At 36.1% G+C, this 72,089-nt stretch overlaps 1 protein-coding gene across 1 annotated transcript; it reads left to right on the top strand.

Annotated features, from left to right (window-relative positions):
* Positions 1 to 11,610: 11,610 nt before the first annotated feature.
* On the top strand, positions 11,611 to 54,564 carry LOC138714013 (uncharacterized). The gene is made up of 3 exons (XM_069846583.1): positions 11,611 to 11,766; positions 47,725 to 47,813; positions 52,284 to 54,564. Exons 1-3 carry the CDS (start codon positions 11,743 to 11,745, stop codon positions 53,467 to 53,469), a joined length of 1,299 nt encoding a protein of 432 aa, XP_069702684.1. The 5' UTR covers positions 11,611 to 11,742; the 3' UTR covers positions 53,470 to 54,564.
* The last annotated feature ends 17,525 nt before the right edge of the window (positions 54,565 to 72,089 follow it).

Here is a 72,089-nt window from a genome sequence, read left to right as displayed (position 1 = left end):
ACTCGGGAAGAAATTATACACAGAATAAATATGGGAAATGCCTGTTATTATTCGGTTGAGAAACTTTTATCATCCAGTCTGCTGTCGAAAAATCTGAAAATTAGAAATTTATAAAACAGTTATATTACCGGTTGTTCTGTATGGTTGTGAAACTTGGACTCTCACTTTGAGAGAGGAACAGAGATTAAGGATGTTTGAGAATAAGGTGCTTAGGAAAATATTTGGACTAAGAGGGATGAAGTTACAGGAGAATGGAGAAAGTTACACAACGCAGAACTGCACGCATTGTATTCTTCACCTGACATAATTAGGAACATTAAGTCCAGACGTTTGAGATGGGCAGGGCATGTAGCACGTAAGGGCGAATCCAGAAATGCATATAGAGTATTAGTTGGGAGCCCGGAGGGAAAAAGACCTTTAGGGAGGCCTAGACGTTGATGGGAAGATAATATTAAAATGGATTTGAGGGAGGTGGGATATGATGATAGGGAATGGATTAATCTTGCTCAGGATAGGGACCAATGGCGGGCTTATGTGAGGGCGGCAATGAACCTGCGGGATCTCTAAAATCCATTTATAAGTAGGTAAGTATTATTATTATTATTATTATTATTATTATTATTATTATTATTATTATAAGCGAAATAATTTATTAACCTCCGTTTCCTGCAATGTACCCAGAAAAGTATGATTCCAAAAAATAAGACTTTCTACTCCGTTTACTTACAGCTCGCTATCACTAGAGCCATAGACGTGGTCATCCGTCTACCTATCCATCCAGCCTCAATGCCGTGTCTAGCCCGACCGATGAAACTGGAGACCTGTTACCCATACCAAGTAAACACCAGTTACACTATCCATAGATCACTTTTACCAATGCTGAGACATGTCTTCCCTTCACATTTTGTTGCATTACCGTATCGAAATCTATTTTGAATAAGATTCTATTCCTCTTCGTGCAGGTCGTGATCTCTCAATGAACGCTTAAAGTGAAGATGAAATATCGTCTATTACTCACGCGATACGAGGACAGTAATTTTCCAGGGTCAAGGGACTGCTTGCTCCATAGTGGTTTCACTTTGCAACGAATCAGGGTTCATCACACTCTCCTTGAAGCTAATTCTACTGAACTTCAATCAATAATCTGGTAATCAATCAACTAGGCAATAATTTGTGATGTCTCATATTACGATATAGAATTACGAGCTCGCCTACAAGTCCGCAGTCAATACAAAGAAAGTTGGATGACTGAGAATAAAGAAATACACTATCTACCAAAAAGTAATTGGGCACCCAGGATTTTACGTGCTAGATGCCATGTTTCGGTGGCTACTATGCAGTGGCATGCAGACAATAATGTTCACCGGTTGGACTGGCCTGCACAGAGTCCTGATCTCAATCCCATTGAGCACCTTTGAGACGAATTGGACTGGCGATTGAGGTTTTGGGAAATTCGGCCAACTTCCATTGTCCAACTGACTGCCATGTTGCAAGAGGAATGGCGACGCATTCCAGTGTATATCCTACACAAACTGGTGGAGAGCATGCCTGACAGCGTGGCTGCTGTTATAGCAACAAGAGGTGGTACCACGAGGTTCTAAAGGGGCAAAAACTGTGCCCAATTACTTTTTGGTAGATAGTGTACAAATGTATGCACATTGCGTGTGGACGAAGAACTTGACTAGTAACAAAGAATTAAGTGGAACAGCGAAAAGTGCAACAGAAAATCTGAACAAAAAAAATATAATTTTAGTTTTGTTTCCGTCTTGACTTATTTTAATATTAACCCAGAAGTATGTATGTTAACACATTTTAATATTTTACTTGTGAACGTTTTCGCCCATTTTGGGCATCTTCAGCCCATAAAGATATCTGTACATAATTGCATAATACATATTGAAATTCTACAAACAATTAATGGAAGTTTATAAATACACATTTTCTAAAAAGGTGCACTAAAAATAGAGCAACAAACGGTAGTTGTATGATAAATATGCATATTTAATGTCATATTATAATCATTCATGACGGCTAGAGATCGCGAACGAGTTATTATATTGGATCAATAAACTGTATAATGACTCAAAAGTGAGTACTTGTTTAACAATAAGACTCTTAGGTTAAATGTGTATATTTTAACAGAAAGTCACATGAAAATATTACATATCAAAAGAACTTAATATCATCAAAAAATGGTCAGGAATGTGTAAGGGGTCCTAGTTGACTTATATTGAAGTTGGTGTAAATAGGAAGGATGTGGATTGAAGGAGAAAGGTTTGGAATTACAAACTGAATGTTAAATGTAGTTTATATAAACTTAAGTGACGCTGTGATAATCTATTAAACAAATATATTGTAAATATGCACTATTGTGAAGGTTACAATATTAAATACAGTCAAATTGTTACAAGTATGCATATGTATCGTTGTGATGGATAATATCAAGTTGTTATTGTCAATCTCATATTGCCGTAGAAGTTCGTTGTGTATCGAAGATTAATAGTATATGACAAAATATCATTATGTTGCGGTCGTAAATAACTTCATAAAAGTTGAGAAGTGTATTAAAATCACATGTTAAAATCAGTTAAAAGTCGAGGATTAATGATGATTAACATAGTATCATTGTATTGTAAGTTGTTGAACATTTACTAATGATGAAGTTGACATAAAAAAGTGCATCATATTATTAAATCGATGTGTGGTGAAGTCAAGATTGTGAATGTTGTCGTGTAGAATCTTCGACAATGTTGATTATAGACTAACGAGCAGCGTAAGTTATGTCGGCCGCAACGCATAAAATTCTAATGCTTAAAGAGAAAGAACAACAAAACGAGTAAGGAGACGAAAAATAACATGAAGAAATGAGAAGTAAAAACAAGTACATAAAGAGAAATAGAACGAGGGTCAAAACAAGAAGTATTTTCAGTAATAACACAGTCTACTATATACAGTCACGAAGCTCAATACGTAGTAAATATGCATCCATAGATAGTTGCTAACCACTAGGATCGCTGCTATCGCCTCATTACAGACAATGCGAAATAGTACCTGCACAGTCTATTGTTTCTAGTACCCCCATAAACTCAAGCTTCGTGATACTAGACTGTGGTGATAAGAAGGAAATAATGAAGACGTAATAAGAGGAAGATAACGGACAAGAGCAATGGAAGAATATAACAAATGAAAACATCGAGAAGAATAAACGTGAAAACTAAGAAGAATCAGAGAAAGTAGAAAAAAAGTATAACAATCTAAGTAAGAAAAAGTAATAAGGGCAAGAGCAAAATGTGTGGACCTAAAGTAAGAAAAGAACAAAGAAGAAAGAGTTGTTCATTTTTATTCATTCATAATTTTCTGCTCAAGGGCACGTCTTTCACTGCAAACCCAGCTTTCGCCAATCTTTTCTTTCTTTAAAATTCCTTTGCAAAACAAAAATTCACATTTCTTCGAATCAAATTTCTGTACATTTAAAGGACAAAATTAAAATTCAAACAATCATTTTTATTACAATAATGCATTGCTTTAAAACTGACTGAGCATATTAGGAATTAAATCAATGGCATTTCCAAAACTCGCTATGAAATGATTCATATAAAAGAATTTTTTCTTGAAAAGAAAGCAAAAAAAAAAAAAAAGAGAAAAATTGTATCAAACTTTTTTGTTTGAAACATCTCAAAGAATGCAGAAAATATAATTGCAGGTACGGTGTAATTATTTAAGTTGTGTCATGTAATTAACTGTGAACCAAGTGAACAATTCCAAGGTTATGAACATCTCTTACGCGGAGTAGCTAATAGAGCTCTCCCTCTATAGGAAGAGGCCTTTGCTCTTAACGGGACATTTTTAGGCTAATCATTTTATTTCATGTAATTAATTAAGTTGATATCTAATTAACTAATGATATATAATTAAGTTGATATATAATTAATTAAGGTGATATGTAATTACTTAAGTTGGTAATAGTTGGGTTTAATAGAAGTACTTATAAGTTAGCTTTACTTTTGCTTATTGTGGGCGTTATTATAGAATAGTTTTTATTTATAGTCCTAGGTTTATTACATGTATTTATTTATAATTAGATGTAAATTTACGTTTATTTTATTTTTTTATTGCTGTAATTATTATAAATTTTATTAATGTAATTAGTAATTACTGTAATGTTATTATTGTATATCATTGCCACTGGGTGTATATCCAATTGTAGTCTTAATAAATAAATAAATACATACATACATACATACATACATACATACATACATACATACATACATACATACATACATACATACATACATACATACATACATACATACATACATACATACATACATACATACATACATACACACACAGACGAACATAACCCCCTGAAATTAATGGCATTACTTACGATCCACTCTATATCAGTTCATGAGAATATATCGCAAATGTCATTGATTCCAATGCACAACTGAATAACATTATCTTTTAAAATATAATGCAGTCCCCACCATGCAATGTAATAAATTCTTCCAAGTATAGTAGCGTGCAAATTAATCCGAACACGACATATTTTTACATTTTCTGTCATTGTTGGCCTCACAGCTGCTCATACCGCTTTACTTGACATCTGTAGTACGTGTAATTCCATTGTTGAAGGTCTGTCATTATTTTTTTTATAATATGTGACATTTTGCCTGTCGTTTTGTACTTACAACCATTTCAGTTGTGTTGAAGACTTAATACTGCAATCCTGTGTACATTCTCTGTCGTCTTCACAAATGTTTACAACTCCACGAAAACGGTCTAAAATTATAACATTAGTAGAGCATTCTTCTATGACACAGAGGCAAATTGCTGCAGAATGTCACATCGGTTTGGCTACTGTTAATTCGATCATAAAACGATACAGGGAGACTGGATCCATCACACCCCAGAAAAAAGGAAACTGTGGCCGGAAAAGGAAGACTTCACCTGCAGATGATTGTTTAATTGTCAGGAAAAGTAAATTAAATACCAGACTAACGGCTGTCGACTTAACCCGCGATTTAATGGCTACCACTGGGGCGAATATTCACGTCACAACAGTGCGGCGTAGGCTTTTGGAAGCTGGACGAAGGTCTCGTAAGCCTATTAAGAAGCAACTGGTAACCCCTGTTATGTGCAAAAAACGCTTAATGTGGGCAAAATTACATCAACACTGGACAAGTGAATGACTGGAAGAATGTACTTTTTTCCGATGAGTCTCATTTCGAGGTCCACGGCCACCGTGTTTCTTACGTACGGAAAGGATCCGAAAAAGTAACAGCAGCTCATCTCCAACAAGCACCCAAATACCCCCCTAAAGTAATGTTTTTGTGTTGTTTTACACATGAAGGGACTGGAGCATTAATACCTATCAAGGGAATGATGAATTCTGACAAATATATTCTCTTATTGGAAACCAGAATCGTACCCCAGCTGCAAAAATCATTTCCGGATGGCAGAGGTGTGTTCCAACAAGACCTGGCACCATGCCATACGTCTCGAAAAACTACAGAATTCTTCAACAAGAAGAATATTCAGGTACTCCCCTGGCCAGGCAACTCACCCGACATCAACTCCATTGAGAACTTGTGGTCAATTTGCAAAAGAAGAATGCAAAAAATGGATTGTTTCTACAAAGGAGAAGGTGATTTCTGCCCTCATTGGTGTATGGTTTCGCGATGAAGAAATGAAGAATATTTGTGGGAAATTAGTGGAATCCATGCCAAATCGTCTCAGAGCTGTTATTAGGAACAAGGGAGGCCACATAGATTACTGAAGTATGTCTTAGATTCTTTCTTTATCCCGTTTGAGTGTTTTTGCATAAGTAATTACGTTGTTCGGATTAATTTGCACGCTACTGTACATTATGTAATATGCGGACTCCCCTTGTTAAGAATGGACTCGTTCACAATGCCATTTTATCGGGAAATTACGTAGGGCAATCGAAGTCTAATTTTCGTTCTGAAGACCCTTTCATTTGTTTTCTTTATTGGTTGTTTTACAACGTTTTACCAACTGATATGATTATCCAGCATCTGAGTGAGATGAAGATGATAATGTCAGTGAAATGAGTCCAGGGTTCAGTACCGAAAGTTACCTAGCATTGCTCTTAATGGGTTGAGGGAAAACCCCGCAAAAAACCTCAACCAGATAACTTGTCTCAATCAGGATTTGAACCCGGGTCAGCTCGTTCCACGGTTAGACGTGCTAACCGTTAGTGTGTATGTAATATACAGTAGACTTTAGCTTCAGGGGGTGGGGGAAAGAAGAAAAAGGCAAAATGCATGAAATTGTAAGATTAAAAATTAACCAAAAGAATAAAGGAGCAGAAAGTGAACATAAGAAGAAATAGGAAGGAAAGAAAAATTACCAAAAAGAAGAACAAAAATAGCGAAAGAAAATAGTAACAAGAGCAAAAGAAAAAGCAGCAAAATGAAGTCAGAACTTGAAAGTGTATTTTAGAAATTCTCTACAAACCCTTAATGTTTTCAGCATGCAAATAAATTGGCCATTAGCAACGTGTTGCAGTTAAGTGCCTCTACTGCAAGAGTTCTTGAGTTGCCCCTTGTAATTTCACTCTAACAGTGCCCTGCGGTGTTATGCCCGGACGATTGGTTTGCGTTTCGTTCCTACCTTGTTACTTGGCAGAGAAATCACGAAGACCTCCTGGCTCAGGGCCGATCGTCATTTTGTAACAGACAACAATGAAGCCCTCATTACGTGAGAATTGGTCTGATAAATGAAACATCAACAGTCAATGCTTCTGAATGCAGTCCTTTACGTAACAGGCAGGCACTGTGCATTTCACTCGATTACCAGCCAGAGAAGGCTTCATGAGTAAACAAATCTATACTAATAATACATCTGTAGCCAAAATTTTTCTGGTAATTTTCGATTTTCCAAAAATAATTGGTGTTAACATGTATAATTAACCATCCTGAAAAACCGAAAATCGCTTTTTTGAAACTTCTGTTTGTATGTCTGTCTGTCTGTCTGTCTGTCTGTCTGTCTGTCTGCGTGTCTGTCTGGATGTTGTTACCTTTTCACGCGATAATGGCTGAACCGATTTATATGAAAATTGGAATATAAATTAAGTTCGTTGTAACTTAGATTTTAGGCTATAAGGCATTCAAAATACTTTATTTAAAAGGGGGATTATAACAGGGCCTGAATTAAAGAAATCGAAATATCTCTCTTATTATTGATTTTCATGAAAAATATTACATAACAAAAGTTTCTTTAAAAATAATGTCCGATAAGTTTTATTCTATAAAAAATTTTGATAGGACTGATATTTAATGAGACAAATGAGTTTTAAAATTACAATAACAACGCCATCTAAGGCGCTGTACTGAAATAAAAACAAATGACTTCGTCTATAAGGGGCCTTGGACAACAACAATCAAAAGCTATTAAACATAGCCTAAGATAATGTTTCTGTATTTGTATGAAGTAATATCGGAAGCTACTTGATTGTTTAATTATTATTTCACCATTGGAAAGTGTAGTTTCTCTAGATGGACATAATTCTACAATGTTATTACATTATAGCAAGTAATATAATGTATACACATTAAAACTAAATGATATGGCAATCTTCATTAAACTATGGTTGCATGTAATAACAATTAAGAAACATGTTAAAATGATTGCTCTCTGCACCAAAATGACCGCATTTTAATTATTTAAATACAATTTAAATTAAGTAACATATTAAACGATTTATCCTTCTATCAAACACGAATGTTCCCTGGCTCAAACGTCCTATTTTAATTATGTAATTACTTTATATTTATTTCTAATAGGTGCAGCGGAGCGCACGGGTACGGCTAGTTAATAATGAATGCACCAAATTTTGAAACGTTGTGCCATTCACAAGTTGACTGTTGGCGAAGGTTTCACAATGACTGAATCTACCACTGATAACGATGGTGATGGCGGTGGTAATATTTTACTTAAGGGGAGAGTATGGTATAATTTGACATTTGTTTCCTGATTGATGCACAATTTTAATATTTTGTATGTTGAAACATCTTGCTGAAACAACTTAAATTAGAGATTAGTTTTTGAAAAAAAATATTTCGAGCCCACAGTTTCAAAAAAAAGTACCAGGACACAATAATTCACTAAAATTGATATACCTCAGCCATTTTTTTTTATTTTTTATTTATATTTTATTTAACTAGCTAGCTAGTGAGTACAAATTAAATTTATAAAACAAAAATGTTTCTAGCCACTACCGTAACAGCCAGGCTCGTGTACGGTGTGGTTTTAGCCAATAATATAACATAAAATTTACAAGGACAGTTTACTAAATACAGTGAGTAACTTAATTCAAACCAATAAATAACACACAAGGACAAAAAGAGAGAAAAAACACATTTAATATAAATTGACAATCAGACAGAAGCCAGTGATATTCAATAAAAACATGAATATAGTCGACAGAAATAAAAGATAAAAAAGTACATTTGTTAATATTATATATCATGGATAATTTTATAAATTCCTTTTTTTAAAAGCTTCAATTTTAAAATATTTCAAATTTTGAAAATAGTTTTTAATTTTATTATAAAGTCTTGGGCCGAAACTAGCACCATGTTTAAGAGCTGCACTTGTATGACACTTAGGCTCAATTCAATTTTTTAAGATAAATTCGAAATCTCTTCGACATTTTACTCCTAAAAGCACATTTTTTAAATTCCTGTAGCTTTTTGATATTGACTTTAAAATACTTCCAAGCATAACATCCCTCTCCAATTGGTCAGTTATAGATTGACTTTTTCGTGCTCGGGGTTCTTTATCAAAATTGATATTTAAACAATTATCGATATCTTTTGAAATTCAAAAAATTATCACTCATATTCTTAAATATTCCCTGCAGATTATAAAATTTTATTTATACCACTCAGAAGGTCTTAATTAAGGATATGCTATAGGTTACGGAAATGAACGATAGGTTTTGATAAACGAAATCCATTCTGAAATTTTCTGTCACCTAATTCCTCGTAATAAGTCTCTTTCCACTAATAAATCTTGACGCTCATCATCATCTCTATCCAAGTACAATACTAATCGTCTTCGAAATAATACCACAGTCTACTATATACAGTCGCGAAGCTTGAGGTGATTTTTTGCAAATCTCGTGATAAAGCGCTCCAAGCGGTTAGCAACTAGAAACAATAGACTGTCCACGGTCGACTTTGGACTGAATCGTATTTCCATCGAGTGCTAGCTCGTTGCGTATTTCATATTGATGCTTGTGAAATGTTCGTTATTGGTTGTAATGAAAATGTTAATGGCTAAAATACAATAATTGGAATAATAATATTTTACTAGAGACGTACAAAAATTAAGTTTGTTTTAATGAAATTTACTGATCACGTTTTATTTTCAATTCTGGTGGGATTATTATTGCTTAGGCCTTCTCTTTTTTCAAAGGATATGTTTTTAATTATAGCTGTTAATTTTGTTGTTATTTTTATTTGTTACTATACTACAGACGTAGAAAAAGACTGTTACAATAAAATTTATTAATCACGTTTTATTTCCAATTCTGATGTGATTATTATTGCTTAACCTAATTCCGCTTTAACTACATAAGCCTACACTACAAGTACCGGTACACGTAAGTTACTCCATTAATTCATATTTCTATTATTATTGTTGTAAAGGGAAATGAAAATTAATATTTATTGGTTTCATAGTTAATTATCGCTATAATCTTGAATGAGTGAAGCGATTATAGTAAATTTCAGTTCGTTTTGCACAAACAAAAATAATATTAACTTATTTCTTGCAGGTATCTTCGAGTTTATGGTGAAATTTAATATACTTCATTAAAATAATAAATTAACTTTATACAGTTAATATTTCAATAATGGAAGGAAGGTGTTAATTTTTCCAAAAGAACATAACGAAAGTGTAACATATTTTGTCGGCTGCTAGGAGAGAGATCTGCGATGATGAGGCGATAGTAGCGATCCTAGTGGTGGGCAACTATCCATGTTTGCATTTTTACTACATATTGACCTTCGCGACTGTATATAGTAGACTGTGATAATACGCTGTAGATCTTACCTCCATTTTGATTCACTAGGCCTACTAATCACTGGTTATCTCCTTTAATAGCTCGAATATTGCTGGTTAGAGATTGCCGTGGTTAATCTACTGTTTAAGTCCGAACCGAGGTCGATGCACCGTAAAAATGTTTAACCAGAGGTTAGGTGACAATTTTTAACCGATGGTTACACTAACAGACGTCGATACACGAGGCCATAGAGGTTTTAAACAGCGTATTCCGAATCTCACCGGACCGGTGGACAACAATGACGTCACGCTGCAGCGAATTAGGAACAAAACTGCTGGAAGGATCGATGGCTGTCATGGCGACTGTATAAGTTGTTGTCTGTGCTACGCTAGCAACATTTTGCGAAATTTCCGTACTGCCATCTCGTTCAAAGAAAAGAGAGCATAAACAATTTATTTCTTGAACCGGTAGTAATAACTGGTCCGTTGACATGTTCGCTCATAAGCCATTAACATATTGTTTTTTACGTTGTGCTCATTACAAACAATACAGCAGAACTAAAGCAGAACACACCGCCATGACACAACAGTGCACGATGTCATTCGTCTGCTAATTCCCGCCCTATACAAGAACCAATCAGATTCACTGATGGCGGCTGATGGAGACTGCCACCACCTCTGCAAGCTGATGGCACCGGTGCGACACCGGTGGAGCATCAGTGTCGCCATCGGTGACATTCGGAACACCGTGATGCCATCAGATTGCTCAGCGCTGAGATTCGGAATACGCTCAAAGCAACAAAAGAGATGTGGTTAAAGCAGCAGCGGTTGCGAAGCTTCAATAGCGATTTTCTGCTACTTTCAAGTTCGTTGCTTTGTCCCTTCTCGTTTCCCGGTGTATCTAAAATTTGTTATGCATTATTTTTAAACACAATGGGATGAAACTAATAGATGCCAGATGTAAGTTTCAAAAATTGGAAAATAAGAGATATACTAATGATTAGGTGATATTTCTTACTGAAAATGACCTATACAACTGATTATTAAAGCGCGAACCACCCTGTATTTTTTTATTTATTTTATTGGGTTATTTTACGACGCTGTATCAACATCTAGGTTATTTGGCGTCTGAATGAAATGAAGGTGATAATGACGGTGAAATGAGTCCGGGGTCCGGCACCGAAAGTTACCCAGCATTTGCTCGTATTGGGTTGAAGGAAAACCCCGGAAAAAACCTCAGCCAGGTAACTTGCCCCGACCGGGATTCGAACCCGGGCCACCTGGTTTCGCGGCCAGACGCGCTGACCGTTACTCCACAAGTGTGGACACCACCCTGTACACCGATAAATGAATCTCGTCTTGTTGGCGGGGACCCGTCAGTCACACGGCTCGGAAGTGTAAGTGCGTTATTGTAATGCGTTCTCTTCTCACGCGTGCGTGTGTGAAAGTGACCGGCCCGGTCGCCCCTCGTTTCTCCGTGACGGCACTCGGATCTGCCTCTAATTAAAGGTTTCCCCACCGATACCTTGGCCTTGCAGAGAGACCTTGTTTCAGCGTGAGGGGGTGGAGAAAGTGAAACTCCCCTCTACGTCCTCTGTCAGTGGGGTGGCCTATATAATTGCAACCTGTGCTCCGCGACTCAACAAGTGTGCCAGCTGCTGCCGCTCAAGAACGCCTGCCCGTCACGGAGGAGCAGAGGGAACCATGAGGAGCTGCAAGAGCCTTGTGGTCAGTGAACAGTGTTGTTACTCTGGTGTGTTACTTGGTGGACTAACTCGAACCCAGGACTATTGCGTCGCGGTGTAGTGGACGGTTATCGTGATTTCCTACTTCAATCCATGATTCGGGAATAATTATACACAGTGTTTCAGAATAACTAACCCTAATATTCAGATGTGATAGAAGGCACTCCCACCCCTTCTACTAATGAAGTTCAACCGTCCTCCACACAGATCCAAGACCGCATATACAGTAATAGTAGCCTTACCGTCACAGTACGTTCCAAAAATATGTTCGCGTTTTCCAATGACGAAAGAGCTTTCAATATTGTATCATTTTCGCACAGGTACTGTCGTCCATTTGCCAACGTCGCATTCCGGTTTTCCCCATCAGCTTCTATTCGCCTCTCTGTTAAGGCTAGTGGCTGGGCTGTCTTAGCTCTTTTCTGAGAACATTAATTTCTGTTAGGAATTGGACGTCTACGTAATATTATACCCATACAACTGTTTAAAATAACTTAAATAAAAGGGCCTCGTTAAGTAATTAACTGTCACGTGATTTCCCTCTTTTCTACGATTCTGCGACATAACCACTTGGACGGACAATAGATAGCATGTCTGAGTAATTTTATCTTTTCGGATCGACCAGAAGTGAAGATTGAATTTGCAGTACGTAAGGTACTCTTTTACAGTGTAGGTACTGAATTATTTCAACATGAGTTGCTAGTACGAAGGACGAAACTGGTAATTGGAATTACACACATTAGAACTGAAGCCTGTATCGAAATGAACGGCCACCATTTTCAAAAATGTGTTTAAATATCCATATTATGATTATTTTTCAATTTAACTTCATTCTCTATAGTGCAAGCTAATATGCTATAGACAGTATAATATACACTGCATAATGAATACTTCCACATGGACAGCTCAGTTCGTGAGTAAAAACACTCATTGTTAATACTGTACTTTATTCTGATTAAACAAAAACCTAATGAAAATTATCAAACTCAAAAGCGTGATTTTTCCTGGTTTACGTAAATGGATGAACTACTTTTCTTCCATTCTATACCTAGTAGAGTGATTTGTTTGAATATTACGCCATCGAACTCCAGTCGTGGAAGGGGGTAGCAACCGTTGATCCAAAGGTATAGCCAGGTTAATATCAGAAATGTTAGTAAAAATAAAATGATGTCACTGTATATATATATATATATATATATTCGTAGTAAAGTATTGTCCGCAAATGCTTCTGTATCGAGGTAATACCTTAAAAGCCAAAATTCTCCATCGACCTTCTTATCGTCCGTTACTATCTTTGATTTAAAGTTCTTCAGCTCTTCCCATTACCATGGAAACAATGTAAGTTGATTTGTTTCCGTGGTATGTCACAAAACTTTTGTCAAATCTGTATGTAAATCTCCAATCATTAAAATACATCGGTTTACAAATATTGTATTAGCAGACAAGTATATATCATAGCACCTAATGTATGAAATAAATAAATTTTAAATGTATTGAATGAATAAATTTGTAATTTGAAATCTGAAAAAATATATATATCTATAACCTTCAAGCCTAAATTAAAGCTGCTGAACTAAATTTCTTCTCTCTCGCGTCTTAGTAATATCTTAGTTGCATACAAAGTGGCGTTTGAGGCAATGTTAACACATTTCTCTGCCCCCTATCGGCAAATAAGTGCAACTAAATTCCTTGTAGGTACTGAAACCTCCGCTAATAGGGTTTTGACTCCGGAACGATGGGTTCAATTAATTAATTAATTAATATGGCATATGGATCAGCTTAAGGCAAAGTTAAAAAGGTTGTAATTTTGAACTTTTTTTTTTTGCAATATTATTTGACACATTTCTGAACACATCTGAAAAATAGGGAATAATTATTCAGAAACACCCTGAAAAATTAACCGAAATGAAAAAGTCTGTCATTTACCAGTTCGGTTTTCAGCTGTTTTTCCATTTTTAAATGCAATCCATAAGGTGTTGGCAACGGAAGGCTCAATATTAAAAAAAATATATACTAGTGGATAGAGTTCGACATGGAGACTCAAATACAATTTTATTATTGGTATATATCGGCCATTTAAAACTCTTTTAAATGTTAAATAAAACGTGGAAATACACAAATTCGAACCGAGAATGCCACACATAGTCTACTGCTCTACATCGTTACTCTTTCGGCTAAGCCTACTCCTGGCAAACTGACTGAAAATGAGTACTAGTCAATAATAATGACCAACAACACCATTTTTGAAACGTTATTTTTAATGTAAGACCACTTACACTTATGAGATAGCCATGTGTTTGAATCTTATCCTTCAAGCCCTACAAACTGGTATGACTTTCAATAAAATATTGTAATTCCTATTAGCGATCTTCATTTGTTAATTGGTATAGCATCTGCATTGAAAGGCCGATGGCTCGAACCCATGTCAAGGGAAGGAATTCTCTCTCTTTAGTGAAAACTTCCAGAACTGTTCTGTTAATTATCCAGTTTTCTATAAAATTATTAAATCGAGTAGAAAATCCTGTTCTTTCAGATGGAAGGTTGTCCACAAAAAACACGAGTAAACCTATACGAAATTTTAAAACATAAGGATTAAGACAATCAAGTTACCTTGTTAATTATTACATTACTAACAAAAGGAAGTCAGCTAGACGAGCAAGCAACGACGGTCATGAAATTTTTAATAAGTAATTACAGTAAACGAAATGTACACTATATAATTTAAAGAGACCTTGAAGTTCAAATTTATTGTAGTTAATTGTAAGATTGTTAATAGTAAGTGAAATTTTAAAGAACTCTAATTAATTGTAATAGCTACTAAGATTTTATGTAAAAATTAAACAATGACTGAAATTTTATATAACAATATATATATATATTTTTAGTAGGTTATTTTACGACGCTTTATCAACATCTTTCGTTATTTAGCGTCTGAATGAGATGAAGGTGATAATGCCGGTGAAATGAGTCCGGGGTCCAGCACCGAAAGTTACCCAGCATTTGCTCGTATTGGGTTGAGGGAAAGCCCCGGAAAAAACCTCAACCAGGTAACTTGCCCCGACCGGGAATCGAACCGGGCCACCTAGTTTCGCGGCCAGACGCGCTGACCGTTACTCCACAGGCGTGGACAACAATATAATTAATATACGTAATAATATGAGGAATGGTGTTGCTAATAATACCCGAGTTACAGTTCAACTAAAAAAAAAAACATATAACATTATTCAATGAAATTTAAATTTAATGCTTTTTTTAAATGTATTACATTCTGTTACTTACAGGATATTTATTATTAATCTGATAATTTGATTAACAGTTTACAATACATACATTTCTACGTTAAAAGTAGAGAATGAAGTACATTAATTTTAAAACAAAAAACTTGAAAAAATTAATCATTTAATTAGTTGCAGTTATGAAGAATGTTGAAATTTAAAATAATAACTGAGAGGTTTAGCAGTGATTAAAATTTTTAAGTAATTTAACAATAACAGATTTTAAATAATGAAACAATTTGATATTTGTAATGTTCTTTGAGATTTTATGCAATAATAACTGTATAATATCGTTGGTTTCAATAATATTTCAAATGTTAAAATGGGAATCTGGGTAATTTTTGGCATTTCAAACAAAAGATTATTAATAACGATTCACATTTTAAATAACATAGGCTAATTATGATGATTACAATTTTACATAATAATTTAATTATGTTTAAATAATAAGTTAGAGATCGACTCAACAAAAATAAATATACATCTTGATACCCACACCTACAGAGACATCAACACAGACATGAAAATACTGCACATCCAACCAAAAAGCCAGAAACTAAACACACTAGAACAATATGAAATATACAGATACACAAAAACACATCCAAATGAAATTCTCAACACACAACTCAATTTCATAACACACACAGTCTTTGACTCCACATTACACTACACAAACACACCCCCACAGGAAACAAAACAAAAGGCGCCAACACCAGCAACAACCAGTTCTGAAGAAGGCCAATAACAGGCCGAAACATGTTAACCAGGTACGGTAAAATTTAATACGAGAAAGAAATATAACACATTTTCCGAAAAAATAAATAAATAAACAATGGCATGAGTTTAATAATAGCCTAATTGAGATTTGTAACATTACTTAAGAAAATTATCTATATTTTCAATAGTTTCAATAATATTGAAATGTTAAACTGAACTTTTAATAATGATTCACATTTTAAATAATATTACACTTTTAATAATTATTCAAATTTTAAATAATAAGTAAGAGTGTAAGTACCGGTAACTATTCTGATTTATATAAATGAACGACAACTTAAAAAATTTCTGACATGATTTACTGCAACTGGAAGTTTTAAAACTGATAGAAATTTCATATAAAAGACGTATTGTACATAATGTATTGTTAACTTTCTGAAGACGATAAAATAAGAGGTTGAGAGGGAAATAAAAGAGGATCACAACAGTTGATTTGGCATCAATTTTATTGCGTTTTATTTTAGAATATTTAATAAAGTAAGTCATGTGTACTCGAAGACAAAAGTCTACTTTCCCATTAATTGAGCCTAAATATCATACAAGTGCAGCTCTTAAACATGGTGCTAGTTTCGGCCCAAGACTTTATAATAAAATTACAAACCATTTTCCAAATTTGAAATATTTTAAAATTGAAGCTTTTAAAAAAGAAATTTGTAAAATTATCCATGATATATAATATTAACAAATGTATTTTTTACCTTTTATTTCTGTCGACTATATTCATGTTTTTATTGAATATCACTGGCTTCTGTCGGATTGTCAATTCATATTAAATGTGTATTTTTCTCTCTTTTTCTCTTTCTTCTTTATTCTTTCTCTTGTGTTGTATTTATTGGTTTGAATTAAGTTACTTACTGTATTTAGTAAACTGTCCTTGTAAATTTTATGCTATATTATTGACTAAGACCACACCGTACACGAGCCTGGCTCTTACGGTAGTGGCTAGAAACGTTTTTGTTTTATAAATTTAATTTGCACTCACTAGCTAGTTAGTTAAATAAATAAATAAAATAAATAAATATTAAAAAAAAAACAAGCAGGATGCTAGAGATTTTTCAGATTCTCCTTGTAGGCATTAGCAAAACTTCATTCACTTCAAAAAGCGAAATGCTAATATTGGTTCTAAATGCTAAAATATAGATACTGTTGCTAAAACTTAATACTACTAGCAATTGCTTAGGTTTATTCACGTAACCCATTAAGTGATGCTCAGTTTTTCTGAAAATCGTAAACAAAATCCACATAAAGTACAGAAATTGAGATTCACTTTCCCTTTTGTGTAGGCGTTATTTCGCGGTGGGACAATAATAAAATTCGAGCAGTCACATCGGCGACATGTCATTACGAACTACGGACCGCATCGGACACGGTCTGGGGGTGTTACTGCATAACACAGTCTTCTTCACACAATGACGTGAGAGTTCTTTCACATGTTGAGTCACAGAGACTTTGATTGATCTACCAGCCTGTCCAGGTCGCCAAAACAAACTTCAACAACAATGTCCTCTCGTTACGTTACCCCATAATTCCCTGCAAATAAAAAACGTAGTACAGCCGCTCTCTTCAGTGCGACTCCATGATAACTTTCATTTACAGAGAATATTCGTGTTCTATTATCAGCATCTACTGTAACTGGCTGGGTCACTGACTGAGAGCAAACTGTCTACTGAAGGATACACTGGAAAGAATGTGAATGGAGAAATATACGGGGCAAGATATCAGACGTTAGTATTAAGATATTTGGCTCGTATGCGAAGACTAAGAGGAAAGTCGCCACTGCTCCAAACTTATCTTCACTACCACCACCAATAACACTGTATCACTACAGCCAACACCATATCAATCACTACCGCCACCACTACTGTATATTATGTCACTAATAAGACAATATCATTATCATATCACTACCACTTTCGGTCTAAGGCATCCCGCCTAGGACACGCGTTACGGAATGCGCGCTGGTTCGATTCCTCATGGAGGAAGAAATTTTCTCATGAAATTTCGGCCAGTGTATGGGACCGGTGCCCACCCAGCATCGTGGGGAGCTACGATAGGTAGCGAAATCACGGAAATTTTACTTGAAGCAAGTAAAGCGATCGGTTTGGAAGTAAATCCCGAAAAGACAAAGTATATGATTATGTCTCGTGACGGGAATATTGTACGAAATGGAAATATAAATATTGGAGATTTATCCTTCGAAGAGGTGGAAAAATTCAAATATCTTGGAGCAACAGTAACAAATATAAATGACACTCGGGAGGAAATTAAACGCAGAATAAATATGGGAAATGCGTGTTATTATTCGGTTGAGAAGCTCTTATCATCCAGTCTGCTCTCCAAAAATCTGAAAGTTAGAATTTATAAAACAGTTATATTACCGGTTCTTCTATATGGCTGTGAAACTTGGACTCTCACTCTGAGAGAGGAACATAGGTTAAGGGTGTTTGAGAATAAGGTGCTTAGGAAAATATTTGGGGCTAAGCGGGATGAAGTTACAGGAGAATGGAGAAAGTTACACAACACAGAACTGCACGCATTGTATTCTTCACCTGACATAATTAGGAACTTGAAATCCAGACGTTTGAGATGGGCAGGGCATGTAGCACGTATGGGCGAATCCAGAAATGCATATAGAGTGTTAGTTGGGAGACCGGAGGGAAAAAGACCTTTAGGGAGGCCGAGACGTAGATGGGAGGATAATATTAAAATGGATTTGAGGGAGGTGGGATATGATGATAGAGACTGGCTTAATCTTGCACAGGATAGGGACCGATGGCGGGCTTATGTGAGGGCGGCAATGAACCTTCGGGTTCCTTAAAAGCCATTTGTAAATTGTAAATTATTATTATTATTATTATTATTATTATTATTATTATTATTATTATTATTATTATCACTACCACATCAGAATTATTATTATTATTATTATTATTATTATTATTATTATTATTATTATTATTATCACTACCACATCAGATCAACAACACTCGGATCCTTACAAACACATTTTTTTCAACTTGTAGTTATTCGCCCCGATTCTAGAGTGTGACTCATAGGTGTCGTTAATGTCGAGAAGCTTTTCGTGTCTATTCAGCAACATACAAAGACAGATTTAAAGTAGAACTACGTGTTTCTCCTCAGTAAATATGAGAGTTATTTGAGAATTGATCATCACATAAAAATGCAACCCTCCCCTTTCTTCTTGTATTCCTCTTGTTCTCCCTGATTTGACTTGTTCTAGTATTTTCGTTGTAATGTCGCCGTTGTTCTTACAATCCCATTGGTCTTTGTTCTCCTCTGGTTCTTCTTGTCTTCCCCTTCTTGTTCTCCTCATCTTATTCTTTTTCCCATTGCATTTCTCTTTTTCTCGCTGCATTTTCTTTCTTCTTTCCTTGCATCCCCCCTGTTCTCCGTGTCTTCCTCTTGTTCTCCTTGTAATCCCCTTGTTCTCCTTGCATTTTCCTTCTTCACCTTGTATTCCCCTTCTTCTCCTTGTATTCCCCTTCTTCTCCTTGTATTCCCCTTCTTCTCCTTGTATTCCCCTTCTTCTCCTTGCATTCTCCTTGTTCTTTTTCTTGTTCTCCCTGTCTTTCCCCCATCCTCCATACCTTCGTCTCATTCTTATTGCATTTCTCTCGTTCACTTTGTATTCCCCTTGTTTTGTCTTCCACTTCCTCTCATTATATTCCCCTCGTTCTCCTTGTCTTGTCTAATATATACCATAGTAAAGCTATACATCTATCAACAGATGATCGTATCTACACGTAGTTCTACGTAGAGATATACAGCTTAGCAATGCTATGTAGCTATGGATATTTTAAAACATGATTACGATGAAATTTCTATATTAGTAAAGTAACGTTAATAAGGCATCAAAAATTAAAATCAAGTCATACGCAATCATCGTTTCTACATGAAATCGGAACTCCGGACCTGACAGCTCATCTCACCTCTGGCTGGTCAGATATGAGTCCCTGCTCGCTGGCAAGGCTGAGAACGTAGTCAGTGTATACACGATTGAGACGTCCGATCCGCCTCGTTAACGAGTATAATTATACTCCGCTAGAGCTTATCTGGGCATGAATAAGTCATTTCCCCACCCTGACAATGACTAACATTCATCTTTTGTCTGCTCTGTATGGTCATACACGAATGTATCGGTGTGTTTAACATTGTGAATTAATTATTATTACTGGATTTGAATTCATGTTTCCACCTAGTACCAAATTAAATACACACGTGTATTTATTTATATTTACTACTAGCCGTACCCGTGCGCTCCGCTGCACCTGTTAGAAATAAATATAAAGTAATTACATAATTAAAATAGGACGTTTGATCCAGGGAACATTCGTGTTTGATAGAAGGATAAATCGTTTAATAAGTTACTTAATTTAAATTGTACTTAAATAATTAAAATGCGGTCATTTTGGTCCAGAGAGCACTTATTTGGTGCAATGACAATTCCTTTAACATGTTTTTTAATTGTTATTACATGCAACCATAGTTTAATGAAGATTGACATATCATTTAGTTTTAATATGTATACCGGTACTTTATATTACTTGCTGTATGTTTCAGAAGTTACTGTAATAAAATTGTAGAATTATGTCCATCTAGAGAAACTACACTTTCCAATGGTGAAATAATAATTAAACAATTAATTAGCTTCCGATATTACTTCATACAAACACAGAAACATTCTCTTAGGCTATGTTTAATAGCTTTCGATTGTTGTTGTCCAAGGCCCCTTATAGACGAAGTCATTTGTTTTTATTTCAGTACAGCGCCTTAGATGGCGTTATTGTAATTTTAAAACTCATCTCATTAAATATCAGTCCTATCAAACTTTTGTATAGAATAAAACTTATCGGAAATGATTTTTAAAGAAACTTTTGTTATGTACCGGTAATATTTTTCATGAAAATCAATAATAAGCGAGATATTTCGATTTATTTAATTCAGCCCCCCCCTTATAACCCCCCCTTTTAAATTAAGTATTTTGAATGCCATCTAGCCCAAAATCTAAGTTACAACGAACGTAATTTATATTCCAATTTTCATATAAATCGGTTCAGCCATTATCGCGTGAAAAGGTAACAAACATCCAGACAGACAGACAGACAGACAGACAGACAGACAGACAGACATACAAACAAAAACTTCAAAAAAGCGATTTTCAGTTTCAGGATGGTTAATTATACATGTTAACATCAACTATTTTTGGAAAATCGAAAATTATCAGAAAAATTTTGGCTTCAGATTTATTATTAGTATAGATTTATTCGCCATTTTTTAAGAATTCATAAGCTAGATTTAAAACCACATGGAACGCAACGAAAGGAAAACAAGATTAAACACATTCAAATGAGGAGTAATATATGCACATATTTCCTAACTAGTGTTACTTAAAGCCATAATACATTGTAACAAGTTTCAGATTCATTCTCTGACTTGTTTGGACTTAAAATAAATATAATGATCCTGTAGTGAACATAAAATACAGCATATGTATCATATATACGTATTTGGCTTTGTTGATTTCATTTGTTATTCCTTATTTTACTGGTTTCATTTCTTTTGAATTGGGTTCATTATTATTTTCTTGTTGTACTCTATTAAAAATGTTACCCTTAAAGAGGCTGCACGGATCTACAGAAAGCACGCCCACTATTATCGATTCAATTTATTGTCTAGTTCTATACAATGGTACTGCGTACATTATCGAAAGAATTCATTCGAATTAGGTATCAGCAAGCCATCTATTTTTTTTAAATAAATTTATTTATTTTTGTATGCCTTAAAACAGAATTCCTGTCCCTATTCTACTGAAAACTACCTTAATAATAATAGGCATTGAATTGAATTGAATTTACGGGAAGAGGACACTATGGCCCAGCACTGCGACCTGTTACGATCTATTGCGCTAACTCTCAAGGTTGGCGCATTCCCAAACCCACACCGGCTGACTACACTAAGGTTCGCTGCGTACCCAGGTTTTGAGCAGGCAACACCCCTCGTCCCTAGGCCAGCCCCCTCCGTGCGTCACCAGCCGGTGTTCGTGGAATACTATGGAATGATGACGAAATGGAGAAATGGTGACGGAATGATGTAAATGTCTAATATGGGAAAAACGGGAGAACTCCGAGAAAAACCCCAACTGCGACCTTGTCCGCCATAAGTGTCACTATGAATTTTTCAATGAAAAACCCGGACTCGAATCCGGGCCGCCTGCGTTCCAATTAGAGGTCTGACCACTCAACCACCGCAGGGGTTAATAATAATAATAATAATAATAATAATAATAATAATAATAATAATAATAATACTAATAATAATAATAATAATAAATTAAATTATTCATAGTGTGTGTGTGTCAAAATAACAATATAGTTAAAAATATGCTTAGAGGCCTATATTAGGCACAGGGTCGTCTTAGTTCTTCTAAGTTAAATACACAATATGCCTCTCAGTTTTATTTTCCTCCCTGAAGAAGTCATGCTATAGATTTTGTCTCCATCCAGTGTCGAGAAGCGTAGACAACGTATTTCGTCAGAGACTACCCAGAGTGCACCACAGGCTGTGGGCCTACATTACAATCTACAAATTCCAGTAGGACCAATACGGAATCGAACCCGGGTTAGGAGCGTGGAAAGGCGATGTTCTAACAGTTCGACTATTGATCTGACAATCAAACTACAGATAACTATTTAGTTGCATTTTTTTCACTGTTTCCCCAACTATGAGGCGAATGTCCGATAATCGCATGTACAAAACCTCTGTATCATCTCATCAAAACACCATCTGGCTATCAACAACTCTATCGATACTAAATAATTTCGCAGTTGAATAACCGTTTCAAAGGATTCCATTTTTCGCTGTCTGCACTAATAACGACGTTTCTCTATGTCGCCGGACTTTTGTATCACTCTGTATATTATAAATAGAAACTATAAATCTAAATGAAAGTTTTAAATTGTGGCATTTACTAATACAACACAATATCTCTAGAGATAATTTACCAAACGAGAGAGCAACTCCCTGATGGTACAGGCCTGTAAATGCTCTTGGAACAGATAGTCTGCTCCAGGCGAGTATAAATCCTCGCTTGAGATGAAAATCCGTCCTGTACAGCAGATCGTGTTCCAACAAGGAAAGCAGGCCAGCGCCGCGCCGTGCTTCGAACGGATTCATCACGATTATTCAATTAGATGGGCACAGCCGACGCTGCCTCTCCTCTGGCTCCCCATTTACAAAACCCAGCAGCGCGGATACAGACACGGTGAGCAGCAACGTTTAATTAGGGCTTAAGGACCTTAATGAGAGTCCGACGCTATAAATACTACCAGACAATCTGCACCAACGCCTTCACACCCAATCAGCTGGCTAGAGAACACAAATTACTTCTCATTTATAGCCTACACTTCCTTCTGTGAATTGCTTTTGTTCGCATTGCTAATTTGTTTATCTCCATTAAAAAAAATTACATTACTTTTATTAATATCGGTCTATTAGATATCTTACTGATGATATGGTGTTGTTAGCAGAAGACAAAGTATATGATTATGTCTCGTGACCAGAATTGTACGAAATGGAAATATAAAAATTGAAAATTTATCCTTTGAAGAGGTGGAAAATTCAAATATATTGGAGCAACAGTAACAAAATAATATAAATGGCACTCGCGAGGAAATTAAACGCAGAATAAATATGGGAAATGTCTGTTATTATTCGGTTGAGAAGCTTTTGTCATCTAGTCTGCTGTCAAAAAACCTAAAAGTTAAAATTTATAAAACAGTTATATTACCGGTTGTTCTTTATGGTTGTGAAACTTGATCTCTCACTTTGAGAGCGGAACAGAGGTTAAGGGTGCTTGAGAATAAGATGCTTAGGAAAATATCTGGGGGTAAGTGGAATGAAGTTACAGGAGAATGGAGAAAGTTACACAACACATAACTGCATGCATTGTATTCTTCACCTGACATAATTAGGAACATTAAATCCAGACGTTTGAGATGAGCAGGGCATGTAGCATGTAAGGGCATATAGAGTGTTAGTTGGGAGGCCGGAGGGAATAAGACCTTTGGAGAGACCGAGACGTAGATGGGAGGATAATATTATAATGGATTTGAGAGAGGTGAGATATGATAGTAGAAACTAGATTAATCTTGTTCAGGATAGGGACCGATGGCGGGCTTATGTGCGGGCGGCAATGAACCTCAGGGTTCCTTAAAAGCCATAAGTAACTAAGTAAGTATGGTGTTAGTAGAAGAGTATACGATACACAGGGATATGCTACTGGAGCTAAATGGCAGCTGTGAACAGTATGGGATGGGGAACAAGACGAAAGAAAAATAAAGAAGGTAAACGTGCGAATTCGAATTGAGGCAACAGAACACGTGTATACCTTCAAATACTTGGGGTGTACTATAAGCAGTAACAGGAACTGCTGCCTGGAAGTCAAAAGGGGGATAGCAATGGCAAAGGAAGCTTTTAATAGAAAAAGAAGTCTCTTCTGCGAACCTCTGGAGAAAGAACAAGAAAGAGACTAGTGTAGTGCTTTGTGTGTAGTGTGGCAGTGTATGGGGCAGAAACATGAACATTACGACGGAGTGAAGAGAAGCGAATAGAAGCATTTGAAATGTGGATATGGAGAATAATGGAGAGTGTGAAGTTTGCTTCGAATTGACTGATCAACCCCTTACTCTCAAGATTTAGTCCACTTAGACTATGAATGAACTATTTCCGAAACTGTATTATATGTACAAGGTGTTTCAAAAAGAATGTAAATATTTCGTGTCGTGGTAGGGCAGAACATTTGAAGCCGTATGGGATAGGGAATGCATGTTGACGGAAGCTTCCTTTCAGAGCTAAGTTTTTAAATGTACTAACCTCTTCAGGTAGGTAAGTTGCTTGAAATTAATTAAAGACTCTTTTAATGCCTCGAAACTGTGCCCATGCGTCAAAAACATTATTAAAAAAAACTTCGCGGAGTGGTAGAGCAGGACTTCTGGAGCAGTTAGAGATGGGAAATACATGTTTACCAGGCACCAAAAGGGCCTTTAATTGCAAGAAAGCTGAAGCTGTGAAAGGCGGTTTCAGCGGACATGCTTTCCCTTACTCAAACGGCTCAAAATTTCAATGCCCTACTACTCAAAGAAGATTTTACAATCTTTTTCAAACACCCTGTGTATATACAGAGTGAACCGTGAGTAATGTCATTAATTTCAAAGGGTTATTGTGTGAGATATTTTAAAAAGAACATTTAAATACAATTTTGCTCGTTTTTGCTTCCTTTTCGAGATAAAAATTGTTTTATGTGAAACATTCCATAGCGTATTTTGCGAAAGCCATTGACTGAATTTCCAACATACTTAGTCAATTTAAGAGAGCAGTGTAATACGGTAATAAATTATTGAAAGAATTTTAGTTTCGTCCTTCAAATGTTAAGAAATTTGATCCGAACAATTGTAACTTTTCGTCCTGCAAAGGAGTTCTACAATGTTACATTTGTTCGGATGAAATTTCTGCACATTTAAACGACAAAACTAATATTCTTTCATTTATCATAATACAGCTCTCTCTTAAACTGGCTGAGTATATTGGAAATTCAGTCAATGGCTTCTCCAAAACAGATTGTGAAATGTTTCATATATAACAATTTGTATGTCGAAAAGGAAGCAAAAACGAGCAAAATTATTGTATTAATGTTTGAAATATCTCGAAGAATAACCCCCTCAAATTAATGACATTACTTACACACACATATATATATATGTATTGTAAAGACGTTTTGTTCGAATTAAGCAGTAATAAGGAATGTAGAAGAATGATTTGCAGACACAAAGGCAAGAAATTTCTTTCAAAGGGCTTACAATAATTGCTTTATGGCAGTAGGCTATATGAAGTTAAAATGTGATTGATTACCTATGTTGTTGCCTACGTAAAATATTGTTTCGATACGCAGAAACTTTTCCCATGTTAGGCTAACAACTTATCAAAGACACCTCGTAATTAAAAATCTTCAATTAGCTTCTACTAGTATTATCTTCATCTCTAATGTGTTCAGTCCTTTTACAGCCACGAATGCCTCAAGAGAATAATCATTATTCTTGCACTCTTATAATTAATCAGGAAGAAAACAGTGAAAGTAACGGCAAGGTTCACACATGAATCTTGTTTACACGACCCCCGCGGCCCTCGTAATGGATCTACCGGAAATGGAAGCAATTCAAGTGCGAAGACGGGAGGATTTCGTGCTTTATTGTATGGCACGGAGGTCGCAACCTCTAGTACAAGTTCATGAGCGCTAGAAAGTATATCACGGCTTCCAGATCGAAAGGGAAAGGCAACCAGACCTTACTCCCATCTCCATATTTATTGCGACGTTTCAAGTATTTGCTCAATGGGGTTTGGAGCACGTGCGAATAGAGAGAGAAGCGCTCATTAGCATGGTGGGTGACTTTCTCTGACCAATAAACCGGCCGAGGGTCGTACCGCGTGGAAAATAGAACATATAGACAATTGACAGTCGGGCTTGTAATTGAAGACGTGGATTGGGATTCCCTAGCTAAATACATGCTGTAGAAATGTACAATTGCATGCGAATTATAAATCTGCATCACATGCAAATGCTCTGCGTGAGAGTTGTATGCAGTGAACTTGTAATTTTCTTTTCTATTTCGCTGTATTGTAGTCTTCTATACTGTTTTCGCTATAAGAAAAATCCTAATGTAAACATAAGCACGTTGCATTTACCGGTAACTAACATTAAAAATGAACATACTAGTAACCAATTTAGGAACTGTGGCTTAAAATAATGGATACATTACGTTTTAATGGTTTCATAAATAAAAAATTATTCACAAAATTTAAGAAAATGTTAAAAAATAATAAAAATTACATTAAATTCTTATAATTATAAGCTTTGTTGTCACCAAAAATTCATTTCATTTTTTCGCAAAAGTTTGAGATGTCATGGAAAATTCACTTTTCCAAATGTTCCAGATGTTTCAATGGTTTCGAAGTCAGACATCAAAATGATTCTAAATAAGCCTACAGAACACGGCAAGATAAAGAGACAGCAAGCTTTCCTTTCTTTTGAAATAAATGTAAATCATTTCAATGTCCGTTAATAGACACTGTGGTGTCTCACTGTACCCTCCTGAATGGGAACAGTGAGATATTTGCACATGACGCAGGAAAATATAGTTCGTATTTGGAAACCACAATCTTGTATTATTTGAAAATAAAAAATTGAATTCTAGTTGTTAAATACGATGAAACATTTAACTTCATTCATATGTAAAACGCTATGTAGAAGAAAAACTACTTTAATATTTTGTTATGCACTATGAACGCGGATGAATACCAACAGTAATACCGAGGTAGTCTGTTCTTGTAACAAGCTGGCGTTAGTTGAGCTCGTAGTTGTTCACGTAAGCACGTGGTACTGAAGTATGGCTTCTGTATCCTCAACTGTCCATTGTAAAGACATAAGACTTAAAAATAATTTAATTGCAGTAATTATAAAGTAAATGTTTCCTAAGCAAACGAATGCATAGTAGTGAGGTTAGGCCTACTTGACGAGTAACGGGAAATGTTTAACATGAAACAGAATGTACAACAGTAGGCGGGAACACGTTCTGAGAATCTATGGCGCCAAACAGCGGCCAATGAAGCCTCACTTCAGTCACGTGCTATTGTTTACATTAGGATTTTTCTTACAGCGAAAAGATTATAGTGTGTTGTGCCGTGTCTCATATTCTCCACTTTATTTTTTGCTTTGCCAGTTAGAATCTTCTGCGGTAATTTAATCCCCACTGAAGTCTGATTAGTGTAATATGTAGCTAATCGGCGACGTATGCAATGGAGGAAGAAAGGAACTGACCACCCTACCCCATTATCCCCTGGTCTAGTTGCCTCATAAGTGGTGCCTTATTAATATCACTTGAGGGGTTCAGACCTATCTTCGGACAGTTGACTAAACAACAACAACAAACAAGCTATGTAAAGGATTAAATTTCAATAAACCCATTTGTAACAACAACAAACAAGTTTTTTGTTGACAAATGTTACAAAATAATGAAAAAAACAGCCCATTTTTGGGGGTTACGTATAAAAGGCGAATAAATATTCAGGCCCGTATTCATAGACATTCTTAGCGCGGGCTTCCGGTAGATGATCAGCGAACTAACGTTTTTCATATTCATAAACCAGTGTTAGCGATATGATACGATATGAATCCTTTACAAGTAATCAGTCGATAGCCGGGGCTAGTTTAGCACACTCGTAGCGCGGTCTAGCGAAATGTCTATGAATAGCACTCTCATTATTTAATTTGTTAGTCGTGAACATTGTAGTTGGGCTTTGCCTGTTATGTTCAACAACAAATGAATAAATAAAAATAAAAATACCTTGAGTATAGTGTATCTTGTAGGCCTACTTTGGATAATTTTTTTGTTTCTGATTTTTGCCTGTATCTAGCCCACTCAAACTGAAGTAGATTATAGAGAAAGCCGCTAGGTGGCTCTGATCACAATTCCAGTTTGATTTATTATAAAGTGTGAGTTCTGTGAGCGAAACAATTTTTTTGGTACCAAAGTAAATATTTCGTTCATTGTTATATCCGCAGTGCTTGGAAATAGTGACATAAGTCAGTTTCCACAAACCTTTTTTGTTAATTTATTGACAACTTACACTGGTTTATGTCGATTTGATTTTTTTCTGTATGAATTATTGTAATGGGAGAAATACTTGTGTATTTTTTTCCAAGCGAGCAGATGTTCCGTAAGTTGTCAATGAATTATCGAAAAAGGTTTGTGGAAACTGACTTATGAAGCACTGCAGATATATTTGGAAGGATATAAAATGGAGTTAGTATTTCAGCGGAATCAGTATTATTTTTGTTCATAATTTTTTGAGAAATACCTCGAGTAAGTCGTTCTTCTGTCATTGAGCTTATGGAAACCAAAAATTCATCTCAATAATCTACTTGGGAACTGGAATGGACAAGACATTTTGAATTTCTTATAATATAGAAACATAACGAATTTATTCTCTGACAACTCGATAGAATGAACGTTGTTTTTGCAACAAGGACTCCAAATTCTTGTAGCACATTCCACTTGCTTCTAACCAGATGTAGGCCTAACCTAAAGACAGGTGGTTGCTTGAATAATTTCGAATTACAAATTCAAGTGATTTGTAAGCATAATTAGTGGGCCTAATTGTTAAAATGTGGTGTCTGAAAGTTCAATTAATCTCAAATTCAATTAACTAAATTAATTAGTTATATCCGCAGGAAAGTGGACACTAAAGTTGACGAGTTGGCAACTCAAATTCTGCTTGACCGCCAAGTCACAACTTGACCGTCTCGACCATATCACACGGGGAAAGTCAAAGGAAAATCGAGTTGCTTCAAGCACTCGACTCCTGTAAACTATTCCCGTGTGAATTGCCCTGTAGAGTCACAGACATTGAAAGTGTTGTCGAATGAATAATGACCGGTTTGGCTTTACGAGTTGTCACGGACGTTACCGTACCAGTCTGTGCCTGCGTCCTGGATTATTGTACAATGCATTGCGACGTGTACATGGCGTGTACTTAGCGCATCTGAAGAACCAGGACGCAGTGTAACCAGCCAACAAATTTTTCACTAGATCTGGAAGGTTGTGGTCGTAATCTTGCGAGTGGATTTTCTGGAATTTATATATTTGATTATAGTTTTCTTAGAACTGAAAAAGCTTTGATCTGAGACTCTACTCTTGCTTGTGGAATTCTGAATAGGCCTACATGAAGACAGTAAGCACGTATTTGCACAAATTGCTATTTCTTTAGTCCTTGGCACTTTGTAATGCATTAGACTAAAATTTATTGTACTTTCACTATAACAAATTATTCAAGTAGGCTACTTTACTGGCTTAGAAAATGACAACTCGTACAAGTAACGTACAACTGAACAGATGTAGGACGGTTGCACCTCCGAATGATTAAATCGTTAGATTAACGTTTTAGTAATATCCTACATCAAATATAGATAGATAGGTCGGCCTTATAGGTTTCAAGTTAACAACTTTTGTCAGGTTTACTATGCTGCCATCTAGTTGTTACTTAAGGAGTGACGTCATAATTCCCATTTGAATTGCATTAGCGACTGTACTGCCATCTCGTGTTCGTTTATGGCGGACGGGTGGCGATCCTGGCGGTTGTTCTCTTCAAAGTGCAAACGATTTTAACATAGTGACTTATCTGTTACATAATATATTATATGATCTAGGGTAATATCAAGAATTTTAAGTCAGTATTTCAAAGATGTATTTAAACCATTTGCTTGTTTCAACTTGTGTTTTATGTATATGTGCTGGTTAGTTTAGCGAAGTAGATAGATAGTTGTAGCTTCGTGAATAATTTAAAAAAATAGTTTAGTGAGATAAGTATTAATAACACAGTTCTATTCTATTAAATTCGTATCACATGCAGAAATTTATACTAATTACCTGGACAATAAAAATCTGACGTAAATCTAGCAAGTTTTCAACATCGGTTTGGCGGAACAAGCCCTGTGTGAATTGGCAACTCTGTTAGGACGGCTCATTCATACCGGAGAATCGCACTCAGTGAAGACATCCTGCTCGCCGGACCTTGGAAGCTTTTTTCTTGTAATTTAGAACTTCTTCTTACGGAAATGTTTCCGATTTTATGCAATGTCTGTAACTCATACAATTCTAGGACTCTTTCCCTTTTAATGTAATGACATGCTCTTTTGCGTCGTCATATATTAACACGAGGAAATAACGTTTTTGCATACACATATTGTCTTCCTTTGTGTAGCAACAAAATTTTCTCCAAAGGAAAAAAAAAATTGTGCCCTGAAGGTGACAGTTTCTCTTCATACATTTTAGGCGCTTCGCAAGAATACTGTGACCAATGACATTTCTGTTCACAGTTTAAGTTTTCGAAGTACAAGACATACCGGTACCGTTACTGGAATAATATTGTAAACCCAAGTTAAAACTCGTTTTACGTTTTGCATGCAAAACAGTCCCGTCCTGTAGTCACATAATTTAAGATGTCCTGCTTTTAGCAATGATAGGGAATGAGAGCTGAATCAAGTCCTCATAGTAATAATAATAATAATAATCCGAGGCACGACAGCCCATGAAGGACCATGACCGACCAGCCGGTTGCTGACCTCACGTCCACAGGTGGACGATCATCCAACCAGAATGGAGGTATCGTGTAATTAGCATTATGATCTCCCCAGCCGTTAGAGCTGGCTTTCGTAACCGTATTTCGTTACCTATCATAGCTTCCCAAGTGTATCACGATGCTGATTGGGCACCTGTCCCATACACTGGCCGAAATTTCATGAGAAAATTTCTTCCTCTATGAGGACTCGAACCAGCGCGCATTCCGTAAAGTGAGTCCTAACCAGGATGCCTTAGACCACGATGCCACGGCGCGGGACTTCTAGTCCTCATAGGGGAACAAATTCTCTCACGGGATGTCGGCCAGAATGGGTGTCCAGTAGAGGTGAACAACGATCGAGAAAGCAAGACTAACAGCGCCCGCAAAGCCGAAAACCCGCACGACAATGTTCTATAGCCTACGTCGTGTCGTTGGCTTAAAGACTGCTTGTGCGTGTTTCGAGACGCCTAGATTGATCACTCCCGAAGTCCCGAACGTCAAGCAGCCTTAAATCTTCACAGTCGTTCAAACCTGACTGAACTTTTATCTACTTTGGCAACTGTTATATATGTATAAACAATCAAGTAGCCTATTTGAAACATCATCTCTACCTTTCAGTGTATAATAATCCTTTCCCCAGTCTTTATTTAATTACTAGACCCTTATTAAAAGGCTAGGAATTTTCTTTTCATATGTTTGAGATCAAGTGTGCAATCTCAAGTAAAAAGATATTAATGTTATGTTTTATGTTTCTTAGAAATACAATTCGTTTGAGAATTTTTTTTTCTATTTATATAACCATAGGTAATATCAGAGGCCTATAATAGAACCAGAACATTTTGATAACTAAAGTACTGTTTGATTTGTCTTTCTGTCTCATTTAAACATTTATAATGTTATTTATTTCAATGATGTATGTTATTCAAAGTTACGATATCTTTCCACGCCGACCAAATGCTACTTCGAGAATGATGAGCGAGACTCGAAGCGCACGAGAATGACGAGACGAGATTCGAAAGACAAATGCAACGAACACAGCGAGCGAGAGCGACAGTTAGTTTTGTTCATCTCTAATGTCCAGAATCGTGAGGAATTTACAGGAGCACAATGGGTAGCCAAATTCGGTTCAGAAAACCAGCTATAACAATAGGGGAGGTTGGTATAGTCGTGCTTATCACACGTTACTTTCGTACCTCTTCTGAGGGATCTGGACGCGAGACAAGCATTCGGCTGCACAGCCTTCATCCTCCAAGGGGTTGTTTAGTCACGGATTCAATTTTAAAGCTACAATAAACATTTATATTGGTATGATGCTGCCAAGAAGTCAAAAGAAGGCTAGCAAAGGCACAGGAAGATTTTGATATAAAAAGGAGCATCTTCTGCGGACCTCTGGAAAAAGAACCCAGGAAGAGACTAGTGAAGTGCTTCCTGAGGAATGTGGTATTATATGGAGTCGAAACATGGACATCCCGCCTAGGAAACGCGTTACGGAATGCGCGCTGGTTCGAGCCCTCATGGGGGAAGAAATTTTCTCATGAAATTTCGGCAAGTGTATGGGACCGGTGCCCACCCAGCATCGTGATGCACTTGGGGAGCTACGATAGGTAGCAAAAATCCGGATTCGCAAACCAGCTAGAACGGCTGGTGGGATCATCGTGCTAACCACACGATACCTCCATTCTGGTTGGATGATCGTCGACCTCTGCTTCGGCACGTAGACGTGAGGCCAGCAGCCGGCTGGTCGGTCTTGGCCCTGAAAAGGGCTGTAGCGCCATGAATTTACTTTTTTTTTTTAAAGAAACATGGACATTGCGACGAAGTAAAGAGAAACGACTAGAAGCATTTGAAATGTCGATATGGGCTATTCCATCTCAAATCGACCGAAATATAGAAAAAATTGGCCTTGCAATTTTTAAGTATAATGAAACTTTTTCTGTCCGTTGACAATTGTGATACAATGCTTTGTGCAAAGTTTGAGGCATCAGAACTTCATAGTGTTTAAATTAAAGATATTTAAATGTATCGTATTTTCAAAAAATTAGCAACTTTAAACTGTTGTGGCTCCGAAACCCTTTCACCCAATGGTCAAAATCATGGTTTATTTTGATGCTGAGAAGTTAAAGTTTATATTGACATGTAAAGAGTTTTTCTCACTTTTTTTGGAAATGGAGAAATTTAGATTTCTCTTCATTAAGACGCCTTTGCCCACGAAAAAAAATATTTTTAAAATACATGGTTAGATTCCGCATTGAAAGTACAAATAAACACATATTTTTTACTGGTGCACCGTTGATAAGAAAGTACTGAAAATATCAAATAAAGAAAATAAATAGTAAGCACGTGAACTAACCAGCTGACTGAGGCGGGAGCTAGCCGAGACAAGCAAGGCCAGGAGACATAAACACGTGATGTTTCGTCTAGTAGCGCATAGCTGGGCTAGCTTTATCACAAGTTTTCATAAACACAGGAGTAAAATGACGCCCAACGCTCGCTTATCTTCAGCTGTCGACCAGTGCGTGCGGTACTGCGCCGTTCAATTCTAGGCGTGTGAAAATAATTTATTTAATACCCTCGAAACGTATTGCCAAGCCACTAAGCAAACAATGCCGAATCCCTCTTAATAATGCAAGGTTTTTTCTCAATATTTTTTACATTTTTACAAATGGGCAAAAAGGCTAAAATTAAGTAAAATCAGATTATCTGTCTCTCTGTGTACAATAAAAATAAGGATTACTTCTTATCATAACCCACCAAATGCCAGCTTCAAAATGAGCTCCCGTTCAATGTTCTGCAGTAAATGGTTCCAGAGTTCTGAGCACTGAAAGAGGCTTGTTTTTATAAAATACGCTAAATTTGTCGCTCAATAGTACGAAAACCGTTTGACTTTCGATAGTATATTTTTGAAAATGCACTCTCCTCAGCACCTTGTATAAATAGGGAAAAAATTAGAGTATTAAAAAAATGCGAGGTTTTTTACTGATCGATTTCATATGGAATAGCCCATATGGAGAAGAATGGAGCGTATGAAATTGGCACACAAAATAAATTAATACAAGAATTTAGAGTCGCCTTTCTTCCAGATGGGTCAGGGCGTGTGAAACCTGCTCAGTTTTTGTCACGCAGCGTTTGTATGATTCGATTCTATGCGCATCCCACTGTCACTTTCTAACGTGACCAGTTGTGGAGACGAAAGTGAGCTCGACCAGCGCTCAGGAAGGCAGGTCATGTCCTGCACATTATTACTTCACACCTAAGAAATCATTTTCAAGCATTACTCTGCATACAGAAATAAGCAATGTCATTAAGATGACTCATACTTTCTCGCTACCTACATAACCACATTCTTATATTTTACCTTTCTCGACAGGCATGTCCAGTAACAATTGCCAAATAAATATTATTATTAGTTATGACACAATAACTGAAATAATTACTTAAATCCTTATGCACAGACTCGCAAATTCATATTATAAAATGCCAGACCCGGCAGCAAAATTAGTCCCTTCATTAGAGTTCGATTGAGTCATTTTGTACTTTGTTTATGCTATATTATATTATTGTTCTCAGGCTTTGATCTTATCCGGCGTACACAATGTGAGGGAATAAGTTTTGTTTAGCAGTAACGAAATTAAGCAGGCGCGCTGTAGTTTTGATTCGCGTATATTTGAAAAATATACAGGGAGTCCGAAAATTCCCACATCATAAACAAAGAATGTGTTTTACATTCAATTTCTTTTTCCATTGGCCTAGTTGCGGAAGTCCCATCGAATGGACTCCACGCTCGCCTGACTTTAATCACTGAACTTTGCTTATCTGAGATAATGTTATATCGTGGGTCTACCGCGTCAAGATTGGAAACATGAAACCTGTACGTCAAAGAATCTGCACCTTATTACCTGGCTTTGTGGCCCGTATTTTAAACAACTTAGGGTTTCGCCTCCAATCGTGTGTGAAGCTTGATGGAGCACACGTATCATAACAATCGTAACACATAATGTGATTGGTTCTATGATCCGAGATTTTCCGGACACACTGTATATGTTAATCTGTATTATTATTATTATTATTATTATTATTATTATTATTATTATTATTATTTACAAATGGCTTTTAAGAAACCCGCAGGTTCATTGCCGCCCTCACATAAGCTCGCTATTGCTCCCTATCCTGTGCAAGATTAATCCAGTCTCTATCATCATATCCCACCTTCCTCAAATCCATTTTAATATTATCCTCGCATCTACAGCTCCAGAAAAATCGCTGTGACAGACACTAGCGATTTTGTCACATTGTGATTTTTATGTTCGGATGATTCCTGGCATTGTGAACCTTTCTCATCACGAGCCGACAGATGTTTATATTTATCGTTCTATTTCGAAATCCGGTTGGACTGTATGAGAATATTATTTTTGGCATCCGTTCTTCTGACATTTTCACTAAGTGTTCTCCTCATTTCATCTATTCTTTCTGTTAGACTAAATATTTGCAATTCATCCCTTATTTCTGTATTTCTCTTCTTATCTAGAATGGAGTAGTTTGTGAACGGTCTAAGCAATCTCATTTCGACAGCTTCAATTCTTCTCTTATCAGAATCCAGTTTTCAAATCCATAACACTGAACAACAAATTTTTACTTTTTGTCTTGATCTAAAATGAAATTAGGTGAATATTACTAATATGTGTGTTCTAAATCTGAATTTAAAATCCAAATTGCCTCATCACGTACCATTTTCCGGGGAAAGTGAATTGAATTTTTTATGAAAAACTTCTTTTCTTTTAATTTTTCAGTACTGCTAATAAAATTACAACACACTAGGTATTCAAAATGCCTCATGATACTCAAAAAATATGTACTGGATACAAAAATGATGTTACGTAGTTTAAAACACAAAAACACAACAACAATAAAAATATTTCATGTGTATAATGAGAAAAATCTCGGAATTTGAACTTGGCAATTAAAAGAACTTTCTGAATGACTTCCTTTTATAAGTAGATCCGGGACTGTCTTTTACAAGGAACCAACAATAGTCTGCAAACATGCTGGATGATGATCTTCCTTTATATCGCCTTTCCATTTCAGATATTTCTTGATGAAATCTTTCCCCATGCTCGTCCCTTACCGCTGCAAGGTTAGGAGGAAAGAAATCCAAATGAGAAAGTAAAAATGTATTTTGAGAGATATATTACACCCCATTTTCTCATATACACTTGACTTGGTTTCTATAAGTTCGATGTATTGTCTGCCCTAAAATTTGCAAGGAAATTTGATCAAACATCTTTGAAAGCGCGCCATGCTATTTTTTATGTAATGGAAAGTTTTTCCTAAAACAAAAAGTCAGCCATAATTTTGTGAATTTGTGGACTGATGAAAATGCCCTCTTTTAATTTCCCTTCACTCAAACTGATAACTTAAACTTTTCTTTCAAATACTGAAAACCATACCCTTGTTTGTTCATTACCTAGAGCTCACTTTAAACTGTTATGAAAATTACTGAATACCTGTTTATTTATTAGAACTACAAAAGGACATGCCAACAACCATAATAACCCGGAAATGGGTCATAAACTCATAAAATGCATTAATTTTATATTGGTTTACAACCCCAACCCGCACCAGGTGTTTCCTGGGGGAGCGCTTATCGAAAAGTGAAATCATAGTATATCTTAAAAACCTTACGTGATACGGAGAAAAGAGATGCATTTTCGGATTCAGCGCACACCAATCTATAAGAGACACATTATTTTAAGTCGGAGCAAAATTCTTGTTGTTCAGTGTAAGTGGAATTGCCATTGCTTTTTTAAATTTTAGCTGTCGTCTCTCTTGTCTTATTTCTGAACATTTATGTTAATGTCGTTTTTTGGCAGTATGAAACATTGATTCCTAAGTAACTGAAGTTGCTTACTTGTTCTACAGTTCTTCCATTTATCACAATTTTGCACCTGAGATGATTTTTGCCCTGAAATGCTAATACTTTAGTTTTGAAGGTTGAGATGTTCAAATTGTATTCTCATTTTGACTGTATCATTATCCATCTAAATTAAAACAGACGCTGGTACAGACACTCATTCTACCTCACTTCGATTATTGCGACGTTTTGTTCAGTGATCTCAGGATTGATTCCGCTCAGAAACTACAGCGTGTTCATAACGCGTGCGTCCGCTTCATTTGTAATGTTCGATACTATGATCATATCTCACCTTCTTTCGAGAAGTTATCATGGCTTAGGTTACATGAGAAGAGAAATCTGCACTCACTTCCTCTCTTATATCGAATTATGCACACTTCATCCCTCTATTATTTATTCGCTCGTTTTCATACTCTCTCTCGCTATCATAGATCACAACGCGATAACACGCTAGAAATTCCACTTCACACATCATCTCTGTATTCCTCATCTTTCACTGTTGCTACCTCTCGTCACTGGAACTCTCTGCCGCCTGAAGTCAAGGGCTGCCGAACATTGAAATCTTTCAAATCCAAGTTAGAAAATTATCTTATGACGAGTTGCCAAAATAACTTACTATTATGACAAGTGTTGTATTGCATGTTTCCACGTATTCACGTTTTTTTATGTTCTAGTGATATTTAACTTATTTTATAGTTTTGTTTTCATATTTCCCTATAATGGTATATTTCTAATGTGATAAGTTGACCTATATATAATCATAATTTTCCTTACTGTGTGTACTTAAAAATATTGTATTCATTGTTTGCTTTGTACTGCACTATTTTATTACTGCTATTAGTATTATTATTATTATTATTACTATTCTTACTTTTTATCATTATTATTACTATTATTATTATTATTATTATTATTATTATTATTATTATTATCATTACCAATAATTGTCTTATTTTTCATACTTTGTATGTCTCATTTATTTTGACCTGCTGTTCATATTTTATTATATTTCTTTCTTTCTGTATGTTGTATATTATGTCTGTTTTCTACTTACTTGTTGTTTACATTTTATTATTATTATCTTATTCAGTTTTGTGTGTAAAATTGTAGTGTACTTTGTAAATTCGTAGTGTTTTTTGTAACGCAGTTTTACTCCTGGTTGAGTGTTAGAGAAGGCCGTATGGCCTTAACTCTGCCAGGTTAAATAAATTATTATTATTATTATTATTATTATTATTATTATTATTATTATTATTATTTCACTGGCATGTAACGGAATTCTAGATTCACATTCATGGCCCACGCTTCACTTGTAGGCTTTCAGGTAATATAAAGTGTTAGTATTAATCAATTATAACTTTTCTAAGACGGTGCTTCACAGTTGTTGATAATGATTAGTTACTACTGTAAGTAACATAACTGACACATTTTGATTAGTGTTGACGGTGTAGTGAACAAAGGTCCTCTATCATGTCGGTTTCTCCACTTCAAAAGACGAGACATCCTTCGCGACAAGTGGATGGCACAGAGATCAGAGATCGGTAGACAGTAGCTATTAAGGCGACAAAGAAGAGAAATTATGCTAGTGAGAAAGAGATAATGGGTACTTGGTATGCAAAGCAGCTGAAACGCCATCCAACGACTGTTGTCGTGACAACAAACTGACAAGATTTCTATCACACTTGTCTCAATCACTGTTCGTGGGAGGTTTGCCTGTATTCTCGCAACACATTATCAATCATTAAGGTATCAGACTGCTGAAATAATATGCATTGACCTTACCAATATCCTTGATTTATTACATAATTTGATATAGTTCACAAAGTAATTAATCAATTCACAAAACTAATTATGTAGCTTTAAAAACTATTAATTGTAATTGTACATTTGTTATAAGTTGAAGGTCAGCGTGTGATTTTTATGTTCCCAGAGATAGCGAATTACTTTGTGTTTCTTTTTCTCTGTCTAGTGTCAAAAAAAAAAAAATATATATATATATATATATATATATATATATATATATATCTGCAGTGCTCGGGAAAAGTGACACAAGTCAGTTTCCACAAACCTTTTTTGATAATTTATTGACAACTTACGGAACATCAGCTCGCTTGGAAAAAAAAGACATAAGTATTCCTCCCATTACAATAATTCATACAGAAAAAAATCAAATCGACATAAACCAGTGTAAGTTGTCAATAAATTATCAAAAAAGGTTTGTGGAAACTGACTTATGTCACTTTTTCCAAGCGCTGCAGATATATATACACAGGGTGAACGGTAAGTAATGTTGTTAATTTCAAGAGGCAATTCAAACAAAGAGTTTAATACAATTTTGCTCGTGTTTGCTTCCTTTTCAAGATGAAAATTGTTTTACCTGAAACATTTCATAGCGTGTAATGGGAAAACCATTGATTGAATTCCCAGTGTATTATGATAAGAGAGAATTGTATTATGATAATAAATGATTGAAAAAAATTTAGTTTTGTCTCTTAAATGTGCAGAAATTTGATACGAACTGTAACTCCTCGTTCTGCAAAGGAATTTTATAATGTTACACTTGTTCCGATCATATTTCTGCATTTTAAAGGACAAAACTAAAATTATTTCAATCATTTATTATCATAATACACTGCTCTCTTAAAATCACTGAGTATATTGGGAATTAAATCAATAGCTTTTCCAAAATTTACTATGAAATAACTCACATAAAATCGACATGATAGAGGATTTTTTTTCTCAAAAAGGAAACAAGAACGTGGAAAATTGTATTAAACTTTTTGTTCGAAATATCTGAAAGAATAACCCAAGAAATTAACAACATTACTTACCGTTCACTCTGTATATACACGATTTTACGTCTGTGGTCACATCACGTATTTAGAATCTGTGGGTATACCAGGCCGATTATTTTTATTGACGTTTATGATATTGGTGATTGAGGCGGGGAATTTCCAATCCGGCATTTGTCTTTGTGACTGAGGGAAACCATGAAAAACCCCAGTCAAATTGATCGGTCACGGGGCTTGAACCCGGGACCTCCCGAATACGAGTTTCAAACGCTACCATCTGAGCCAAATCGTTCCGTAGATTTTCCTTGTACCATCGCATTCATCTGACCCTACACCACTCGATGGCCTATGTACGTTAAAGGAGTCCCATCTTCATGGATAATCCACGGACAAAATTATTGCGAATTACAGGAAACGATGGCGGCTTTCTTTCACCGACTGAAACAACCTCTATTTGCAAACAAATGTTCGAGTATCTACGTGAACGTTATGGAATGCTGTACAGAAAATAATGGAAAGCATTCTGAACATATTTTCTATTTTAAAAGAAGCGTCAGTGAACATAGAATTTTGTTTTATCAAGATATACATATGTCCTAGATTATTTATGAAAGAACTCTTTACTTAACTGCAGTTTATAGATCACTAGTTACATACAAATGCTGAATAAATTTTCAATACTACAGTACTGTTTGTTTTGTCGCATTTTCTATAAATCATTCTCGGCAAAGGGATTATTATTATTATTATTATTGTTATTATTATTATTATCATTATTATTATTATCATTGCTTAATTTAATTTGAAGTTATGGCAAATCCGAATGTTGAAAAGACATGAAAAATTAGTGTAGAGGAGAGTATCGATATGTCTTTTATTTTAATTGCGATACGCTAAATCAGGATTATTAAGGAGTAATTCGCCGTTAATATTTTTCCTAAAAAATATTGAAGACAAAAGAGAGACAAATACGGAACCAAACGAACCAGCCTTCGTTCCCTAGTAGAGGAAGAGATTTTTCTCCATTCTGCTGGACGTAGGTCTCTGTCCTTTTTCTTGTGTGCTATTATGAAATTCTGATATTACTTAAAATCGCAATACTTTACTTATGTTATGATTTTACAATGACTATTTCGTTTATATGACGTCATTCCATTTTCGGCCAATGAATTGTAATGAAAGTTTTAATTTCAACCAATCACAGTGCAGCGGTTGGCGGCGGTCGTTGGGGCGCCAGAATCTGCGACGGTCGGCGGTCGTCGTCGTAGTTGCCCACGACGCCTTTCCTTGCCCTCGGCTGCCAGCTCTGTCGTATATGGAAAGTATCTCAAAGAGGCACGTCGATGTCAATAATTAACTATGTACACTGATTAATTTGGGCGCCAGCCTCCTCGAGATTACTCCGGTAGAGGATGAGGTCCCAGGTCAGCTGCAAAACGGTCGGGATATGGGGTTTGGGAGACGTGCTCGTAGATTGAAATGACGTAGGCGCACACCAGAAGTTGTTGGTAAGAACTATGAGAACGTTTATTATTATTATTATTAAGTGTTCGTTTCAGGTTAGCAGAAATGCGCGTCCAAGTATATAATTTACTGCTCTCACTTCCCGCAAGTTGGTAGACTAATTTCAGAGTTCACGTAATTATATATTTAGTACTATAAAACACCAGTAATATAGCGGAGAGTTGATAACTTGATGACAATTTATTCCGAATGTAATAATAATAATGATGAGAAAAGAATTCAGACTTATAATAATGATGCAACACACGACTTCTTACTAAACCCACTGAAAAATTCTAAGTCCGTAAATTGTTATCCTTCCGAGTTAGGTACGCCGAGAATATGTGGAGTGCAACTTCTCCGTACGCGTTCTATATGCCTTCTGTCTATCTGCCAAATCTATCCTCTACTTTCAACCACCAAACATACAATTTCGCCCTCCTATCTATATATCACGTGTCTCTATTAAGAATCCTGATTGGCCATGATTACACTTACGTCACTTAAGACGCGTTCTTCAAAAATAGTTCGTTAACTAGAACATCCCCTTACTTCCGGCGTCCTGACAATTCTCTGACATATACCAGATCATCTCTTTTGGAACCTGGCTTGGCGTCATCTTACTGACCACCCGCAGGCAAAGTCCATACATCAGTCAACACCACGCCTGGACACATGTTTCCTGTCCGCGTAGCTTGGCTTTAGCCTTCCTGCCCACCTGTTACTTCCGCCTCACATTCTGAAACTTCCTTACACGTCCGCGCTTCCTATCCATATAAGAAGATTAACACGAAATACTAATCTAATGACAACCTCCTTATCCTATACGAGAAACCGTCTCAACAGTCATACATCGCGATAATTTCTGATTTATCGCTATCAATTTATCGCATGGTCGGTCTTTTGTTTAGTCAGTGTCGCCAACTGTTTCCACGTAAATCGATGAGCATGAATCCATTGTACTAAATGAAGTGCGAAATCCTACTTCCACATCAACATCTTCATCTTCTAATTCCATGTCCATTGTATCTAAAGAAAACGACACTCCTTCATAACAATTGTTCATTTAATTAATGTATTAATCAGGTTATTTGTAACTATACTATGAAATGTTTAAATTAAATTATGATTTCAGCAGATAATGAAAACGTATTTCTTTTATAATAACAAAATAAAAGCGGAGTACATGTAATTAACATTTTTAAACCTGTATTTCGCTTTTCTCAATTGGCATTACTGAATAACATTCAATTTCTTTATTGCAGTAATCGTTATTCATCTATTTCGACTTCACAATGTCTGAATAGGTTATGTATTCATAAATATACAATTATTAACATTTTGTGAGCGAATTTTAGGGATATATTATTTACATTTTTATTTTATTCACGAAATAATCCTAATAAATGTCACTCCAGGTCTGAGATTTCCCAAATAAATCCAAATCTCAGACCTCTTGTGACATTACTATAGATCAGAGGTCTCCAAAAAGCGTATCGCCTTTCGTGCTCCGGATGCTGCCCGCCGAACACAGTGTGCTGTAAGGCTAGAGAAGGGGAAGAGACTCGTACCTCAACAGATAGAAGCGATCAGTGGGGGATTGCGGCTACAGTCTGCTTATGTTTACAAACAATAACATGAAAAGAATACGAAATAGCAAACGTTTGTACATTATCTTGACATACTATGAAGCATCCTTTGTAAATAAACAACATTTACGTCACCAAGCTCTCAAGATTAGGATTGGTTTCATAGCAGCCAATATTAACTACGCAAGACGACTTTCACCTGTCATATGAGATCTTTTACACGATTTTATATTGGTTACTTTCTAAAAAAAAAAAAAAACTGTTCACAAGTATATGTGGAACCAAACATAGCTGAGATTTTCAAAGCAAAGGACCTTAAACACGGCTATTTACATGCATCAATATTTCTAAATATATCAACACCAACAAAATCTTTACACTTGGCTTTGAACAATATATCACTTTGAATTGTTACAACTCCAAATTTATTTCAGGTCTCACGTCTGCAATATTAACTGTAAACGGATTCGCGAACGAGGAAAAATCTTTTTCAATGTTTCTGAAGTCTCCAAATTGCCTTTCTTTGAAATCTGTTTTGAGACTTTCCATGATTTGGCAATATGCGTCTACTTTTGACTGGGGAATATTCGTGAGCGAATGCAAACTTGGAAAATGGAATAATTCAGTCTCCCCCACTAACACAAAAAATTCATCTTCCCATTCATCCTTGAATGTACTACGTCCATGATTAGAAAACATTGTGAAACGGTCGAACACTCCGACCAACACAATGATAATGGCAATCCGCCACTGCTCTTCGTTTGCCTGTAAACATTGAGTACAGTACAGGTGGGGATGGGTGAGGCGGAGCGGGCTCATTACGTACTGGCTTCGGTTCCGTTCAGGGGCTTACTCGCGAGTACGCTTTTGGAGACGTCTGCTATAGATAATAACAGGAAGTGTTACAGGACGTGCGGATGTCCATAGTATGTCACTTTTTGCTTCCCGGCCAGTTGAAGCGACTGTTAATCACTTGAAGCACTTTCAGTTTCCGAGATCAAAGCAGACATAAAGCAGAGTCTGAGTCACGATGCGGGTCACTTTCTCATAGCCGAGTGGTGCACTTTGCCCTCGGGGTGGACGGGTGCCGCCCGCTGGGTCAGGACAAGACGTGATTCGATACGCCGCTCTTCACTCACAACTGCAGTTCTTCCGATTATAATGTCAACACCAAGTAACCCTCCATTGCATCTGCGTCTATGACTTGGCGCTAGTCTTTCATTTATGCGACGCAGATTCGATTCCCGGCCTGGGCCTGATGAAATTTGTGTTGGACAAAGAAACCGTTGCAAATGATTTTTATGCTCGACCATGCCGAAATGTAGTAATTATACACCTGGTAGCAGCCCTTTAATGGACCTCATTAAAGTAGACTACACCTATTCATTAAAGTTCAGGTGTTCCACCGATCAGAAAACACCATTGTAGCAATATGAAAGCGCAAGTATCGATTATTATCGGATATGCAATCGAAAGATAACTAGCGAAACGTCACGGAGGCTGGAAATCCAATACTGTCGCAGAAGGTTATGTTCTGTTACTATAATAATTAGCGTTAATTGTAAATAATATTCAAATAAATTCAATTTGTCATCTCGTTTTTCAATGTCTAAATCAATGTCAAGGTTATATCAAGATTAATGTTTATTTTACTCTCTAGATGTTATATTTTATTTAACGACGCTCGCAACTGCAGAGGTTATATCAGCGTCGCCGGATGTGCCGGAATTTTGTCCCGCAGGAGTTCTTTTACATGCCAGTAAATCTACTGACATGAGCCTGTCGCATTTAAGCACACTTAAATGCCATCGATCTGGCCCGGGATCGAACCCGCAACCTTGGGCATAGAAGGCCAGCGCTATACCAACTCGCCAACCAGGTCGACTACTCTCTAGATTATATCAAGGTCAATGACATTTGTTTCTCGGAAAAAATCAATACTTTCGAGTCTGCGCACATCTCACAATTTACGAGATATTGCACAAGGTCAGTTTCGCTCCCCAGTCAGATAAGAATAATATGAATACATATTGAATAATTTCAAGTTAGAAATATGGTCGAGCATAAAAAGTCGTATGAAACTTGCCTATAATGGTAATTAAGACGCTCGTATGAAAATTATGAAACTCGCTTGCGCTCGTTTCATAAACATACTCGCGTCTTAATTACTACCATTATTGGCTCGTTGCATAATATAGCCTACTATTCTCGGAGTGCTGCCCTTTCCCTCTTGCATTCCACTATCACTCTCCACCTCTCGCTCACATTTATTCCTCTGCATCAGTTATTAATAGGCTGGTGTGAAGTCTTGAGGGGAAGGGGTGGTAGTACGGTCTCCGATGCTCATAAAGGATTTAAATGATTAATTGTTCCGCCCCCTTTAGCTTATCAGGTACTCTTCTGATTATGCATGCGACCTGGTTGTTAGGGTTGAGATAGGGTGACACACATGTCAGCTTCGAATTCACAAATGCCACACAGGCTACATGTCGGACTTTGTCTTTTTCTTTCACTGTCTCTTCTCATTCCCCGTGCCTCATTTTCTCGTCATCTCAATCGTTAAAAGATATCTAGTTAGTTATCTGTTTTTTTACATTTCTATTCTTCCTTTCTCATCTTTTCCCATTTTCTGTGTCTTTTCTTATTCACCCCTTCTCTATCCCTCTTCATTTAACTTTATTTCTTCTCTCATATACAGTATTTATTTATTTGTTTATTTATTTATTTATTTATTTATTTATTTATTTATTTATTTATTTATTTATTTATTTATTTATTCATTCATTTATTTCTCATCTCCCACTATTACATTACCATTTTTTCACTTCCTACTTATCCCTCTTCCTCTGTGTCTTATTCTATTATTATTCTTTGTTTTCAATTTTTATATTCTTCTAAACCTTCTCCCTTCGTGATTTCTCCATATTTCCTTCCTTTATCCCTTCCTCTCTTCTATGCCTCTCTCTTCCTCACTCGTTATTTCTCCATTTTTCTATTCTTTTACCCCTTTCTTTCAGTCTCTCTCCTTCCCTCTTTCTCTTCCAGTCTCTCGTTATTTCTCCACCTCTCTCTTCCTCTGACCCTTCCTCTCCGCCTCTCTTCTATGCCTCTCTCGTCCTCACTCGTTATTTCTCCTTCCCCCCTTTACCCCTTTCTTTCAGTCTCTCTCCTTCCCTCTTTCTTTTCCCCTCTATTGCTATTTCTTCATCTTTCTCTTCTTTTGCCCCTTCCTCTCCACTTCTCTTCTAACCCTCCCTTTTCCTCTCTCTTGTTATTTCCCTATCTTCCTTTTCCTCTGCTCTGTCATCCTCTGAGGAGTTTAGTGCTGAGAGGAATGCGGTTCCGACTAGTCTAGCGCGGTACTGGAGTGGGAGGGAACAGTGACAGCGCCAGTCTGGAAGGAAGTACAATCATACTGAAAACATTCGCCCAATTTACGAGAGCAGTATCTATTAGTTTTCTAACGTATTTTTGGCTATGTAGAGATACAACCATTCGTACTTATGTGTTCAGAGAAGGAGAGTATTGTAGAAATTTTTATTTATTTATTACTTATTTATTTATTTATTTATTTATTCTGGTGAAGTTAAGACCATCACGCCACCAGAAATACAAAATACAATAAAATAAATAAAAAGAAAAATCATAATACAACTACAATAATATAAATGAAAAGAAGAATCATACTATAAAATTTAATGATTAGTAGAATTGAATTAAATTTGTAAAGTAATCAATTTAAATATACTGTACTGCTGAACTCACTTGAGAAGTAAAACTACTTGATTTGCATTTTAAGATATCACCAACAAATGATTTTCGCATAACATTATAGGAATCTGTTTTTCACGATACCAATCACACATATTCTAAAATGTCAATAGAATAAGACAAAAAACTTTTCCACAGCATGTTTCCTTAAAAATGACTTGTTACGGTGAAATATTTAATGTGAATAATTCGTATAATATTAACATAGCTAACATCAGGAAGATGTAGCAACAAAAGAATCTACCTGCAACGCCCCCGCACCGATGGCAAGAATAATAATAATAATAATAATAATAATAATAATAATAATAATAATAATAATAATAATAATAATCTTTATTGTCATTGAATGAAAAACTTCACTATAGACATTGTCAATTGTTACATCTTACTGCAATACATTTCATAGATATACAAAATAAAAATTTAATTATAAAAACAATGTAGATATTTATCAAATTACTTAATATAAAGTTAAAAGTACTATATTTACTAGATAAAAGACAGTATCAAGTATTAATTGCCATATGTTTAATAACTAATTAAGAATACTACAAACAGAGGCTAACAATAAACTTAAAAAATGCAACATAAGGTAGTGCAATTTGCTCTGTTCATTAATACATTGAAATTTAAATGTAAATTGTTTTACCACTAGGTTTCATTTAAAATCTCATTATTAAAAAAAAAATAAAGAAATAACAACCATAACATTTAAAACTTTTAAAACTGCATTGTTTAAAAATGTATGTCAATTTCAAAGAACTAATTTATTGAGTAAAGTGGGTTTTTAATTAACCAGGTCCCAGCGCTAAACTCGTCGGAGGAAGACAGTACTTCCTCTTCGTCTCTCTTCTTTCCTCCTTCTCTTCCTCTCTTTTTATTTCTCCATCTGTCTCTTCCTTTGCCCTTTCTTTCCGTCTCTCTTCTTTCTTCCTTGTTTTTCTTTCTCTCGTTATTTCTTCATCTTTTTCTTTCTTTGTATCTTCCTCTCCGTCTCTCTTTTTCCTCTTTTCTCTTCCTTTCTCTCGTTATCTCTCCATCTTTCCCTTCCTTTCCGACTCTCTTTCTCTTTCTCACTTTTGTTATTTCATCTTTCATCTCCAGAAAGTGTAACAGCGCATGTTCTCTTTGCAGGTCACTCTTTGGGTTGTACTGCAAGTTGCCCTGGTAGCCGGCAAGGCGATCGGAGATCAAGACAAGCAACAACAACAACAGCAGATACAGTAAGTACGATTCCAGTGTAAGTAGCATTCGGCGAGGAACACAACAGCCAAAAATAATTACCAACAAAACTTAACTGAAGAGGTTAGACCATCGCTCCAGAGCATGTATTTTAATCACTACAATCTTTGCTGCACATATCTCAGCCATTTTAATCCCTATTACAATTAATAGGCTTAATATAATACGGGTATATTAAATCAATGAAAAAATTGAAAACACATCCTAACCACTTCAATTCTCACTGTCCAAAATCGCATCAAAATACCACTAAAATTTATTATAATGATTTATTGTAGATTTTTATGTGTTTATAGGGTGTTTGACAATAAATATTCCTAATTCCCAGATCTGAAGAGTGCACGTCATGAAATATTTTTTCGTAATAAAGTATAGTCCGAAAACTAGATATAACGATTGGAAATAAATGATGTTTTCAAAGAATTTCAACATCAAAAATAACTCGTTTATTTTATTTTAATTATTATACAGTGAATTATTCAAATATTATAAAAATGTATTGAAGAAAGTATAAAAGCTGTTCAAAATTAATATTCCCATACTTTTCTCCATGTGCCATATGCATGTCTGCTAAATCAACATTTTTCGTAAACAGATAAGTTACATTTCTAATCATTAGGAATTTATAAACAGGTAAGACAGAAATTATTTTGTCGCATAATACAACGAAACCAAATCAACTTCACTTGTTACTACTGTAACGGGAATATTGCAACACAAAAGCATCCATGGACGGTAAGAAAGTCAATGAAGAGTTTTGACTTTCCGTTTCGATATGAAAGCATATCCGGATACGTTTTCATTTAAAAAAAAAAACCTTTAATTACATAGAGCGTATTCCGAATCTCAGCGCTGAGCAATCTGATGGCATCACGGTGTTCCGAATTTCACCGATGGCGTCACTGATGCTCCACCGGTGTCGCACCGGTGCCATCAGCTTGCAGAGGTGGTGGCAGTCTCCATCAGCCGCCATCAGTGAATCTGATTGGTTCTTGTATAGGGCGGGAATTAGCAGACAAATGACATCGTGCACTGTTGTGTCATGGCGGTGTGTTCTGCTTTAGTTCTGCTGTATTGTTGTAATGAGCACAACGTAAAAACAATATGTTAATGGCTTATGAGCGAACATTTCAACGGACCAGTTATTACTACCGGTTCAAGAAATAAATTGTTTATGCTCTCTTTTCTTTGAATGAGATGGCAGTACGGAAATTTCGCAAAATTTTGCTAGCGTAGCACAGACAACTTATACAGTCACCATGACAGCCATCGATCCTTCCAGGAGTTTTGTTCCTATTTCGCTGCAGCGTGACGTCATTGTTGTCCACCGGTCCGGTGAGATTCGGAATACGCTGATACCTTCTATCACATTTTAAAATTAGTAATTGTTATTCTGACTATATTAGAATATTGGTAGATCATATCAAATTTCAATTATTAATCAAACATTTTTATAAGAAATTAAATATCCATAGTAAAATTAAAATCAGCCGCCTTCCTAGGAAGAGGCCCGTGCACCGAGGAGACATTATAGGCTGAACTTGAACTTCAAATAAAATTTAATTATTTAATTAATAGTATGTTGAATAATAATCCATTTTGGTAAAAATCTTATAAATTGTAGACTATACAGTCAACTTTGAACCCATCAACCTATCTACTATAAATTTTTAATGTCTTTTTTTTTTTTTTTTTCGCTTTTAAGTGGACGTTTTCGTAAGAAATTGTGTATTGCACACTGAAAGAATTCTTCAGAAAAACTACATATTATACTTCGGGTGCAGTTTTATCATGTAGTATTATAGACAGTATTTTGAAATTTTCGACTTAATAAATCAATCAAATTCAAACAAAATCGTGCTTTATCAAAAATATCAAAAGAAATAACTAAAGCCACAGCATGTCATGACTAAAAACAGGACAGTTATTTTTTAAATCAAAACTAAAGCCTGTATAATGGGCAAACCAGAAGGTATTGGGTTCGATTTCCGAAGGAGTAACAATTTTCCGCATTGACCTAATCCTTTCAACCGCATTATGTCCCCGGGGTCTACTCAGTCTGAAGCAGAAATAAGTACCAGGGTATTTTCTTGGGGGCAAAAGTGGCCAGCATGTAGGAGTGCCATCCCTACTGCTACTCAATGCCTATTGTCTTGCAAGGTGGGATCCATAACAATCCGCCACCTTATGCCTTTTGGGGCTTGTAATGGGATAACATTGACTTTAAATATGTTTGTTTCATATACCTATATTACTTATGAATTTATTACTACATGGCTTCATAAAAATGTTTCTTATTCTATTACTAGCCGTACCCGTGCGCTCCGCTGCACCCGTTAGAAATAAATATAAAGTAATTACATAATTAAAATAGGACATTTGATCCAGGGAACATTCGTGTTTCATAGAAGGATAAATCGTTTAATATGTTACTTAATTTAAATTGTATCTAAATAATTAAAATGCGATCATTTTGGTCCAGAGACACTCATTTGGTGCAATGACAATTCCTTTAACATGTTCCTTATTTGTTATTACATGCAACCATAGTTTAATGAATGTACAAAATAGCCAATTAAGTTTTCTGTGCATAAGAAGTTATTTTAATCTTACCTGTCCTCGATTCACTCAGAAGTTACTGTAATAACATTATAGCATTATGTCCATCTAGAGAAACTACACTTTCCAATGGTGAAATAATAATTAATTATACAAATCGGTTAATTTAGCTTCCGATATATAACTTCATACAAACACAGAAACATTCTCTGTAGGCTATGTTTAATATCTTTCGATTGTTGTTGTCCAAGGCCCCTTATAGACGAAGTCATTTTTTCTTATTTCATTGCACCGCCTTAGATGGCGTTATTTTAATTTTAAAACTCATTTATCTCATTAAATATCAGTCCCATCAAAATTTTGCAAAGAGTAAAACATATCGGAAATCATTTGTAAAGAAACTTTTGTTATGTAACATTTTTTACAAAAATCAATAATAAGCGAGATATTTCGATTTATTTAATTTAGGCTCCCTTATAACCCCTCTTTCAAATAAAGTATTTTGAATGCAATATAGCCTAAAATCTAAGTTACAACGAACTTAATTTAAATTCCAATTTTCATATAAATCGGTTCAGCCATTATCGCGTGAAAAGGTAACAAACATACAGACAGACAGACAGACAGACATACAAACAAAAATTTCAAAAAAGCGATTTTCGTTTCAGGGTGGTTAATTATATATGTTAGGACCGATTATTTTTGGAAAATTGAAAATTACCAGAAAAAGTTCGGCTACAGATTTATTATTAGTATAGATTTTGAAGTTTAAAGTCTCTTCTTTCAATACATTTCATCTTTTGTGTATCCCTAATTAAATTGTTAAATGTACTAAGTGTTTTGTTTACAATTAGTGAAACTTTACAGAACTCTAACTATAATTTCATTTTCTAATGTAAGCCTCGAGTTTACTGATATGCATTTTATTATACACAATTTTATAAATGAAAAACGGCCGATCCTGGTGGCTAAATGATTTGACTTCAACAGTTGGGACATAAGACTTATATTCATTTCATTACTACAGTATTTATTTCCGATATCTCTGTGCGTTAAAAGTTAAACAAATATAATTGCACCACTATAAAACTTGTAAATAAAGTTTAAGCTGAAATACAAATAATGTTTAATATGAATATTAGTATTACAGGGACGAGATAAAAGTTTACAGAACAGATTTCCACATCTATTAGAAGATATGATGATAAAATTGCTGCACGGTGTGATAGTTCAGACAGTTGATTCTAGACTGACTTCATACGGTTACGTGTTTGAATCCCACGCTTTCCTTCACCAACAACTTTCTTCTTAGATTCTAAATTACGATTGAACGAATGCTTTATAATAATAATAATAATAATAATAATAATAATAATAACAATAATAATATAGTGGGGAAAGCTACTAACTATAAGAACAGTCGCAACAATTTGTGATATTATTTGAAAAATATCTTGCCTTCCTTTTATCAAAGAGCATATTTAAATATTTGCCTGAATAATATTAAATACCAATGTGAATTCAATATTACCTAAAACTTGTCCATTCTAATATGCGTAATTATTTTAATTAACAATTGTTTTATGTCAGAATTATAACTAAAGACGTTTATAACTTGCATGAATGTTATTCATAATTGAGTGATTTAATTCAGCCGTTGTTAAATATAGGCCTTTCATAGTTTTCAACTCTTTGTACAGTTGAAAGTTCTTTATTTTTTACACACTTCTCCAAAAAAAGTGTAATTTAACACGACTATGTACTGTTAAAAAGCCTAGTTTTATTATTGTATATGTAAAAAATTAATTATCAAATAACAGTATCAAGTAATTTTCCTCCCCCAGTAGCTTATGTAAGTGGAATGGTTAAATCGGTGTTGCCCGTATTTTCAGGACTGCGCAACCGCGACTAGGATGGGAGGAAGAGCCACACCACGAGCACCAAGAGCATCACGACCATCACGAGCACCATGAGGAAGAACACCACCACCACGAGCCAAAGGGCTACTGGAAGAAGAAGCTGATCTGGAAACCAGACTGGCAAAAGATCTGGAAACCTGCATCCAAGCAGATCTGGAAGCCTGCGTGGAAGAAGATCTACAAACCGGAGTGGCACCCGATTCAGGTGCCAGCTTGGAAGGAGATCCAAGTGCCGGACTGGAGGAAGATTTGGAAACCCGTCTGGAAACCAATACAGGTCCCCGCGTGGAAGGAGATTCAAGTCCCAGACTGGAAGAAAATCTGGAAACCAGAGTGGGTTCCCATAAAGGTGCCGGCTTGGAAGGAAATACAGGTTCCAGACTGGAAGAAGGTCTGGAAGCCAGTTTGGAAGCCGATACAGGTTCCAGCGTGGAAGGAAGTTCAAGTACCCGCTTGGAAGAAAATCTGGGTGCCGGAACTAGTGAAGCAATGGGTGCCGGGGGAGAAGCACCATGGAAAGGACCACGATGGCTGGGAGTATACTTCACATGGCCTGTGGAGGAAGAAGGTGATCTGGAAACCAATTTGGAAAAAGATTTGGAAGACGGAGAAGAAACAGATCTGGGTGCAAGACAAGAAGTTGGTGTGGAAAGAAGAGTGGAAACAGATCTGGAGAACAGAGAAGAAGCAGATATGGGTGCAAGACAAGAAGCTAGTGTGGAAAGAAGCTTGGAAGCAGGTGTGGAGAACCGAAAAGAAGCAAATCTGGGTTCCTGACAAGAAGCTAGTCTGGAAGGAAGCCTGGAAGCAGGTCTGGAGGACGGAGAAGAAACAGATCTGGGTACAAGACAAGAAACTTGTATGGAAAGAAGCTTGGAAGAAAATATGGGTTCCAGATTGGAAGAAAGTCTGGGTACCAGCATGGAAGAAGATTTGGAAGCCGGTATGGATTCACGAGTGGGTGCTGATACAAGAACACCATCCTCCGCCGGAAGAGGAGCATCACCATCACGGCTGGGACCGCAAGGACGTTCAAGTTCCTCAAGCGTCCTCACAACTCCCTGTAGGTGTAGCGGTTAACCAGCAGGGGCCCAACTGGGGGGCTAAAACTCAGGACAGTCTGAGACAACGTCAAGGTTGGCAGTTTCCTAAACAGTGAATTTATCGCTGGGGATCTTAGAGTTTATATCCTCTAAGGACTGACTCCTTTTAATTCAAAGCTCGATGAAGTGAGCTGGCAATTTAAAGAATAGTATTCGTCTATTTGCCTCAGGACAAGTTGGCAGGCCATCTCCTTGTCATCTTGCACGCAAGTGTACAAAACACATTCAGATGTACAAGAGATGTGGATCTTGCTCGTTACCAACAAAACTAACACAGAGTAATACGTTACATTCCTTGTTTTTGTGCTGAATATGTTAATTTGAACTTTTTGTTCGTTGCCTTTCAAATGTCCCAAAATTTCAGTGTTGCATTGAAAGTCTGTGGTTGAACAGGGGATTAACAAGATGTGAAATCGGCTCAAATGTTCAAAACTAGCAGCGACGTAATAATTTCTAAACAGTATACTGTATCTTGCTACTATGAAAGTATGAAAGTTCTACCAGGATGTCAAAAGTCACATACAATGTATGTCATGTTCAGAAGACGAGAATAACCTACACAATATGGTTGCGCATAGAATGAATAGCTAATCTTCAGAATCTAATTTTTGTTTTGAAGAAAATAAAATATGTATTTAAACTTTCCATAAAATATTATTACCAATGTTTTTTCAAGATGTTTCATAAAACAATCATCTTCTAAAACATGTTTTTCATATGACACTTCAATCATTAAATGTACAAAATTACTTTTGTAAATAATTTATCTTTTAATTAACTATAATTGGAAACTAATGCTATGTTGTGAAAATTCGTGTTAAATTGTGAGAAATGATTTTAAGTTTAAAGAAAAACAATTCCTGACATGAACAAACAATAATTGTTGCGCAACAGCTTCCTTCTACGTCACCAGAACTTCCTGACATCTCTCAGACTGAACAGAAGAAAAGCGAACGTAAAGTGATATGGCGATTAAATAGTGCCAACTGCTGGAGACTATAAACTAAATATCTCTCAAAGATGTATTAATATGCTGATATTTATATCAGAAAGAATGGACTGCAGAATTGCGCTGTGTGAAAGTGAGTTTGTTACTTTTGTATATCGTTGTTGAGTTTGTACAATGAAATATATATTTTACATTTTATAAACTTTATTTTGTTATTATAATGCAATCAACACTGACCTCACCACATTCACTTTCAAAATACAGTTGGTTCCAAATGTCGGACACTGAACAAGTAAACTACAACAGGGAAGACTGAACCTGAACCAAAGACGCGGAGAACAGAAGACACTAACTTCTGCCGACCGCTATAGGGGAGACGATGTCATCTTGGTTTACTGCGCATACCTGTACTTGGCTCAAGTCCTACCTTCCCAGCTGTAGCTACTTTATTGTTTCTTCTATGTTCACTCCGCTAAATTGATGCCCATTTTCACTGTGTGAACATCAGGTTTCACTACACATAAAAAAAGAAATGGCGCCATTAGGGAAAGTAGACTCCAGCGGACCAATACTTATCCAAAGTTAAGTATAGTACTAAAAGCGAATTTAAATTAGGACTGATTTCAATGATACTTTCAATGTTAATACAGGAGTTATGTAGCAGATACTTTATTTCCAATTTTATTTAACATTTTTCTGGTAAAAGCTATATAGAAAGTTCCGTGAGTCGATACATGCATTCATTCAATCATACTTTCAAGGCCCAAAGGATGGTCCTTCACTGCAAATTCAGCAGTCTCCGATATCCCCTCTTTTCTGCTTTCCTCTTAGTTTCCGCATGTGATACATTTATCTTAATGTCGTCTATCATCTGATATCTTCTTCTTCTCCCGTTCACCATTCCTTCCAGTGCATTCTTCAGTAAGCAGTTTCTTGTCAGCCAGTGATCCAGCCAATTTCTTTTTCCCTTCCTGATCAATTTCAGAATTATTCTTCCTTCACCAACTCTTTCTAACACAGCTTCGTTCCTTATTCTGTCTGTCCACTTCACACGTTCCATTCTTCTCCATAGCCAAATTTCAAATACTTCTAGTCCTTTCCATTCACTTCGTCGTAATGTCCATGTTTCTAACATTTTATTTTTATTTTACTTTATTTACTTTGTCTAATGCTCATATTTTATTTCGTTCACGTTGCTAATTTCTGTCTCTGAAGGAGTTCTTGTCTTAATTGTTCACTATTGTTCAGTGGCGGCTGGTGGTTTGAAAATATGGTGGTGCACAATGGATAGACCTATCGAAGAGGAGTTAAACATACTTTACTTTAAAGTTTAAAACCGTGTATACCTGAGGAGGTATACATATAAAGCTAATTTATATGCAATTAATAAATAAAATTACTAAATACAAGCATACCTATTTATACAGAAAGTCCAAAAGTGGAAGGGGTCGTGGGCGGAGATCTCTATATTGCGATTTACCCTCATGACAAATATTTGAGCACAGAATCGTCATCACAATGCTACCAAGTACCAAGTGCAACGCTTTCGTAGGCTGTCGAGAGATAGCAGCACTTATTGTCAGAACGACAACTCTTACAACTTTAAAACAAAATACAAGCTCCTTTATGTATTGTGCCGTTTGTGTGCATGCAGATTCAGAAAGTAATGTGCGAAATATGCGACTGTTCGTTGCACAAGCCGAATGAATACATTTTCCATGCTTACTACTTCGGACAAATGTCTAGTTGAAACAGATACTTTCCCAGTGAATTTAGTTTCTTCTGCACTGACGTTGGTGTCCATGTCAGGGAGTGTGACAAACCGTTCTCAATGAGGAAAGTAGTAGACCACGCCTCTAATCCCCTGTCCCCGCATTAGCCGAACATCTCTATAAACTACCTTTCATAGGTTTTCAACATCTTTGCAAACCAAGCGGCTCGAAGGCTCCTGCAGACGTATACAAAACAAGACGACAGCTGCAGATAGTCATGAATGAAATAGTAAAAAAAAATATTTTTTAATAGTAACAAAGCTGGGAGATTAGGAACATTACTGGGGGGTGTACAAACCTGCAACCCCCTTGAGAAGCCGCCACTGCTATTGTTATAAATTTTTACATTTTTTCTCTTATTGTAAAAAGGCAAGGGTCCCTGTGATCTGGAACTTAAATTTTATGCTCTCTCTATATCTTTCATTCTGATTTTTCCCGCGGTTAGAAAGTTCACTTACACTATCAGAAAATTGGAGGTCAGATATTTTTGAACGCCAGTGTACCTGTCAAGTAAAACAGTGTTAACTTTTATGGGAATATTTTTTTTTCTGACAAAAGTATTCATTTGGATCTAATATTATTTCATAATTTTTTGTTATACTCTACCCAAAGAATAAATTGCTAAAATCTGAGGTTACATTACTTCCATCCTGTTTGCTAGATTCTGTCTCAACAAACAAATTCTGAAATTCGGAGCATATACTACTTATATGACTCCATTGGCTGGTGGTGAACTACCGTGGATTCCCTACTGAAGATCAAAATTCCGACCTCATACAGTAACGTAGTTTATCTGTGGTTTTCTTTCAATAGTCAATTATGCAGTGTTGAATAAAAAACCCAATTAACAAACTTGTAATTTGTATAATTTCGAGGGAAAAATTGTTCCGGGGCCGAGTATCGAACCCGGAACCTTTGGTTAAACGTACCAACGCTCTACCAACTGAAATACCCGTCAACTCTACCAGACACCGATCCAATTTTTCCTTCTATATCCACAGAGCTCAACGTGGGATGACAGCCGTCAAGCAACCAACATTGAGTGCACACTAACTCTGTGTGACTTAAAATGTGGTTTTCTGTTAACGAACAATGACGTATATTATGCAAATCAAGCTTTCAGACCTGTAAAGTTGATTTGAATAATTTCGAGGGAAAAATTGTTCCGGGGCCGGGTATCGAACCCGGGACCTTTGGTTAAACGTACCAACGCTCTACCAACTGAGCTATCCGCCAACTCTACCAGACACCGATTCACTTTTTCCCCTCTATATCCACAGAGCTCAACGTGGGCTGACAGCCGTCAAGCAACCAACATTGAGTGCACACTAACTCTGTGTGACTTAAATTGTGGTTTTCTGTTAACGAACAATGACGTATATTATGCAAATCAAGCTTTCAGACCTGTAAAGTTGATTTGAATAATTTCGAGGGAAAAATTGTTCCGGGGCCGGGTATCGAACCCGGGACCTTTGGTTAAACGTACCAACGCTCTACCAACTGAGCTATCCGCCAACTCTACCAGACACCGATTCACTTTTTCCCCTCTATATCCACAGAGCTCAACGTGGGCTGACAGCCGTCAAGCAACCAACATTGAGTGCACACTAACTCTGTGTGACTTAAATTGTGGTTTTCTGTTAACGAACAGTGACGTGTATTATGCAAATCAAGCTTTCAGGTATAACTCCCTGTAAAGTTGATTGTAATAATTGTTCCGGGGCCGGGTATCGAACCCGGGACCTTTGGTTAAACGTACCAACGCTCTACCAACTGAGCTATCCGGGAATTCTACCAGACACCGATCAAATTTTTCCCTCTATATCCACAGAGCTCAACGTGGGCTGACAGCCGTCAAGCAACCAACACTGAGTGCACACTAACTCTGTGTGACGACTTAAATTGTGGTTTGTAATTTGAATATAATAGTTTACTGTTTTATTACTCAGAATAGTTCATTAGGGACGTTGAACAGAAGAACATTTATGAGTGCCCCCCCCCCGGAATATTTTAGAGTCATAAATGCAGACCAAATAAAGTTGTATATGGTTTGAATGCACAGCATGTCGTAAAAATTACCAGTGTTATCTCCGTATAATGACATGGTACTAGCTTGAGGGTTATTTTTTTCACTTCCGGTAGAGGCACAGAGATTTTTCTCTCTGCTAATACTTCCACAATAAAGTCTAAAGGTTACTTCCGCCACACAAGCATCGAGGAAATTCTGAGAGTTAGAAAGCCTAAAGAAATGTTTGAGCACTTAATTTAATTCATTTAATACTTTACCACAAAATGTGTAAGTGCTAACAGTCTGAAAGCCCCCATCTGCGAGAGAATTATTGAAGACAACGTCAAAATTTAAAATATGTTCATAATAATTTTATCCAGATGATATAGAATTAGACACCATTAATGCAAACTTAAAAACAACAAAGCCGCAGGAGAAGATGTGTTTGTAGCGGAATTATGGAAGTAATCTGGTAAACTAACTAAACGGGAATTGAAAAATATACTGGAAGAAATTTGGGGAACAGAAAAATTTTCAAGGGAATGGAAAAATGTACTGATACATCCAATAGATAAGAAATGTGACAAAACAGACGTTAATAATCACCACACGTTTCTTTAGTTTCATTCAGAAACTCAATATTTTAATCTAAAGAGTAAAATATAACTCAAGTTGTCTAAACAGTAAATATAACTCAAGTTGTCTTTTAAATATTTCATGTGTTTTTATTGCCTGGAAAGTTACGTTTTAGAGAAATTTCAAGACTTTTTTTCTATACTGTGGACCTTTGGGAACAATAGCAGTAAAACAATTTAAAAAGAGATCGTATCAAATGTTTTGCTTAATTGTTTTTGTCGGCGCTTTCATCACGTTCACCATTGTGCGATCGCTTCAAATGGTCTAACAAATTCGAAGTTCCACCACACTTAGAGTAAATTTGCCCACAAAGTTTACAGCGCACGACTTTATTATTACCTTCAACTAAATTAAAGATTTTCCATGCGACAGATATCCGATTTCGTGCCATTTTATTCCACTCATAACTACCGTCAGTCCGTACGCGTCGGTCGTCCTTGAGCTAACTGTCGCTTCGCTCCGAACCACCGCAGCCCTCCGCATGTCCCCTGTTCCACCTACGGTAGTACCGGAGATCACCGGTGGAGAGCTTTATTCGTAATCTCCGATTCCTCCGCGGTAGTAGTCACTCCGATGAGCAGCACTGGATCCTGCCATTAATTTCATTCTTAGGTCTTCAGTTTCATTTCAAAATGCACAATGAAAGCAAAGCTGAGTAGTTTCGTAGGCTTATAATAGTCTGGTAAAAAAAAGTCCTCACTCAGCCTTCATCATCACCAGACTTAGCAACTTGGAGTTAAGTTGACTGCAACTCGGATTATACACTGGAAGCTTCAGTGCTAGTGGCAGAAGATGGAGGTATACAGAAACATCAAAACATAAGAAGCTCTGTTTACTGCTGAATGTATGTTGACCTTGTAGTTCAGAATCAGGCACGAATCTTTGATTTATGTTGGTCGTCTAATGAACATAAACACTCTTTCTAGGAACGATGGGTTACATAAGAACATTAATGTATTGCTGGAGATTAAGATTCTCAGCAAATATTTGTGTGAGGTGAATATATATTTTTAATTTGTACAACCGTTCTTTTTTGTTTTTTGATATAATTTATGTCCGGTTTATTTTAAATGCATTAAAAATATAGACAATATACAATAACGACGAAACGTTAGTGCAAACACTCGTGATGCCACACTTCGATTACTGTGATATTCTGTTTACTGACCTAAGCGTTACTTCGGCGCAGAGACTACAACGTGTTCATAATATGTGCGTCCGTTTCGTCTGCAATATTCGCCGGGCTGATCACGTAACACCATCCCTCGAAATGTTGTCCTGGCTCCGTCTAGAAGATCGTAGGAAAATCCACTGTCTTTCCCTTCTCTTTCACATATTGCATTTCTCCACTCCTGTCTATCCTGCGCCTCGTTTTAAAAATGTTTCCACCCATCATAACCTAGACACACGATCACAACACTCCTCAATATTATCCATTCCCTCCCACCGAACATCCTCATATTCATCTTCTTTCACTGTGGCTGTTCCTCGACTTTGGAATTCCCTACCGAGTAATGTCAGGGACTGTCAGACATCAAACCAATTTAAGAATAGACTAACGAAATATTTTTCTAACAATTCTTGTTAACAATAATAGCTCTTTCAGATTTCTCAATGTTTAATGGTTTTATATATATATATATATATATATATATATATATATATATATATATATATACTTACTTACTTACTTACTTACTGGCTTTTAAGGAACCCGGAGGTTCATTGCCGCCCTCACGTAAGCCCGCCATTGGTCCCTAACCTGAGCAAGATTAATCCAGTCTCTACCATCATATCCCACTTCCTTCAAATCCATTTTAATATTATCCTCCCATCTACGTCTCGGCCTCCCCAAAGGTCTTTTCCCCTCTGGCCTCCCAACTAACACTCCATATGCATTTCTGGATTTGCCCAAACGTGCTACATGTCCTGCCCATCTCAAACGTCTGGATATAATGTTTCTAATTATGTCAGGTGAAGAATACAATGCGTGCAGCTCTGCGTTGTGTAACTTTCTCCTTTCTCCTATAACTTCATCCCTCTTAGCCCCAAATATTTTCCTAAGAACCTTATTCTCTTATGTGCTATATATATATATATATATATATATATATATATATATATATATATCACAGAATAAATATTTAAATTATCTCATTATTACTATTATTATTATTATTATTATTATTATTATTATTATTATTATTATTATTATTAAGGCCTGTAACTATTTCTTACCAATGTTTATTATTGTCACACTAACATTACTTATCCAACTTTCATTATTTACTTTCATGTTGTTTTATGGTCTAGATATTAATGTAATAACCATGTAACCAAAATTTATTCAATTAGAATTAGAGTCTGGCTGGGCAGAAGAGAAGGCCTACTGGCCTTAGATCTGCCAGATTAAATAAACTTATTATTATCAATTATTAAACAGGCTAAAAAAGGCATTTAACCTTAGAATAGGCAACGGGAGCTGAAATAGGCAAAAAAGGTAAAATAAAAATTGGCCTATCGTCCCCAAATGTGTGGAAACGTGTTAATAGGTCTTTCATACATACACTCAGTTTAAAAAAGTATTTTGCCTAACATCAGGGTTCCAGTCATAATGTATGAAAATTCATTTGTCCTCGAGACAACCTGCCTCGGGCTATTGGAAAATACAATAATTTTATGATTTGGCCGGTAGCACTCTTTTTTCACTTTCGGAAGTTGTCAGTTTATTTATAGCTTGGAATCAAAACGTTAAGTATGCGGATGACGTGAATATGTTAGGAGAAAACCCACAAACGATTAGGGAAAACACGGGGATTTTACTGGAAGCAAATAAAGAGATAGGTTTGGAAGTGAATCCCGAAAATACAAAGTATACGATTATGTCTCGTGACCAGAATATTGTACGAAATGGAAATACAAAAATTGCAAATTTATCCTTCGAAGAGGTGGAAAAATTCAAATACTTGGGAGCAACAGTAACAAATATAAATGATACTCGGGAGGAAATTAAATACAGAATAAATATGGAAATGCGTGTTATTATTCGGTTGAGAAGCTTTTATCATCCAGTCTGCTGTCAAAAAATCTGAAAGTTAGAATTTATAAAACAGTTATATTACCGATTGTTCTTTATGGTTGTGAAACTTGGACTCTCACTTTGAGAGAGGAACATAGGTTAAGGATGTTTCAGAATAAGGTGCTTAGGAAAATATTTGAGGCTAAGAGGGATGAAGTTACAGGAGAATGGAGAAAGTTACACAACACAGACCTGCACGCATTGTATTCTTCACCTGACATAATTAGGAACATTAAATCCAGAAGTTTGAGATGGGCAGGGCATGTAGCACGTATGGGTGAATCCATATAGAGTGTTAGTTGGGAGGCCGGATGGAAAAAGGCCTTTGGGGAGGCCAAGACGTAGATGGGAAGATAATATTAAAATGGATTTGAGGGAGGTGGGATATGATGATAGAGAGTGGATTAATCTTGTGCAGGATAGGGACCTATGGCAGGCTAATGTGAGGGCGGCAATGAACCTTCGGGTTCCTTAAGAGCCAGTAAGTAAGTAAGTAATTATCAAATCGTTAAATTCTCGAGGACAAAAATCAGACTTAAGTCAGAGAACTCTTATAGAATCATTGTTACTGTACGTTCTTGTAACTCTTCATTAGTACTTGACACGTTAAATGTGAATCGACCAAGAACACATTCTTGCAATCCAGCGATGTCGCAATTAAAAGTAGTGGAGCCATCCACGTCCATTGCGGTACCGAGGCCGGCTTCGTGAGGCTCTGTAGTTCCTCTCATCTCCCGAGCGTAACTCTCTGGTTCGGCAGGCAGGCGTCTCAGCCTACTGAACTACGCCTGTGACCATTTAATTCTTACGTCTATAGATATAAACAGGAAAGGCTCCTTTTCCAGATACCTAATGTAGTTCTGATATGGGAACTATTGAAGATTGTGCTATCATGAACAGATACAGAGAATCGTGTAACAAAATCTCTCTCTGACCACAGATAATGGAACATTCAATTAGTCCTTTACTCGTAGTGTTCTGCCAAGGACAGATCTTTCGCTGTAAATCCAGCATTCTCCAGTCTTTCCTCTTAGTCTCCGCATATGATCCACATATCTTAATGTCGTCTATCTTCTGATATCTTCTTCTGTCCCGAACTATTCTCCCGTTCACCAATCCTTGCAGTGCATCCTTCAGAAGAGAGTTTCTTTTCAACTAGTGACCCAACCAATTTCTTTTCCCCTTCCTGATCAGTTTCAGTATCGTGGCGAAGTGCATCAACATTGATTAAAAACGCAGTAATCATAGATTACGAAACGATGGTTAAACAGTAGCCGTGGTTAAAATGTAATTTATGTGCACCATTCATAATCACCGATTACTAAAACTTGGCTAGCTGACACCTCATTTAACCAGAGTAAAGTCTATGATGGTACATTGTTTCTACAAAATGACTAAAGGAAAGCATCCATACCGCTGCAAAGATAATAGTCAACGTCTAAAAACGACTGCGCTCACTATGTTCTACATCGAAATGAACGTATCCTACATTTTCGCGTTGCATTTGTTTGCCTTTGGGCGCTGTTATATTTGTGAGTTCCATTTCTTTCTTTTTCAGTACTGTTAGGTTAAAATCGTACAAAATGGAAAATTGAATCCAAAAATGATTATATCCCAATGTTAGGTTGAAGTATCGATAGACTTAATTACTAGATTTAAATGTAGGCCTATTATATAAAAAAGATGGAATATCCATAAAGGAAAAGGATGCAGAAAATTGGTAGGAATGTGTGTACGATCTTGGACTACACCAGGGAATTGTGCATTATCCTAAGATACATCCATAACCTCTCTTTGTTCAGCCAGACGAGAAAGAGATACCGGTATTCGAGTATTCCCTCTTAAAATACAGAAAATAATAGTTACATAGAATCGTAATATAAGCAGCTGATCCGTAGGAGAAATATGATTGATCTTGTGTTATTTCAATTGATCCATTTGTAGATTTTGATAAACGAAATTCCTCCTGAAATTTTCTGTCACCTAATTGCTCGCAAGAATTCTCTCTTTCCACTAAAGAACCTTCACCCTCACGCTCTATCCAAGCAATTCAAGTACTGCACAATAATAATCGTCTTCGAAATAATCACCTGTGGTTCTGGCCGCCATTTTGCTTTACTTGCTCTATTAATCGCTGGTTATCTCCTTTAACCGCTCATATTTGGCCGGTTACAGATTACTGTGGTTAACTTCCTATTTAAGTCGTAACCGAGGTCGATCCAACGTAAAAATGCTTAATCGGGGATTAGGTCACAATTTTAACCGATGGTTACACTAACCGACGTTGATGCACGTGGGCATCGCTCTTTCTTCATCCACTCTTTTCTCAACACAGATTCTTTCTTATTTTGTCTGTCCATTTCACACGCTCCATCCTTCTCCATATCTACATTTCAAATGCTTCTCTTCACTTCGTAGTAACGTATTTTAACTCGAGTATTTCTTGCTTCCAATATATTTTAAAGAAAAAAAAACATATAATTCATAAACAAACACTTACATACATTGTAATTACTTTTAAGATTTCAAATTTAAAATATTATAATTATTCACTCTACACAATTAGCACAGACAAAACAACGGCAGTTACGAGTACTTGCTGCGCTCTAGCGTCGAATCTGGACAACAATGTTCCACGCGAAACTCAATGCTAAGAAAGAGGAATGAGCAGGCAGTTACGCTGCCATAAGATGCGATCAAGAAGGCAGTGGTAGAAACTCAATGTCTACGCTGCTTCCAATAATCTGTAATTTACAATTGTCACCGTTTCCATGGAAATTCCCAGTAGCCTACTTCTAGTTAGACATGTCATGATTTCTTCGAAGTGAGGATGCCACATTTAAGTGTATCAAACTTTTCTGTTAACAAGGATGGAACCATAAAATGTTGCGTATATGAACAAAGAGCCATGTGCAATGCAAAATTAGCAACGTATTTCGATGACGATAACCAGGTAACTATTTTCAAGGTGAAAAGCCATACACATTTTGCTCATTTCGGTGATGTAGAAGTAAACGAAACAGTACAGTTTTTCAAACGCAGAGCTAAAGAACATACTAATGAACCTCCGACAGCAGTACTACGGGTAGAATAAACAAACACGAGTTAGGCCATGCTGAAGGTTTTACCTGAGAAATAGCCTATTTTGTTCACAATGGTCAATCGAGCTCAAAATGTAAACAGGTGTTCTTTGCTAAGATCGGAATAAAATGGGTGCATATTTAAACTCGTGGATATAAATATAAAGTGGACAAAGAAATTTATGAACGAATAAGACAATAAGCTCCGAAACTTGCCCAGCATTTGGTCTTAATGGATAAAAGGAAACTTGTCTTAAAATAATAAAATTAATATTGAACAAATAACTTTTTAAATACAAATATCTCTAATTAACATAAATCTAATTCCCGTATGAGTAACACTTGTGTTCCGTGGGGCGGGGGGTGGATTGAGCCTACATTAACTTGATATATTATTTCTAAGAAAGAAAGGTAATATTAACTTATACTTAAAATGAAAATAATTCTAGTATTATATTGAGTAAACATTCAATATTAGTAAAAAGTTAGAATGAAAGTTGATAATGAAAGTGTAACCGTAGGCCTATATAATCAAATGAAATAAAATGAATATAATCAAATCATATAATAATAAAATTAAAATATATCAGTCAAAAAATGGTAGGCCTAATTATTTAAATATTATATTAAACATATATATATATATATATTTATTTATTTATTTACTTATTGACTTATTCACTTATTAATTAATTAATTAATTATTTATTTAATAATTTATTTATTTATTTATTTATTTATTTATTTATTTATTTATTTATTTACTTATTTACTTATTTACTTGCTTACTTATTTATATATTTATTTTTTTATTTATTTATTTATTTATTTATTTATTTATTTAGTTACTTACTTACTTACTTATTTATTTATTTATTTATTTATTTATTTATTTATTTATTTATGTATTTATTTATTTATTTATTTATTTAGTTACTTACTTTCTTATTTATTTATTTATTTATTTATTTATTTATTTATTTATTTATTTATTTATTTATTTATTTATTTATTTATTTATTTATTTATTTATTTATTTATTTATTTATTTATTTATTTATTTATTTATTTATTTATTTATTTATTTATTTATTTATTTATTTATTTATTTATTTATTTATTTATTTATTTATTTATTTATTTATTTGTTTATTGAATTTTTAAGTTTTTTCTTGTGGAAGAAAGTTAATTATTTACATTTAAAAAGTAGTTCGAATTAAATTCCGTTTTCAACATCGTAATGACATTGCGTTCTCCCTACTAGTCCAGATTTAGTCCTGCGTCCAAATAGGCGGATGGAAAAAGTAAACAAGCTTAGCACGTTCCCTCCCCCAACTCCGTCCAAGACTTCGCTATCAGTAAACCTGTGTCTCCCTCACTTTGAACCCAACGTCGAAATCTAGTGATGATTAATAAATGCGGGGAGTATAAAGACAGAAATTGTTAATTTAATATAGACTAATACTAAAATACTTAACTGCGGTATTAATTTCCAAACTAACTCAATTCTCTGTAATAATAACTTACATTGCAATCACAAATAACCCATTGGCATCATATTCGTGTGTGAATTAGTGTCCTGTAATCTAAGAATATTAGAGAGGCAGCCAAGACAGTACAGACTTCGTCTTATTTCATGTGATAAACTAATCGCAAGATCTGTGCTAAAATCCTTAAGCCTAGCCTAAAACTGGAAAGGGTGTTAATGGAGGACGGCGAATATTTTTATAGCTACATTTACCCCGAACATGAGAATTTTATCTCAATTTGTTGCAAAGTTATTGATGAACAAACAGTGTATTCAATTTTTTGAACTACTGTGTATAATTACATTTTGAAAAGTTGTCAATTTTTGTTCCCATATTTTTCCGTCTCCTGTAGCCTATATAGTTAGTTTCCCTGGCCTTCATATAAGACGATGCTGGAAAGGTTCGTTTTCACAAAACCCTCAAAATCCTATTTTCATCGCTTTAAAAAAATAACTCTATGCTTCATATAATACTGACAAGCGAGAAAGCAACCAAGTAATTAAACACTGCAGCGGAAAATGAAGAAACAATAATCAGCGTATCCAATTAGCGTGAAATCAGGGATTTGAGAATAGAGATTTTAAAAAAAGATTACGCAAAATAAAGCCAACCTCATGTTCCACGGTTGCTGGGTTAAAATAACAAAAGACGCACGGGCGGCCAATAACTCATCTAGCGGTCGTGTTCCTCAAAGTCTGTAATCACCGCTGCGGCCATTTTGTTCCGATTCCGAGGCTCAAAAAAAATTCAGAGCGCAAAATGTCTCGTGACGAGGTGAAAATTATGACAATAAAATATAACATTCTATGTGGCCCTCCAGTGTTCATTTATTTCTCCTCCTGGTCCAAGAGGACAACTATTCCTAATGGGTCCGAGGTTCACAGTTCCAAATGGGCCTAACGTAGTGCCAATAGTCATAGACTTCCAAGGATGTTATACGTCGTTTTCAAGATTATCATCAAAATATTCTTATTTTAAAGGGTCTTGATTGATTTTTCTATATGTTAATTTATAGCTGCATACTATTATTTCATTCATTCTGTTAACACAATCTACCAATTTGTCTTGATACACTCACTCCTTTCTAACAGATTAAAAAAAAATCAACTTCACAATTTCCAATCAACATGCGGTGCACTGAACAAAGCAGAAGAAGTCGTAAAAAATTGCGGTCCACAGAACCAAGCAGAAGACGTCGTAAAAAATTGCGGTCCACAGAACTAAGCAGAAGACGTCGTAAAAAATTGCGGTCCACAGAACTAAGCAGAAGACGTCGTAAAAAATTGCGGTCCACAGAACTAAGCAGAAGACGTCGTAAAAAATTGCGGTCCACAGAACTAAGCAGAAGACGTCGTAAAAATTGTAGTGCACAGAACTAAGCAAAAGACGTCGTAAAAATTGTAGTGCACAGAACTAAGCAAAAGACGTCGTAAAAATTGTAGTGCACTGAACTAAGCAGATGACGTCGTAAAAATTGTGATGCACTGAAATAAGCAAAAGACGTCGCAAAAATTGCGGTGCACAAAACTAAGCAAAAGACGTCGTAAAAATTGTAGTACACAGAACTAAGCAAAAGACGTCGCAAAAACTGCGGTGCCCTGAACTAAGCAGAAGACGTCGTAAAAATTGTGATGCACTGAATTAAGCAAAAGACGTCGCAAAAATTGCAGTGCACAAAACTAAGCAAAAGACGTCGTAAACAATTGCAGTGCACTGAACTAAGCAGAAGACGTCGTAAACAATTGCAGTGCACTGAACTAAGCAAAAGACGTCATAAAATTTGCAGTGCACAGAACTAAGCAAAAGATGTCGTAAAAACATGGCGGCTTAACAAAACAGCGGCGAACAGGATTACGAACATGGCGGCATAACAAAACAACGGCGAAAAGGATTATGAACAAGGCGGCATAACAAAACAACGGCGAAAGGATTATGAACATGGCGGCATAACAAAACAACGGCGAAAAGGATTATGAACAAGGCGGCATAACAAAACAACGGCGAAAGGATTATGAACATGGCGGCATAACAAAACAACGGCAAAAAGGATTATGAACAACGCGGCATAACAAAACAACGGCGAAAGGATTATGAACATGGCGGCATAACAAAACAACGGCGAAAAGGATTATGAACAAGGCGGCATAACAAAAAAAGGGCGAAAAGGATTATAAACAAGGCGGCATAACAAAACAACGACGAACAGGATTATGAACAAGGCGGCATAACAAAACGGCGAACAGGATTATGAACAAGGCGGCATAACAAAACGGCGAACAGGATTATCAACATGGTGGCATAACAAAACAACGGCGAAAAGGATTATGAACAATGCGGCATAACAAAACAACGGCGAAAAGGATTATGAACAAGGCGGTTTAACAAAACAGCGGCGAACAGGATTATGAACAAGGCGGCACAACAAAACAACGGCGAAAAGGATTATGAACAAGGCGGCATAACAAAACAACGGCGAACAGGATTATGAACAAGGCGGCACAACAAAACAACGGCGAAAAGGATTATGAACAAGGCGGCATAACAAAAAAACGGCGAACAGGATTATGAACAAGGCGGCATAACAAAACAACGGCGAACAGGATTATGAACATGGTGGCATAACAAAAGAACGGCGAAAAGCATTATGAACGTGGCGGCATAACAAAACAACGGTGAAAAGGATTATGAGCAAGGCGGCATAACAAAACAACGGTGAAAAGGATTATGAACAAAGCGGCATAACAAAACAACGGCGAAAGGATTATGAAAATGGCGGCATAACAAAACAACGGCGAAAAGGATTATGGACAAGGCGGCATAACAAAACAACGGCGAACAGGATTATGAACATGGTGGCGTAACAAAACAACGGCGAACAGGATTATGAACAAGGCGGCATAACAAAACAACGGCGAACAGGATTATGAATATGGTGGCATAACAAAAGAACGGCGAAAAGCATTATGAACGTGGCGGCATAACAAAACAACGGTGAAAAGGATTATGAACAAGGCGGCATAACAAAACAACGGCGAAAAGGATTATGAACAAGGCGGCAGAACAAAACAACTGCGAACAGGATTATGAACAAGGCGGCATAACAAAACAACGGCGAACAGGATTATGAACATGGTGGCATAACAAAACAATGGCAAAAAGCACTATGAATGTGGCGGCATAACAAAACAACGGCGAAAAGAATTATGAACAAGGCGGCATAACAAAAAACGGCGAAAAGGATTATGAACAAGGCGGCATAACAAAACAACGGCGAACAGTATTATGAACAAGGCGGCATAACAAAATAACGGCGAACAGGATTATGAACATGGCGGCATAACAAAACAACGGCGAACAGGATTATGAGCAAGGCGGCATAACAAAACAACGGCGAAAGTGATTATGAACAGGGCGGCATAACAAAACAACGGCGAACAGGATTATGAACAATGCGGCATAACAAAACAGCGGCGAAAAGGATTATGAACAAGGCGGTTTAACGAAACAACGGCGAAGAGGATTATGAGCAAGGCGGTTTAACAAAACAACGGCGCCAGGATTATGAACAAGGCGGTTTAACAAAACAGCGGCGAACAGGATTATGAACAAGGCGGCATAACAAAACAGCGGCGAACAGGATTATGAACAAGGCGGTTTAACAAAAAATCGGCGAACAGGATTATGAACAAGGCGGTTTAACAAACAGCGGCGAACAGGATTATGAACAAGGCGGTTTAACAAAATAGCGGCGAACAGGATTATGAACAAGGCGGTTTAACAAAACAGCGGCGAACAGGATTATGAAGAAGGCGGTTATCAAAACAGCGGCGAACAGGATTATGAACAAGGCGGTTTAACAAAACAGCGGCGAACAGGATTATGAACAAGGAGGTTTAACAAAACAGCGGCGAACAGGATTGTGAACAAGGCGGTTTAACAAAACAGCGGCGAACAGGATTATGAATAAGGCGGTTTAACAACACAGCGGCGAAGAGGATTATGAGCAAGGCGGTTTAACAAATCAGCGGCGAACAGGATTATGAACAAGGCGGTTTAACAAAACAGCGGCGAACAGGATTATGAACAAGGCGGAATAACAAAACAGCGGCGAACAGGATTATGAACAAGGGGGCATAACACAGCTGCGGCGAGGAGGTGTAAGAAGGCGGCCCATAGATTTACTTATTTATATTAATTAATTTATTTTCTGATTTAAATTAGATAAGTAACCGACATGGAAGTGTTAAGTAAGAATTGCGTATTTAATGGATTATTAATGAAATGTATTGTAAATCAGTAGGTCTAAAACTACTCGTAATTCGTTCTCTCAATATTTTCATTATACAGGATTTTCCAATTTTATGGATGTTTAGGAGTATTTCCATATGCCGTTGTAGTGCATACAATGTAAAATATTAACTGTGAAGTGAGTTGTCTACATGAACTCGATAATGCAATAAAATTTCTTTATACCGAGCGCGAGTGTAATGAATTATTCATTATTACGGAATTATTTTCTGTGCCCTGCCCTTTTTCATACGTAGGCCTATCAAGTAGAATGTAACGTTAAAATATATTAATAGAGGGGATGGGTGAATTTTCTTATAGCCTTTGCTTTAAGCTAAAGCTTCGATTTTTGTACGCATATTCCTATTTATGTCAGTATTGATACGTTTAAGTTTTATGTCTAGTAGTTTGGGAATAATTTATGTCATAAAAATAATTTTCATATGTTCATAATTTCTAATTTTCCCAAAATTTTAATTATGATGATGAAATTTTTTTCTACATACTTCATCTCTTTAGAAAGCCCTACTTCTCATATTCTTTTGTTTTACCTTGTACAACCATGAAAATTTAAACCTATTCTTATTCAAATTTAAAACAATTTACAAGATATCTACACTTACTTACTTACTTACAAATGCCTTTTAAGGAACCCGAAGTTTCATTGCCGCTCTCACATAAGGCCGCCATCGGTACCTATCCTGTTCAAGATTAATCCAATCTCTATCACCATTTCCCATTTCCCTCAAATCCATTTTAATATTATCTTCCCATCTACGTCTCGGCCTCCCTAAAGGTCTTTTTCCCTCCGGTCTACCAAATAACATTCTATATGCTTTTCTGGATTCGCCCATACGTGCTACATGCCCTGCCCATCTCAAACGTCTGGATTTTAAGTTCCTAATTATGTCAGGTGAAGAATACAATGCGTGCAGTTCTGCGTTGTGTAACTTCCTCCATTCTCCTTTAACTTCATCCCTCTTAGCCCCAAATATTTTCCTGAGCACCTTATTCTCAAACACCCTTAACCTATGTTCCTCTCTCAAAGTGAGAATCCAAGTTTCACAACCATAAAGAACAATCGGTAATATAACTGTTTTATAAATTCTAACTTTCAGATTTTTTGAGAGCAGACTAGATGATAAAACTTCTCAACCGAATAATAACACGCATTTCCCATATTAATTCTGCGTTTAATTTCATCCCGAGTCTCATTTATATATGTTGCTGTTGCTCCAAGATATTTGAATTTTTCCACCTCATCGAAGGATGAATCTCCAATTTTTATATTTCCATTTCGTACAATATTCTGGTCACGAGACATAATCATATACTT

This window comes from Periplaneta americana, chromosome 1, assembly GCF_040183065.1.
Source record: "Periplaneta americana isolate PAMFEO1 chromosome 1, P.americana_PAMFEO1_priV1, whole genome shotgun sequence".
NCBI lineage: Eukaryota > Metazoa > Arthropoda > Insecta > Blattodea > Blattidae > Periplaneta > Periplaneta americana.
This window is presented reverse-complemented; position numbering and strand designations above follow the sequence as displayed.

Excerpts from the sequence above, each read along its gene's own strand:
- LOC138714013 (XM_069846583.1), top strand. The coding sequence starts at position 11,743 with ATGAGGAGCTGCAAGAGCCTTGTG. Across the intron at positions 11,767-47,724 it reads GGAGCTGCAAGAGCCTTGTG|GTCACTCTTTGGGTTGTACT; the intron begins GTCAGTGAACAG and ends TTCTCTTTGCAG. Across the intron at positions 47,814-52,283 it reads CAACAACAACAGCAGATACA|GACTGCGCAACCGCGACTAG; the intron begins GTAAGTACGATT and ends CCGTATTTTCAG.